The sequence below is a fragment of the Podarcis raffonei genome, chromosome Z, assembly GCF_027172205.1.
Source record: "Podarcis raffonei isolate rPodRaf1 chromosome Z, rPodRaf1.pri, whole genome shotgun sequence".
Classification (NCBI taxonomy): Eukaryota; Metazoa; Chordata; class Lepidosauria; order Squamata; family Lacertidae; genus Podarcis; species Podarcis raffonei.
Window position 1 is genome coordinate 33,025,256 of NC_070621.1, and position 50,974 is coordinate 33,076,229.

At 46.0% G+C, this 50,974-nt stretch overlaps 2 protein-coding genes across 4 annotated transcripts; both read left to right on the top strand.

The window, feature by feature from the left end:
• Nucleotides 1-436: 436 nt before the first annotated feature.
• Nucleotides 437-27,481, top strand: OCRL (OCRL inositol polyphosphate-5-phosphatase). 3 transcript variants are annotated; one of them, XM_053374782.1, is made up of 24 exons: nucleotides 437-718; nucleotides 1,956-2,026; nucleotides 3,424-3,500; nucleotides 3,967-4,005; nucleotides 7,692-7,802; nucleotides 7,892-7,984; nucleotides 8,254-8,374; nucleotides 8,457-8,624; nucleotides 9,894-9,995; nucleotides 10,310-10,424; nucleotides 11,466-11,582; nucleotides 11,717-11,904; nucleotides 13,166-13,277; nucleotides 15,664-15,773; nucleotides 17,272-17,407; nucleotides 17,898-18,008; nucleotides 18,548-18,713; nucleotides 19,588-19,823; nucleotides 20,202-20,225; nucleotides 23,062-23,181; nucleotides 23,948-24,032; nucleotides 24,871-24,998; nucleotides 26,293-26,404; nucleotides 26,488-27,481. In XM_053374782.1, exons 1-24 carry the CDS (start codon nucleotides 659-661, stop codon nucleotides 26,610-26,612), a joined length of 2,727 nt encoding a protein of 908 aa, XP_053230757.1. In that variant the 5' UTR covers nucleotides 437-658; the 3' UTR covers nucleotides 26,613-27,481. The 3 variants fall into 3 exon arrangements, with proteins under 3 accessions (XP_053230757.1, XP_053230755.1, XP_053230756.1); XM_053374780.1 differs by lacking the exon at nucleotides 20,202-20,225 and having other exon boundaries at nucleotides 454-718; XM_053374781.1 differs by lacking the exon at nucleotides 7,892-7,984 and having other exon boundaries at nucleotides 454-718.
• Nucleotides 27,482-39,050: 11,569 nt separating this feature from the next.
• On the top strand, nucleotides 39,051-46,178 carry LOC128406912 (uncharacterized). The gene is made up of 10 exons (XM_053374784.1): nucleotides 39,051-39,382; nucleotides 43,030-43,103; nucleotides 43,235-43,272; nucleotides 43,423-43,539; nucleotides 43,772-43,851; nucleotides 44,304-44,400; nucleotides 44,563-44,646; nucleotides 44,988-45,092; nucleotides 45,492-45,537; nucleotides 45,841-46,178. Exons 1-10 carry the CDS (start codon nucleotides 39,363-39,365, stop codon nucleotides 45,891-45,893), a joined length of 714 nt encoding a protein of 237 aa, XP_053230759.1. The 5' UTR covers nucleotides 39,051-39,362; the 3' UTR covers nucleotides 45,894-46,178.
• Nucleotides 46,179-50,974: the final 4,796 nt, after the last annotated feature.

The window sequence follows — 50,974 nt, forward strand, 5'->3', positions numbered from 1 at the left end:
AGTACAGCGAAGGCGCCTGCTTGATCTCAATAGGCAGGGCGTTCTAAAGTGCCACATTGAGAGCACGTGCTTCCCCCGAAGTTTCCTGGGAGCAGCAATGCGGTTCTCAACCAGTGGGTCCCCAGATGTTGTTGGACTACAACTCCCATCATCCCTGAGCTCTGGCCTTGCTAGCTAGTGATGATGGGAGTTGTAGTGCAACTTCTGGGGACCCACAGGTTGAGAACCGCTGCGTTAAGGGCAGCTGTGCCCTGCACCTCTGCAAGAGGTAAACTACAGTCCCCAGAATTCCTCGGGAAGAGCCAACGAGCTCCTGGCGCGTGGGGAGTGGGCGGGAATAAAGGGTGGCGCAGCGAACACCCTCCGGCCACCAGGGGGCAGCGGCGGCAGGATCGGTAGCAGAACCGAAACGGAAGCGCCGCCGCCGCCACTCTTGCCCGCCCTCTGGCGCTGCGCTTGTCTCCTTCTTCTCCGCGGTGCGCGCGGCCGAAGGTCGCCGGGAGTCGGGAGCGCGCGGGCGGGAGCGCGCGGTCGGTCGGTCGGACCGGGTTCGTACGGCCTTGACGGGACCGAGCGGCCGAGCAAAGGGCCCCTCCCTTTCCTTCTCCCCTGTCCATCTTCCCCTTTAAATCCCCGCCACGGGGGCCTAGACGGGAGCATGGAGCCTCCTCCGCTGCCCACGCCTGGGAGGAAGGAGCAGCAGCTGAAGAGCCTTCGCGTATCCTTCTCCAGCTGGGTTGGAGGCGTCGGGCAAGGCTGAATGTCATAAGGGGTGGGGTCGGTTTGAAGGGGGTTAGACTAGATGACCCCCTGGGGTCCCCTTCCAACTCTACTGTGATTCTGTGTGGGGACTTGCAGGTTAAGATTTGGGGGCTGGTTCTGGGGGTTGCAAGGGATGGGGGCCTGGGAGGGGCTTTGAAACGGGGGTAGGTGGGTGGGAGGGATTTGGCGGGTGGGGGGGCACAATGTTAGAGCCCAGAGCTTCCCGAGACGGCCCCCTCCTCCTTGTTGCCCGGCAGCCTTTTCGCTCCGCTGCGTTTCTGCTTGGAGATAGGAGACCTGCGGGGGGGGGGCGTGTTGTTCCCTCGGACGTTTGTTTTTGGCATGTTAGCCCGGGATGACTTTAAAGGGCAGCTTCGTGGAGAAGCGAGCCTTAAATTGACCGCCCTCGGCTGAATTAGAGCCTGCACGTTGCAAGGCAGTGTATCTCTCTAGAGGGTAGGATGCTTCCAAAGTGTTTTGTTTTCCTTCTCACCATCATAGTTGGAAACAGGATGCCAGGCCAGGCTGGGTTGCTCTGACCCAGAAATACACTTTTTTGCACTTGCTGCTTTCTCCATGTCAAACCTTGATTAATCATGGAATTGTAAAGTTGGAAGGGACCACCTAGGGTCATCTAGTCCAACCCCCTGCAATGCAGGAAACTCAACTAGATCATACATGACAGGCACAGAGAAGCAGGCCAGACTGGTTTGTTGTTTGTTTTCTGGCTCAGCCCTGGGAGTTGTTTTCAGAATTGGATGATATTATTAAAGTCGTAAATGAGATAAGGGACATGTGTGGAGTGTTTTATCTCAGCCATTGAATGACCATCACCTGCTATCTGCAGTAGGACACAAATTATGGGCATGGCATCCTATCCAGCCAGCACAGGTTTGGTCTCTGAGACAAGCTTTAGGCTACACTCCTTTCTTGTGCCTCTTTTTCATAGCAATTAAACTGGGTGGGAGGAGGGTTCATTGATGAAGGATGAAACTGGCACAGAGCACTACGGAGGGCTACCAACATCACAACCTCAGGAAGAGGGATTCATTTGGTTGTGTAATGGGTAATGGGGTTGAATATGATTATGGGAAAATGTGTGGCTGGCAGCACACTGAATTATTTGGGATGGTAGGATTTTACACGGGCTTTTTTCTGTACCACCTTCCCTCTTTTCCTTAGCTTGTTCTCAGGGTGTGGAGGTAAAGGGAAGCCAGAAAGTGCCATGTGAACTGAGCCTGTCACAGTGCGGTGAAGAATATGTGTAAGTTGCCACTGGAGTTTGAAGTTTGAAGACCCCCATTCATTTGTACTCTGTAGACTGGGGCAGGAGGCAACTCCTTCCATGGCTCCCCTGGTAATCTCCTGGGACTGGCCTTGGATATTTTAAGAACAAGGTTCTGAGCAGGACTTGGACATCTCCCTGTGTGTCCAGATGTACATTGCCCCCTGGCCTTTTCATGGCTAAAATGCCAGTCAAGTCATATCAACACTATATTTCACTTTGGGAGATGGCAGTTTATGATTATCGGTGCACAAATGTTTCCTTACGTTGGGCTGTTGGGCTTACCTTGTTTCTTTCCTGCCCTAGTCCTATAATCATAATATACAGTGGTACCCCGGGTTACATACGCTTCAGGTTACAGGTGCTTCAGGTTACAGACTCCGCTAACCCAGAAATAGTACCTCAGGCTAAGAACTTTGCTTCAGGATGGGAACAGAAGCAGCAGGAGGCCCCATTAGCTAAAGTGGTGCTTCAGGTTAAGAACAGTTTCAGGTTAAGAACAGACCTCCAGAACAAATTAAGTACTTAATCCGAGGTACCACTGTATCCTTATTCTGACAGTGTAGTGGGCAGAGGGAAAGTTGCAGACATGGCAGACTTTGGCTCACATCCTATTCTGCTATGAGGCTTGCTCAGTGGCTTATCCTTGCCAAATTACGGGTAAGAGACACAAATTCTCCAATCTTAAAATTAGTGGACTCTCAGAACTCTGTTGAGAAGAGAGATTTACAGCCCAATCACACAAATTTAGTCTTAAATGTTCATTGGCATTTACTCCCAGGAAGGAGCGTAGGTTTGCTGTCCTACTCGCTTGCTCAGGGCTACCCTATGGGGTTTCTGGCTGAGCAAAAACAAAACAAAACAAAACAAAAACTGCCCCCAAACCCCTGACTGTGTACTTGAAGGGATACCCTTTTGGATGCATGTGCTGCTATTTCATGCCTAAATTCAACCCCAACTAAGTCCTTTGTTCTGATAGCTAATAACTAGGTGGATCTTTCAGCACAGGAGTGTGGAACCTCAGGCGCAGGGGCCAAATGTGGCCCTCCAGGCTCCTCTGCCTGGCCCTTGGAACCTTCCCTAAGCTACTCCCCTCACTGGCCCTGCTGTGCACTCCAAGTGTTTTGAGTTCTTGCTTGCCTGGATGGAGGATAACAAAGGTTATTTGTGGGAACTATCATGTACAAAGGTGAAATTTACCTTCATTGCTGTGCTTTCTTTTGCCTCTGGTCCTGCCCAGCACTGGCATGTTGCTCTTGGAAGGTTGCCTAGGAAGGAGTATGGTTCTCAGAATGATAAAGAAATAGAGATTTCTCACAGCACCTCCCCGTATCCCTCAATTAACACACTGTTACACACCTTTCATCTTGTTCCAGTTTCACTATCCGTTCCCAGGAAGACCCCAGTGTTCAAGAGAGGATTCCCATCAACAGCCGTTTTAAGTGTGTGCAAGGTATCCAGCCTCTCTTGTCTCTTCTGTTGTGGGAATTTGTTGCTTCCTTGTAGCAAGGTGGTGGGAAAACAATGCCCCACCCCAAAAGCCACAAATGGAAACCATGCCTCTGTAACTATGCTTTCCAGACTGGAGTGCAGGCATGGATGCAGATCCCTGTTGGTGCATAAGAGTAACTGTGCAGCCCCTGGTGGTGTGTTGTTCAGGTGTCTCCAATAATGGAATTGACTTCAGACCATGCTTTGGATGTTGTTCCTCGGTGCTAAACCTTTGCAGATCTCAGCGCCGGTTTCCATGAAACAGGAGATTTGCTGTGGTATCTCCATTACAGAGGCCCAGATCATGGTGCTCTGCTCCTCTGACAGCACTTGACTTTTCTTTATGGCTAGGCGAGGAGAGATGTTCCTATTGAGGGCCTTCTTGGATGGTCCTTTCTAATTCTTGATCCGTTCTAATTCTCTTCCAGAGGCTGAAGAAACTCTACTGATTGACATAACAGCAAACAGTGAGTCTCCCTTGACCAGAGTGCTGTCAGGAATAGATATTGCCTGTCACTGACATGTCATCTTTCCCTCTTGACTCATCATTCTTGTTCCTGCTTGTCTCTTCTTCCTGACCCTGATGTCTGGATTTTGTGCCCCCCCCCCAAAAAAAACTCAGACTGCTGCTGGGATGAAAGGCTTTTTTTATTCTATCCTCTGCCTTCATGCTGCTTTACAGAGTCAGGACTAGATCAGTGCCCTGAGAAATTCACAGTGGAGGAAGAGGAAAGCTGGGGGAAAGCATTCAGTCTAGTTACATGTACAGTTTTAGTAAAGGATGGGAATTAAAGATTGTACTAGACATTTCCTGGAACATACAGAGTTTGATGAGGGTTTTCAATGAAGTGAGATAAGTTATTTGGGAGACAGTTGCAGGCATGAGAAGGAACATACAGAGCTGCCTTATGCCAAGTCATAACATTGGAGCATCTAGCTTGGTAATGTCCACACTGACTGGCAGCAGCTCTCCAAAATTTTGAGACAAAAGTCTCTCCCAGCACTTCCTGGAGATTGAACCTGGGATCTTCTGCATGCAAAGCACATGCAACCACAGGATTTAATATTGCTGGAAACCTTCTGAAGTTTAAGTGTGGTAGAGCTGGAGGAGGGAATGTCACAGGCAGCGATGTATCAAGATATGAGATCAGAGACAAGAGTTTTGAAGATGGTTGAGAAAGCCACCAGAGAACTGCAACCAGTGTCTTCAGCACTTCCCTTGGGGTCCAGAACTTCTTCTGAGGTCCATTCTTAAAAACACAGGTGTTCATTCACAAAATGCACCTGTTTCTAAGGATTCCAGCACATGGAAACTGAGAATTAGAATAGACACTATTCTGTGATGTTAAAAGATGTTAAAAGCATTCCTTGATCTCTCTCCAGGTAGATATAGATATAATTCTTGCACGGGGGTTGCTTGTACATGACTCACAAGCGTGTGCCCACTTCTCTTAAAAGTAACTAGGAAAATTGGCCCATCACCACATCTCAATGGTGAATTTTCAGGAGCCTGCTAACTATGCAGGCAATAGCTATTTGCCTCCCTGTTGCTAGTGGCATCTCCTATTGACCATAGGGTTGGGGCGGGGGTTGTGTTGCTTGCTGCCCACTCCATTTTCAGGAAAAGTGTGCCTTTCTTGCAGATAACTGTTTGCTTAGGATGCTGGGAGACAGTGGAAGATTGAGGGTTTGGTCCTGTCCATCTAAAGCAAGGGAGGGGAACTTCTGGCCTTTCAGTTCTTGCTGGACTACAACTCCCATAATTCCTGGCCATTGCCCATGCTGGCTGGGGCTGGTGGGAGTTGGGGTCCCACAACATCAGAGGGGTGCAAGCGTTCCCCATTTTGTTTCAGTGTGTCCCAACTTTTCTCCTTTTTGTTGTCCACTGTATATTGATTTAACTGCCATAAATAGTGGCTTCCAGAGTGTGTAATGCGGTCCCTTCAAACCAACAGACATTCGTGTAACCTCTAGCCTGTGGGCCACTTGTAGCCTTGGCCTGATTTTATAAGGGTCACAAGCAGGGTTGGTAAAAATCAATGGGGTTTTTTAAAAAAATAAAAAAAGGATTTCTTAAAATTTAAATCGGATTTTTAAAATAAAATGCTTTTGGAGGAAAAATATTTCTAAAGATAGTTTTCTGTTTAAGTTACATTATAGTCCAAAGGATTTGTTTTAAGTTTTTCATGTGTGCTAAAACTCAGTCTAAGTTTTTTTTAAAAAAAATTGTTTAACCACATCAGTTAATAAACATGGATACATATGCTATAAAGTTACTGTTTTAGTTAAATAAATTGTTTAAATTGTTATTAAGGAAATGATTATTTTTCTCCTTCCAATAAAGTACAGCAGAAAAGTTGCCCAAATATAAACAGTTAACTTATTAAACCTCACAATAATTTCATAGTTATCTGTCTATGTATTTCTAATAGTATAACCAAATCAGTAATTTTTGATATAACTGTAAAAACTACTCTGAAAATTTATTGTTCCAAAAATGAAACCTTCATCAGGTTGTAAATATGCAAGAATGAGTCTTTCTGTAAAAAAAAAATGATTTAAATCAGGTCTTACTGACTAGTGATTTGAATCAGGTCTTACAGACTAGTGACTTAAATCGTGATTTAAATTGATATGATTTAAATCCAATCTACCATGGTCACAAGGAAAGGGCAATGAGGTGAAGAATGGCAGAAAGCAGCAGTGACTAGCACCCACTGGGATTGGTGGAGCCAGAGCCAGTAATAGGCTGAGCCAACTAATTCTAACTTTGCCCCCATCCTCCTCTGTGCTGTGTCTCAGGGAGCACTGAGACTAAGGAGGAAGAATCTAACAGGCAGGGCCACCCACAGGACTGTAAGTTAGAAGGCAGGCAGGTAGAGGCTGGCTGAGCACAGACTGAGGTTGGTGGGGCACAGCCTCACTTGCCCTCGTGGAGCAGCTTCCACTGGCAGGGAGGAAAGGTGGTGTCCTTTCCAGTTTGGGCACTTGGCTTTCCCACTGTCCACATCAAGATTCCCACTCCCCACTCCCTCGCTGCCCTGGAAATGCAACAGGGAGTAGGCAACTATTTTTAAATGTACCATATTTTTCCGTCTATAAGACGCCACCATGTAAAAGGTAAAGGGACCCCTGACCATTAGGTCCAGTCGTGGTGGACTCTGGGGTTGCAGTGCTCATCTCGCTGTATTGGCCGAGGGAGCCGGTGTTTGTCCGCAGACAGCTTCCAGGTCATGTGTCCAGCATGACTAAGCTGCTTCTGGCGAACCGGAGCAGCGCACGGAAACACTGTTTACCTTCCCGCCGGAGCGGTACCTATTTATCTACTTGCACTTTGACATGCTTTCGAACTGGTGGTTGGCAGGAGCTGGGACCGAGCAACGGGAGCTCATCCCCTCGCGGGGATTCGAACCACCAACCTTCTGATCGGCAAGTCCTAGGCTCTGTGGTTTAACCCACAGCGCCACCTGCGTCCCCCCCATATATAGGACACCCCCTATTTTGGGGGACTCAGATTTAAGAAAATGGGGCAAAATGGCCCTGTGTATAAGACTCCGCCTAATTTTTGACATTTTTTAAGGGGAAAAACCTAGTCTTATATACGGAAAAATACGGTACCTTATTTCAGAACTTTTATTCTACAAAATGCAATCTTCCTCAGTTCCTTTATAACTTCTTAGTAGAGTGTTTAATGCTCTCCATTGTGTTTCATTTCAAGGTTTTGCTGCTGTTTTTATTTTCATTTACTGTAGTATAAAAGCAGTAACTTTTGAAGTGTGTCAGGTTCCTGTGAACCTGATCAGTGTCTAGAAGTTCATGTATCTTCAGATGTGGCTGCTTCTCAGCTTCAAGTCCACTCAGTTACAGTGCAGTCTCACTATATCTCTTGTCTTTTGTAATGCACTTCCTGTATGAGCCAAAGCAAGAATATTCTGCTCATTCACTGTGTGTGCCTGAAAGTTCAACCTTGGATTAAGTAATGAATATGACAAGTCAAACTTTACAGCACAATTGTTCCTCAAGGTGTTTCTTCATTTTTGTTGTCTGTTTATTGTCATCCCTCTTTTTAAACATTGGGGGCATTTTCCATGTTCTGCCTTATCAGTGTTGTGCCCCGTTTCCTGACGTGTGCTTTTCCTGTGTGTGCTTCAAGCTGGCTGCAAGATCCGAGTGCAGGGTGATTGGACAGCAGAGCATCTCTTTGAGATCCCAGATGAGGAGCAGTGTTTGGGATTCCTCGCTGAGGTTCTGAGAATCCAAGAAGGTGAGCAACTCCCATGCCCTGTCTCTGATGTTTGATGTTGGAGATGGCCTAGTCTCTCACATGAGTGTTGTTGTTGATTTTTGTTGTAGTCCCGCGAAACACTTCTTTCCCTGATCTTGTGGATCATACCTCCTGGCACCAAGTGAAAGGTCTCACAGGGCCAGTAGATCCCCCTTCTGCAGGTACAACCACACCGACATGTAACTTGTGTGATTTCTGCTTGGAATTTTTAAGTACTTGTTGCCTCCTTTAGAGGAAAGGCCTTGAGGGGACTTTCCTCCACAATCCTTCCTAAACATGCATTAGCTGAGAGGCAATTGTCCGACAAATGTGGTGCTGTGGGGAGGCAGTAACATTTTCCTGCAGTTAAGTATTTTCTAAGTTCCTTTCCCGAAACTTCCCCAAATGATTCTGAAGCCTCTCTAACTTCAGAAGCCTTTTCTTCTCTCAGGGATTCTGGGATTCGAGGATAACTTCAGTGTTATGAGTATGGAGAAGAAAAGAAACCTGCAGAATCAGCAAATGAGTGCCCGCCGGGAACCTCCACCACCACCGCTGCCACCAAGCAGGCCGTAAGTTGACTTAGAGGTGTACTGTGCCCTCCCGCCTCCTTGGTTTTAAGGGCTACTTGAGTTCCGTTCTCATCTCCCTTAGGCGTATCCGTGACAAGGAGAGCATGAGCAAGGAGCAACCCAAAGTGACCAACACTATGCGCAAGCTCTTTGTGCCTTCCACACATACGCAGTCCGGACAGAGAGAGGGACTCATCAAGCACGTCCTCGCCAAGAGAGAGAAGGAATATGTCAACATCCAGAATTTCAGGTCAGATCATGCAAAAGTGCAAACACCATGCAAACACCAGTGGAACCTGTATCATATTTGGGGTTGGAGAAAGCGACATCTACATGACAGCTTTATTGTTGGGTGCCAGGCAAAGTCTGCCCTGTTCATTCAGGCCACAAGGGTGGGTAATTTAAAGTATTAGTTGTGGTGGGCAATTTTCCTTGGTGCCAAATGTTTGCGTTCACACATACTGAACCGTGGTTTCATATTATGAGCACGACAGCAGCCTCTCCTCCAGGTTTGCACACTTCTCCCTCACCCTGAGCCTATTTGGAAGCTTCTACTTGTATTTTAAATTAACCACAGTTTGGTGTGTCCAGATCCTATGGTGGTTAATTTTAGCAGCTTTGTAAACACATGATTTGAAGTTGGCTTGTTTCAATGAGCCACAGTTAAAATTAAGTGGTTGTATAGCCTCAGACTTTGTAACAAGATGCAGTTAATCCAAAACTGAAGCAAAACCTTTGGAACTCTTCCTAAAAGCTGTGCTGGAGGCCAAGGAGGTGTTTGACCCCGACCCCTCAACGCTTGGTGTGGATCATCCTGATAATGCTAAGCTTACTACTTCAAAGAAAGTTTTGGCTTTGGTTATTTCCTTGTACTGTTAATAGTACCCAGCTGCAATTTGTTTTTAATGTCTGCTTTTATCATAGGTTTATCAGTATCTGGTTAGCAGCTTTAGATCCTACTGTTTTACAGAGGCTGTTTTGCTCTTTTTTTCCCCTTTACTAGACAGGCTGTATTTCTGTGCTGTCTACAGAGTCGGGAATGCCCTTTCCTTCATGGCCAGCATGGAAACACAGGAAACCTCCATTTAGGAGGTTTGCATAGAGGAAAAGGGTGTTAAAGGGTAATCTTATACCAAACAAGTTTGGCACAGCAGATCTGAGAGGTGGTTTTCTGCTCCCTGAAAGCCAGCCTGGAAACCAGGTTGCCAGGTGAAGGAAGAATGGAGAGATCAATCAACTCACTTGCCTTCAAAGAATTTCTGGTTGCCTGTGGCAACTAGGATAGGGCTTAAATATCAGGCTGGCTGACACATCTTTAAAAATATAAGGAAAAAGCTTTTTTCTTTCATTAACAAAGCTCATTTGGGGCCCAGAATAGCTAAGTTGAGGAAGAAGTGGCTAGTATTACTTGTTTGTTCTTGGTCCTGATCTTGCCTGCCCTTGTAATCCTTGTAATCCAGCAAGTCTGTTCAGATTGGAGTCCTATTCCTGAAGCTCCACATCCTTCTCTTCCTTGCAGGTTTTTCGTGGGGACATGGAATGTGAATGGGCAGTCTCCAGACAGTGGATTGGAACCTTGGCTGAACTGTGACTCTGAACCCCCAGATATCTACTGCATTGGGTGAGCAGACATAATAGCTTTTCAGAGACCCCTCTCTCAGTCTTTGTTTCCCCACAGTTGCTTTCTAAACTGAGGTCCTGTTGTGTGAAGACTTTCGCTTTAAACTTGGAACAAAATAGGAGAATCCTGAGGCTTTGTATCTTTTAGCCAGGAAGCAATGTTCTGCCATAATGAACGTGGCAGTGCCATCCTTTCACCCTGTGGGCAGTGGATTACAGCAGCATCAAAGATGACCAGAGGCCTAGGTGGCTCTGGGGGAAGCATGGCCTCAGTGCTAGGGATGTGTATTGTGTCTGATGGCACTTTGGCATTAGGTTTCAGGAGCTGGACCTGAGCACAGAGGCTTTCTTCTACTTTGACTCGACAAAGGAGCAAGAGTGGCTGACAGCTGTGGAAAAGGCTCTGCATTCCAAATCCAAGTACAAGAAAGTAAGTCCAACCCCACCCATTTCTTCAGCAGCCAGACAGCTGTCAGGAGCTGGAGTGAGGAGGACTAAGGGACCACTGACCATTAGGTCCAGTCGTGGCCGATTCTGGGGTTGCGGCGCTCATCTCGCTTTATTGGCCGAGGGAGCCGATGTACAGCTTCCAGGTCATGTGGCCAGCATGACTAAGCCGCTTCTGGCAAACCAGAGCAGCACACGGAAACGCTGTTTAGCTTCCCGCCGGAGCAGTACTATTTATCTACTTGCACTTTGAGGTGCTTTCGAACTGCTAGGTTGGCAGGAGCTGGGACCAAGCAACGGGAGCTCAAACCGCCAACCTTCTGATCGGCAAGTCCTAGGCTCAGTGGTTTAACCCACAGCGCCACCCACGTCCCGGAGGAGGAGTAGGTCAGGAATAAAAACACCTGGTGTCAGTGGTGTTTTATTCAAAAGAAGCCAAAATTCTTTATTCAAAGAAACCAAAACCATCGAGGCCTAGTGATCACAGAAACCTTTCTCACTAGGTCTTGCCCCAGTGAGGTAGTTGTGAAGGCTGAAGGTTGCTACCCTCCCACCACTCTCTTAAGTCTCCTCCTCCCCCTGGTCCTTCCCAAGCAACCTGAGACTCTGACACCTTGCCTGTCTTTGCTCCATCCTCTTAATTTCTCTGTGTTCTGGGAGACCAGCAGGGAAGGGAGCTGATTGCAGCAGAATGGGGAGACCCCCTGACTTATTCAGCAGCCAGCTGATCTCTGCCTCTTGACCCCCGCCTCCAGCCTCCACTTCTGCCTCTGATTCTGAACTGCTGTCTGCCACAGAATCTTCCTGCCCTCTTGCCTCTTCAGTTTCCAACACCTCCTCTTGCTCACAGTCTTCTCCCTCTGACAACTCATCATCGTCCCCCACCAGTTCCCTGGCTTTGAGCCTTCTTCCCTTGGGGGATCCCCAGTTGGTGCCACCCACCACTCCTATCTGCAGCCAGCCGGCCCAGGACAGCAAGCAATGCACAAATCTGGTAGACATCCCAGTACCTTGCATCTTCTAGGTGCAGCTGGTGCGTCTAGTTGGAATGATGCTGCTCATCTTTGTCAGGAAGGACCAGCTTAGCCACATCAAGGAAGTGATGACGGAGACAGTGGGCACAGGCATCATGGGGAAGATGGTGAGTAGACCCTGACAGCGGAATTCCCTACGTCTATCTTTCTATCTGTCTATATGTTTTTATAATCTCTGCCAACCAGTTTCCCCCTCTTTGCTGCTTGCTCGCTAACAGCCATCTTTGCTCCGCCCCTGCAGGGTAATAAGGGGGGTGTGGCCGTGAGGTTTGTCTTCCACAATACCAGCTTCTGCATTGTCAATTCCCACCTTGCTGCCCACGTGGAAGACTTCGAGCGCCGAAACCAGGATTACAAGGATATCTGTGCCCGGATGAGCTTCCTGCCCCCTGACCAGGGTCTGCCGCAGCTGACAATCATGAAACACGAGTGCGTTTCGAGGGCTTGGAGGGAGAGAGCCTTGGCTGACGTAACTTGTTGGTCTCCGCTATCTGGAGAAGCAAATTGAGTCATGTTTCTGTAACTTTCCTGCATGTGTGTAGCTCAAGGGTAGGCAGCATAGTGCTCTCCAAATGTTGATGGACTACAACTCCCATAATCGCTAAGAATTGGCCTTGCTGACTAGGGCTCATGAGAGTTCCACTTCAGCAACACCAGGAGGGTGCAGTGTCAGCTATCCCTGCTGCCGATGCACTACTAAGGTTTCTACTAGAGCAGACAGAAGTGCCCAGAATTGTAGGCTTCTGCTTCATTCAGGGCAGGCAGATATTAAACATCTGTGAAAGCGAGTGCTGGGCTTCATTCATTAATTTCTGTTTATTGTGGGGATTTCTTCCGCAGAGTGGCTTATATAAAATAATAATCAGAAATGCACCTCAAGATAATTTAAAGCATATAAACAGTACCTTAATAGCAGCAGATCTAAATAGAGCAACATAAACCTAGTGGCAGAGATGTATTAGATTAGATTATAGCAAATGTGGGCAACATCTCCAGTGATCGGGGTGGGAGTTGCAGTTTGTTAAAGGCAGTAGCGCAAAAGCAGGGTTGCCATTTTGCATGGAGAAGGTTCCAGGCTCAATCACCAGTGTGTGCAGATAGGGCTGGGAATGATCTCTGCCTGAAAGCTGCTGCCAGTCCATATAGTCAGTCCTGAGCTTGATGGGTCAATGGTCTGCCTCAATATAAGGTAGCTTCCTATGTTCCTGTGTACTACAGCAGTGTTTGGAGGGCCACAAGCGCCCTACCCATGAATTAAAGAACCAGGGGAAATTTTAAAAGTCTTTGCTGAAAGGACATCAAAGCAGGGGCCAAGTGAGCTTCTTTGGGAAGATTATTCTAAAAGGCAGGGTGCCATTACTGAAAGGGCCCTGTCATACTTGAAAGAGCAGGAGTTCCCTGGGAAAGATTCTAGTCAGTGGAGAGGCAGTGCAAAAATAAGTGGGCTTTCTTCTGGTACCCCTTTCCCAAACCTTGAAACGCTTTAAAGGACAAAAGGGATACTTTGAATTGGGCCTGGAACCAGTTCAAAAGCCAGTGTAGTTCACAGAGCACTAGCCTAATATGATCATTCTGCCCAATCCTAGTTATCAGTCTTACTTCATGTTGCAGGAATTGGCAGCAGGCTGCCCCCTCTCCCCCCCCCCTTCGTGAGCTTGCCTGTAGCTGTGCTTTCTTCGCTTTTTTCCAGCATTGTCATCTGGTTGGGTGATCTGAACTACAGGCTTTGCCTTCCTGATGCCAACGAAGTGAAAACTCTGATCACTAAAAATGAGCTTCAGAGACTTCTGACCTACGACCAGGTGAGAGACATATTTGTGTTATATGTGGTGGTTTAGGATATTGCCCTGTTTATTTCCTATGTCTGGGATACCCCAGCCTAGACTAGAGAAACCACTTTCAGACAGTTAGGAGCAAAGTGTAGCTATAACATAGAATGACTGCAACTTCTACAAATGCTTTGTAAGCTTGCAGTTTTGTGCAACCTTAATTAGAAGCAAGTCCCAATTAAGTTGGATGGTTGCCTTGGAATTTGCGTAAGTAGGACTTATTACCCAGTTATAGGGCTTTCCTAGGTCAGCGCACTCTCCAGATGTTGTTGGACTCCCATCAGCTCCAGCATGTCCGTGGCCAATGGTCAGGGACAGCGATAGCTGCTGTCCAGCAATAGCTAAAGGTCTAAGGTTTCCTGCTCTAGGTTTTGCATCTATCTGGAAAATCTGCATTACTCACATCTTATCAGCAGTTACTTCCATTAAATCAAATTAAATTGCTGATGCTTTTCGTTTTTAATTTTTTCTCTCCAAGGTTTGTGTGTTTGTAACGCTTACGACCTTTCTCCCACTTGGCATAAGGACCATTGCTATTTTGTGTTGAAACAGAGGCCTGATTGCTGCATCTTATGGTGGATTTAAGTCCTGTGAGCGTAGTAATGCCTTAGCCATTTTAGAAGGATGCTGGACTGCTACAAGGCAAGGGTGGGCAGCCTAAGACTTCCAACATACGCAAAACCATAAAAAAACATTAATAACTTCCCTAAAGGTTGTATAGTTACTTATCTCCTTGACATCTGACGGGAGGGCGTCCCACAGGGCAGGTGCCACTACTCAGAAGGCTCTCTGCCTGGTTCCCTGTAACCTCACTTTTTGCAGTGAGGGAACCGCCAGAAGGACCTCGGTGCTGGACCTTAGTGTCTGAGCTGAACAATGGGGGTGGAGATGCTCTTTCAGGTACATACTGGGCTGAGGCTGTTTAGGACTTTTTTTCAAAAAAAAATTATTAGTTTTCACAACATTATAAACAAACAAACAAATACCGGTACATAAGACAAACAGACATAAATCATAGCCTTATTGAAAATTACACTTATTAACATTGTTAAGTGACTTCCTCACTTCCCCTTGGTTGAATTTCATTGCATATCCTTTTAACGGTTTTCCAAATCACAGTTCTTATAAAATTTGACTTAAACATTAACAACCTTAGATCTTCCCATTATGAAATTAAACATATTAATTCATCACTTAACATAAATAAAATCCTAAGCCAATTAAGTATCTGCAAGCTGTTTTCAGTTAATTTAACTTAACATATTTAACTAAGTAATCATTAAATTTAATCCACTCTTCCTGATACTCCTCCTCCTTCTGTTCGTGGACTCTTCTGGTTAGGTTGGCTAGCTCCAAAAAATCCATCATCTTCATCTGCCATTCTTCTATTGTTGGTAATTCTTGGGTTTTCCACTTTTTAGCTAACAAAATACGAGCAGCAGTTGTGGCATACAAAAATAATTTAACATCTTTCTTGGGCAATTCCAAACCTGTTATTCCAAGAAGAAAGGCCTCTGGTTTCTTTATAAATGTATATTTCAACATTTTTTTCAATTCATTAGAAATCTTTTCCCAGAAGTCTTTCACCTTGGGACAGGTCCACCACATATGATAAAAGGTTCCTTCCTTTTCTTTACATTTCCAACATAGATTGTCACAGTTATGATATATCTTTGCTAATTTTGAAGGAGTCAAATACCATCTGTACATCATTTTCATTATATTTTCCTTTAACACAGTACATGCGATGAACTTGACCCCTTTCTTCCACAATCTTTCCCAGTCCTCAAAGTTTAGGACTTTAAAGGTTGGCACCAACACTCTGAATTGTGCTCGGAAATGTACTGGGAGCCAACGTAGGATGCAAAAGGATGGTTTTGCAGTTGCTCATAGTGTCGGGTGTAGTCTGGTGGTTGTTAACAGTTTGTATGGATTATTGGTACATATAACATTGTCTGTTGTAGGTATGGCTAACTTGTGGTCTGCCAGATGTTATTGAGCTGCAGTTCCTGTTGGCCCCAACCATCATGGCCAGTAATCAGGGATGATGGGAATTGTAGTTCTGCAGCATTGTGAGGGCCATGCATCTGCTACTCCTGAGTTAGAGGATTTTCCTGTCGTGTGATGCAGCAAAGTAACTTAAGATGACCAGGGGCAAAATTGCACAAGCATCCTGTACCTTTAATAATTGTGTATAAGATAGGATTTCAACAGGTATACCCCTTTTTTTGCACCTGGCTACCCTACTAGTACTTTACCTTGGTCTTCCAGCACAATAGTGGCTGTTAATAGACTCCATTGTCAGGCAACAGGGGGTCTTCTGCTTCTCTGCTGATAAGCGATTTCTTTTTGGCTTTAGCTGAACATTCAGCGTACCCAAAAGACAGCTTTTGCTGATTTCACAGAGGGAGAGATCAAGTTCATCCCGACGTACAAATTCGACTCTAAAACAGATCGCTGGGATTCTAGGTAAGCTCCTGCTTGATAGTTGAGCCTTTGTAAATAAGTCCTCAAAATCATTAGTCTGCAAGGCTTGTTTGTTTTTCCTAGTCTACTGAGATGCTAGTAGTGTCCTGCATTTCCATCCTCTTGAGCAGGCTAGTAAAAAAATATAATTTAAAAATTGCTTTCTGCTAAGCAAGCAGGTGGAGGAAGGCTAGAGTTGAGGGCTGGATGGACTTCCTTTCCTCTGCAGCCAGAATGGACACCAAGCAAAGGAGGAAGAGAGAGATCCATCTCTCCTTCACCTGCTCACTTTGCTTGCATGGAATTCCTGGTCGCCAAAGGCTGCTAGGCGAGTTGTTAAAAGCAAGGCTGTGATACGTTGTTTTGCTCAACCCATCCCTGCTCAAAGTCTCTGGAAATGTTTTGGCTCCTTTTCCACAAGCAGCCTTTTTCCCACATTTGTCCTGATAACCAGCGTCCTCTGTTTCATGGTGTGTATAACCGGTGTTGCGGTTCATTGAAAGGTGCAGCAGGAAGTGTGAACTGGGGCTGAATGAGAATCCTGTTTGTGTCAAGGAAGTCTGGGAATTAGACTTGGTGCTCTCTCAAGATGAGTCTGCCAGGGCATAAGAACATGAGAGCAGCCCTGCTGGATCAGGCCATTGGTCCAGCATCCTCTTCTCACATTGGTCAATGAGATGCCTCTTGGGGAGCCCACAAACAGGACCTGAGTGCAGCAGCACTCTCCCCTCCTCCAAGCCATGCTGCTGCTGGTGGAGTATGTTCTGTGGCCATTATGGCTAGTAGCCACTGAGCCTCATCATCCATGAATTTGCATATTATTGTGGTTATTGACAACTGTAAGAAGCCACCTAGGCCTGCTAGTTTAATTTCTCTTGCTTGGTTATGGGGGAATCAAAGGGACAGACAGAACATGTAGTGATGAAGCCAGAAAATGGCAGGCTCCTTTTGGCAGCATTTCAGGTGCCAGAAAGGGGTATTTTTACATTTCCTGAAGCTTGGATCACTGAAAAGATAGCGTCTGAACAAAAATAACGGGGACCATTGCTTTTGGGAGGGATCATAATTCAGTGGTGTGCCATATGCTTTGTATGCAGAGTCGCAAGTTGAAACTCTATGGCACCTGCACCTGAAAAAGGATTGGGCCACAGAGAGCTGCTGCCAGCCAGAGTAGATTGATTGTGGAGTTGGAAAGGATCATGAGGATCATCTAGTCCAACCCCCTGCAATGTAGGAATCCAAACTGGGGGAGGTCAGAAATTCATTCTGACCTGGTAGAAGGCAGCTTTTGATTTCCTAACAGCTCTCTCCATGAGGCAAAATACCTGCACACCTGCAAGGTCTGCCCCTTCTGAAGCTGGAATCCCAAGTCCCATCATCTCCAGCTGTTGACCATGGTCAAGATCACAGACCGTGTATGGAGCCAAAGTTTGACTGAGTGAGCCTTGTGTGTTGCCTCAGCCAGTCCAGTAGTCCCGATGTCTCTCCTGTCTCCTTGCAGTGGGAAGTGCCGTGTGCCAGCATGGTGTGACCGAATTCTCTGGAGAGGAGGCAGCGTGAATCAACTCAGCTACCGAAGCCACATGGAATTGAAAACGAGTGACCACAAGCCCGTCAGCTCCCTCTTCCTCATAGGGGTAACACCTGCCCTGGCCAGGGCTATCGTCTATTAAGGTTTTTTAGTTGCCTGCTTGGTGGCACCTCCTTAGATATGGGCAGGCCCTGACCACAGAGCTCCTCCTTGACAAATGCCTTCTGGTGCAAGGAGTGGGCAGGTCTTGGCTCTGTTAAATCCCTAGGCTTCCATTCTCTACTCTTCTGAGTACACGCTGCTCCTGCAGGCATGGCAGACCACATGGGCTGAACTGTGCACCTTAACAGTTGGCTCCATTCATGCAATGGAGCTTCTGTGGTCCTTGGCTTGGAGCATTTGGCTTCTGCCCATTGGGTCTGGAAGTCACAGCTGCTGCCATCCCTGGGGAAGTTCTCAAAGTTACTTGCCTCTTTCAGGGCTGGGAACAGGGTGGTGCATCAGGCATTTCTGCTCTTAACACATGCCCCCCTTTTTTTGAGTCCACAGCCCCAACAAGTGTGCTCTGTTTCCCCACCCCACCCCCACCCTTATAGGTGAAGGTTGTGGATGACCGACGGTACCGGAAAGTGTTTGAGGATATTGTTCGGTTGATGGACAGGATGGAGAACGAATTCCTGCCCTCACTGGAGCTCAGCAGGAGGGAGGTAAAGACGAATAAGATCCTCTCCAACCCCTTAAAGAGGGTTTGCTGCAAAAAGACCAGGGGGAAAAGAAGTCTGCTTTATATCATGCCAGGCCCTTGGCCCATCTAGCTCAGTCTTGTTTACACTGTCAGGGAGCGGTTCCCCAGGATTTCCGGGGGATCTCTCCCAGCCCTAGCTGGGGATAGAACCTGGGACCTTTGTATGCAAGGCAGATGCCCTTCCACTGAGCTGCAGCCTCTTCCTCGCAGGGGTATCCAGTGTGCTGCCCTCCAGATGTTGGACTACAATTCCTATCATCCCCAGCCAACATGGCCTGTGGCGATGGGAAGTTGCAAGTGCAGCAATATCTGGAGAGCCCCAGGTGGACACTCTAGAGCAAACGTAGCCACTGTGAGGTGGCATTTGGACCTGTTGCATGTGCAGTCCCTTAAATGAGAACCCAGGGCCAAGGACAAACTTCTCCCTGGAGCACGTTTCCTTGCCGTCTGCTGAAGGCAAGCACTCTCTTTCCTCCCCCCCCCCCCCATTTTGCTATGCAGTTTTCGTTTGAGAATGTGAAGTTCCGGCAGCTGCAGAAGGAGAAGTTCCAGATCACAAACAACGGGCAGGTCACCCTCCATTTCTCCTTCATCCCCAAACTCAATGACAGCCAGTATTGTAAGCCATGGCTTCGCGCTGAGCCCTACGAGGGATACTTGGAGCCCAGTGAGTCTCTCTCTGGAATCATAGAATTGTAGAGTTGGAAAGGGACCCCAAGGACATCTAGGGAAGGCCTTCGTTTCCTTTTCATCCCCCCTTTTCTCCTCCTCTTCCCAGCCCTCCTCCATCAAACCTTGGGAGTTTTGTAGAGCAGGGGAGGCTTAACATTTGTGGGCTACATTGCCCCATGCTCAAGCCTCCAAGGGCCACACGTCAAAGCAGGTGAACCCAAAGCGTGAAAGTGAGTGTGACCAGCTTTAAACACACACACACGCATGCACAAATGAATTGGAGCAAAGAAATGCTGGAGGATCCCAAAAAACCTTTTGACACCACAGGGAACTAGTGAGAGCAGTCCATCAGAAAATTACTTTTTAAAAAAATTGCGTATTTTTACATTGTGGAGGCACTAAAATATCTTGGGGAACATATAGAACTACCCAAACTTTTAAAAACTTGATGAAATGTAAACTAAAAAAGAAAGTTACATTGGGGGCTCAAAAATCCTTTAGGAGACAAATAAATGCTTTCCCTTTTTATATTCTTTTGTTAGGATCACTTTCTCTTACTCCCCCCCAGTACCCTGTCCCCATATTCTGTTCAGCTGCTGCTTTGGAGGAATAGAGAGGAAAGTGGGGTGGGGTGGGAATTGAGTAGCTTCTGTTCCTAATTCTTGAAGTTAAGGTTTCCCACATAAACCTGTGAGAACAGGATGCTGTACTAGATGGGCCATCGGCCTGATCCAGCAGGCTCATCTTGTGTCCTTCTGTTAAATTATTCACTATCTTAACATCTAATTTACAAACAAACAAACAAACAAACAAACAAACAACCCTGGCTGTTCCAAAGATTGTATCTACCTGACCTCTTCCCATTTTAGATGAGACTCTGGACATTTCCCTGGATGTGTACGTCAGCAAGGACTCTGTGACGCTTCTCAATTCAGGGGAGGATAAGATTGAGGATATCCTTGTCCTTCACCTTGACCGTGGCAAGGACTATTTCCTCACCATCAGTGGGAGCTACCTACCAAGCTGCTTTGGGACCTCCTTGGAAGCCTTGTGCCGGATGAGGCAGCCGATTCGCGAAGTCCCCGTCACTAAACTTATTGATCTGGTAGGGAAAGGGGTTGATTTACCTGGCAGGTTCATTTGCTAAATATCTAACCTTCCCACTCTGCTTGCCTGCTTGAAAAACAGCTTCCACTTCCACTCAGAAATGTGTGTGGTGGGGGTCCTTCGCTTCATTCATGTAGCTGGTCACTCGCTTCCTGTGTGCTGTTCATGTTTGCTGTTGACTGAGTCATCCCAAGTTCTTGTCCTCCCACCTGCCCTTTCGCACGGCCACTAAACCATGTGCATTTCCCTGCCATCTGCCCAGATACTGTTCAGCGAATGGGCTGTTTCTTTCTCTTCTCAGGGCCTGTGCCATTAACATACTTTGTTGTCTTTTTTCCACTTTTCTTTTGCTCATGCCTTCCTCCTCTGATCTCAGGGAGAAGACAGCTTCCTAGAAAAGGTAACAGTTGGTTTGATATCTCTCTCGATGTTCTTGTAGCGGGCTCAAATCAGGTACAGGCAACTCCCCATTTACACGGGAGTTGCGTTCCGAGGTACCGTGCATTTAAATGAAATCGCGTATATTGGGGACGGCATTGGAAAAGCCTGCAAACACCCTCTAAACCTCCTGAAACCCCTTTTAAAAGCCTTTTAAAAACCAGCAGCGCTTGCCAGACTCCCTGCAAAACTCCTTGCTCAAACTCCAACTCTCCACAGGCCTCAAAGGTCAGTGCAAAGGCTCCTGGGAGGGAGTCTAGATGCTGTTTCCATGCCATGCTGTTGCCGCTTTTGTGCTCTTGGGGGGGGCATTTTTGCCCCTTCAAGTGCCACTTCCAGGTTTGCAGCAGAGTGCATGTGCCTCGAAGGCACGTAAATGGAGTTGCCTGTACTGGAAGGCGCTTGTCAACGATCAGCAGGTGCTCCATGCAGTGGCAAACCAGGCGCTACCCCACCAACCTCACTTTCCTCTCGGGCAACCCTCACCTGCCTGCCTTCTTACTCAAATCCAGTCCAGGTGGTGGCTCTAGCTATCTGCTTCCTTCTCTTCCCTAGTCTCAGTGTGGCCCTTGTAGAACTCAGCAGAGGAGAACGGAGACAAAACCAGAATTTGCCATCACTGCTTGTAACTGATTTTGCTCTGCTTGACTCTGGGTCCACTTGTGATGGGCAGCATGGGAGGCAGAAAGCCCAGTCTCATGATGCAGGCGCCAGCCCCCTCTGGCCCAAGAGCCAGTTTTCTCCTTGTCTCTGTGCTGAGCAACTGCTGCACAGGCTATGCCACTCTTGCTTACTCTTACCACCTGAGCACTGGCATTTGGGAAGCAGTAGTGGCTGCTTTGGGGTGGCTCAGGGAAATGTCACTCCTCTCGAAATCAGATATACTATTATCATAGCCACTTTGGAGACAGTGGTGACTGCCAATTTGGACAGCTGTAGACATTTAGAATCATGGAGGATATGTTTATCAGTGGCTACTGGTCAGGGCTATTTATTGCCACTATTATCATAAACCACATGCTTTTGATTACCAGTTTCTGGGGAACATGATGGACAGAGTGTTATTGTCCCCGTGTCCCTATGGACTTCCCAAGGGCATGTGGTTGGCCACTGTGGGAACAAAATGCTGATCTAACCCAGCAAGGCTCCTGTGTTCTTCAGCATGTATCTGCTACTCTTACACTAAGACTCTGATACAGTATGTGTCATTCCCCACACTAATACACACTCTCTCTCTCTAGAGACGGGGGCGGAGAGTATTGGTGGGGAGGATGAATTGGGTCCTAATCAACAGCTTCCCTGGGGATGAGAGGAAGTGGAGTTGGGATCAAATTCTTCATCCTTGCCGACTCCTTTTAGGGACGGGCTGCTTGCCATTGCTGTGCTCCTAAAGCTCTCTTGCTCCCCTCTCTTTCTCTTTCTCTTGAACATGGTAGCTTGAATTTTATTATTATGGTCACAGACCAGTTCCGGCTCACTTACAATATCAGGAAAATCATAAAACACAACAGGAATACATTGAATTGCAATTGGGTATAACAGAGACATTTCAGATATAGCAGCAATTAAAAATATACATTAAATCTTGATCACTAAAATATTAACTAAAATTGCCATTTAAAACCTTAATCATTTTGGTAGTACAGCTTGTTCCCTAAGTTTTATGGCAGCCGTACAGAATTTGGCCACCCCTAGCGTGATCTCTAGATCCTTGCGGTAGCTTGAGATAAAACTAACCACCCTGAACATCTCTGGAAAGGAAGGAGGCAGGAGGTATTTTTCAGCAGCTGCTGTGTGCTGCATTGCCCATACAAAGTAATGAGTTCAGGCTCCAGCTGTTGTTCAGTCTCCACCACTGCCTCTGCAACGTGCTCTAGATAAGGGGTGGGGAACATGTGACCCCATCGTCTCATTATGCTGGCTGGGGCTGCAGCCCATCAACCTATGAAGGCCCATCCATGTTCTGCTGCTGTTTTTGTTGCTTATTTCCTGCCCTTCACCCTAAGGTCCCAGGAACAGGTTACAAAAATTAAAATAAAATGTTAGCCAAACCGCATGTCCACAGCTGCATATTTACTAAGCTTCTGGGTGAACTGCACATCCGGAGTGGGAAGATTACTAGCTGCATATTAATAGGGGAAGGGGGAGCTTGGATTTGGGGTGCGAGAAATTTGTTTTTTGTTTTCCCACTTGAGATGCTTATTGTGGCTAGGGTCAGGTGATATGTCAATATATATATATTTTCAAATCGGCTTGAAGTCTATATAGTGATACTGGTTTCATAATTTCTGACATGGCAATATATTGCGAATCATGATGTGTGTGTGTGCTATCCAAAAAACACAATGTGGGTGGAAACTGTGAAGCCAGACAATGCTTCTCTAGATTCCTGCAGCCCCTGTTAACTCTGCTGGCTCTGCTTTCCCCTGCCCTCCTGCAGGGGGCAGCAAATCACCAAGAGAGCAGGCGCCAGCAAAAATCACAATTCGGGGGAAACCGTGAAGCCTGCAGGGGGCAGCAAATCACCAAGAGAGCAGGCGCCAGCAAAAATCACAAAACCGTGAAGCCAGCCAATGCCTCTATATAGCCCCATCCTTATTTCAGACATCCTGATACATTGGTATATTGCAATGTTTAGCTAGTGATATATTACAACGTTGAAAGCCAGCTATCGCCCAGCCCTAGTTGTGGCCTCAGAGGGCAAGACTTGTCCACTCAGCTGGAGCAAGGAAAGAATGCATACAGGCACACATTCTGTCAGGCTCTCATGCCAGTCTCGCTTGTCATTGGACCTCCAGGAGAAGCAGTTTCTGGATATAGTACCCCAGGATGGTGATGACTCCACTGAGCGGCCTTTGCACATACCCAAGGAGATATGGCTCTTGGTGGACCACCTCTTCAAGAATGCCTGCCACCAGGTGAGCTGAGGGGGACTGTACCAGGGTGTTGGCTGGAACCAGTACCAGTTTTGGGGTGTGCAGGTCCCAAACATAACAATTTATATCTTAGCTACCAACTCACTCTTACAAACTACTGCCATGAGTATAGTGGCACCTTGGTGGAGCGGCAGCGGGTGGGACATCCGGCATACAGTATTCCTTAGAGCAACTCAGAAAAACCCAAGTGTTCACAACCATTGTCTGTCTATCCCTAGTAAAGTGGTCCTCTGAGACTCGCCACTAGAAGAAGCAGGGAATGATTTCACTCTCCCATTGCCCAAAATCATGAGAAGGGTAGTAGGAATGCTACTGTGGAAATCAGGCGGGATAAAATTCTCAGGCCTTGTGCAAGTTCTCTTGGTGATGGGCTTCTTGGTGATGGGAGAGCCAGTGTGGCGTAGTGGTTAAGAGCGGTAGTCTCGTAACCCCGGGAACCGGGTTCGTGTCTCCGCTCCTCCACATGCAGCTGCTGCGTGACCTTGGGCTAGTCTTTGAAGTCTCTCAGCCCCAATTACCTCACAGAGTATTTGTTGTGGGAGACGAAGGGAAAGGAGAATGTTTGTCGCTTTGAGACTCCTTCAGGTAGTGATAAAGCTGGATATCAAATCCAAACTCTTCTTCTTCTCTCCATTGTTGCATTTCTTGACTTCACATTATGCACCTCGGGCCTGGATTGTTCTGCATGCTATCCAGGATGTACCCCATCCTTTCCTAACTCGTATGATACTCTACTTCTGTCTGGCAGGAGGACCTCTTCCAGACCCCTGGCATGCAGGATGAGCTGCAGGAGATAATTGAGTGCCTGGACACCAGCATTCCCGAGACGATCCGTATCCTTGTTTAGCTCTTGGCTGGAGTGGACCTCACTTTTATATACAGTGGTACCTCGGGTTAAGTACTTAATTCGTTCCTGGAGGTCCGTTCTTAACCTGAAATTGTTCTTAACCTGAAGCACCACTTTAGCTAATGGGGTCTCCTGCTGCTGCCGCGCTGCTGGAGTATGATTTCTGTTCTCATCCTGAAACAAAGTTCTTAACGTGAAGCACTCTTTCTTGGTTAGCAAAGTCTGTTACCTGAAGCGTCTGTAACCCAAGGTACCACTGTAAAAACAATCAAAATGGAATGCCCACTGTGAAGTCCAGTCATGCATCCAAACAGCTTCACAGCTTTAACCCCCATTTGAAAACATCAGCCTGGCTAGATAGAGCAGAGGTGGGGAATCTTGACAGGCCCGCAGGCCCCACGTCTACCATCATACATGGTATCAGGTGTGGAGACAGGTAAAGACATGGCTGCAAAGGAGCTTCAAGGGGGCATTCAATTGTTCTTTGGCAAGCAGGGTTTGTTGACCACACTTTTGAAGTTGACCACTATTATTTGCTGTTGAAACCATGCCTGCAGATGGACATTTCCTCTGCAGATCAGCTTTGCAGGCAGCTTCGTCAAGAGGGGAGGTGTGGGAAAATTACAGTGGGATGGCTTAGTTGGTAGAGCGTGGCACTCTTAATCTCAGGGCTGTGGGTTCAAGATCCACCTTGCGCAAAAAGGGGGGGCTCTCAAGGTGGGCCCAGATGTATAAGGACAAAACTACTTGCTTTGGACCAGCCTAGGAAGGAGGCAGGGTGCAGGTAACAGGATAGAACCCTTTCCTTGACAGGCTGTCAATAGCTGGCAGTAACCACTCTGTGGCCGAAGCTCTGCTCATCTTCCTGGAGGCACTGCCAGAACCAGTCATTTGCTATGAACTGTATCAGCGCTGCCTTGAGTGCTCACATGACAGCCGCCTCTGTCGCCAGGTAGGCCCCAGAGCCCCATCTCTTCCTGGCTGGTCTGCATTGTGTACAGAAGCATAGAATCAGAAGGGATTTCAAAGGTCATCTAGTCCAAATGCTGCAGCAAGTAACAGGGAATCCACTAAAGCATCCCCAAAAGCCAGTAAACCGGCACACTGGCAGGAGGGTTAGTCTGGTCTGGGAAGCCTTGTTAACTGCAGAGGCTGCTGAGTGTTGACAGTGGATGCTCTTGGATTAACATGGTACCACAGGGGTTGATGTCTCCTTTGATAACCATCCCTCTCGGTTGTGGGGGGGGGGGGCGGTGCGTGCACATGTTGCCTTTTTGCTTTCTGACAAGGAGTTGTAACAATAACCCACCTGTTTCAGTGAACCTCGCTTGAATTTCCAACACAGGAAGCAGCCATATACCACTGGGCCATCTAGCTCAGTATTGTCTAAATTGATAATAATAATAATAATAATAATAATAATAATAATAATAATAATAATAATTTTTATTTATACCCCGCCCTCCCCAGCCAAGACTGGGCTCAGGGCAGCCAACAATCAATAATAAAAACGAGTTGAATGAATACAACTTAAAAACAAGATTAAAATACAACATTAAAACAATTAAAATGCAGCCTCTTCACAGGAGGAGAAAAGAAAAAGAAAGAGGGGGAGGAAATCAAATTGGCTCCAAGCCAAAGGCCAGGCAGAACAACTCTGTCTTACAGGCCCTGTGGAAAGAAATCAGATCCTGCAGGGCCCTGGTCTCATGAGGCAGAGCGTTCCACCAGGCCGGAGCCAGTGTTGAGAAGGCCCTGGCTCTGGCTGAGGCTAATCTAACTTCCTTAGGGCCCGGGACCTCTAGGCAGTGGCTCTAAGTAGTGGCTCTCAAGGATTTCAGACAAGGGATGTTCCCTACCCTACCTGGAGATGCTGGGAGTGGAACCTGAGACTTTCTGCATGAAAAACAGGTGGTTTACTGCAGAGCTATGGCCCTTCCTCCAAGATATCTCAGTTGGTAGAGCATGAGACTCTTAATCTCAGCATCATGCATTTGAGCCCCACGTTAGGCATTGCAGTGGGGGGTCGATGAGTTAACCCTCATGGTCCCTTCCGACTCTACAATTGTATTATTCCCCAAAGTTCCCAGCAGAGTTCTAATCCGGTTACTATTTTAAAAATTCACTTTTTTTAATGCCAGGTCTAAACCTGCAAACATAAAAAGTACACTGTGCTAGTGATCCATGCCCCTCCTCCACCCAAAGCTCTGCATGGAAGCTCCGAGCTGACTTTCCCGGTCTTGCAGGTGATCTGCCAGTTGCCACGGTCGCACCGGAACGTCTTCCGCTACGTGATGGCCTTCCTGCGGGAGCTGCTGAAATACTCCGAGAGCAACAACGTCAGTGCCAATATGCTAGGTAAGGCCTGCCTGTCCTGGCTGGGAGCTGGTCTTCCTCCTGCTTCCGCCTCCTCTCACACTAATGTTTTCGCTTCCCTGCAGCCACCCTCTTCGCCAGCCTCCTGCTACGGCCTCCGCCCAATGTTCTGTCGAAGCAGAGCCCACAGGAGCGCCAGCGTGCCATCGGCTTCCTCCTGGGCTTCCTGCTGGGGGCGGATGACTACTAAAGGTGCCAAGCGTTGGCTCCACGCCAGCAGCGAGGCAGCCTGGAGATGAAATGGGGAGGGAAGAGGCAAGGCTTAGCCTCTGTTCTCTGGTGCCACGGAGGTGAATCGATTTCCTGCCCTTCCCATTGTGCCATCTTACCATGTGCCAGCTCCCTTCCCTGTGCTTCGCCCTTTCCACTTTTTCCTCTTGACTCCTGACACAGTTGAACACTTGGTTTTCCACATGGTTCCAGGGCATTGGCAGGTTAAGGGTGCTTTGGGAGGGACCTTGTTGGAGGACAGTCATTCCCCTGCCCATCCTACCACCACTGCTGCTCTCAGTCCCTGTGCAGTATTCCACTCCCTCCCCTTCTGCTGCAGCTGAGCATGTGATACTCTTGGTGGGTACAAGGCATAAGGATTCCTAGCCTGTCCTGGAGTTGCAGGACATCTTTCTCTGTCCTCGTCCCCCAGCGTTGATGCTGGTCGAGAAGGGGCAGGGCACCCACTGTGGCCCACATACTACTTAGCCTGCTCTGTGTAGTTCAGATATCTGTCCCCATTCTGCCAAGTAGAGTGTGTGACGCATATTCATAGTCCTACCAGTCGTCCCCGTCCCCCAGTTCTAGGGTGTTAATTCTTCGTGAAACACTAAGCACTGCCTAAAGGGATCAGGGAGGAGGAGAGGGCGCAGGCTGGGCAGCAGGAGGGGAGCTGAGGCAGTGGGTACAGCTGGGTTGGGTTGGGCTCCCCACCCGACCCAAGTTCTGCAACTTTGTCTTTTTGGTTTTCTGTCCTGGATACCTGTACTTCGTGCACACTCTCTCTTTTTTAAATTGTATAATTTATTGGAAAACTGTTGTTTCAAAATAAAATATCCATTGTGCAAAGATTGTTCTGATGTTTGGAGGGGAGCTACACTTGCCTTTGCTGGTTTCCACTGCTCTGAAGCTCAGCCAGACCTTCCAAATGTAGCCTTTCTGGGCTCTTGCAGCACACATGAGAGAGAGGCTGTGGGAAGGGGGCGCTGGATGGGGCACCAGGACGTGCAGATACCATGGAATCTGATTTAGCTTGAGAACAACTTTTTAACAAACAAACAAAACATATATATATATAATATAATATATTATAAAGACAACTCTGCTTGCAGCTTGCAAGTTTCAGCCCACCAGCAGCAGCAGCTGGCTTCGACTTATTGCATAGACTCTTGAGGGGAGGTCTGCCCTCCCCTCTCCCCATTAACCTTTGTCTCCAGGTCTCAGTGGTAGAAGGGAGAGCAGAGAAAGGAAAAGAACTGGGCTTGGCTTAATTGGGGGGGGGGTTATGAGAGCATATGTGCACCTGGTGCTAAAGGATAAGGCTGCAGAACTGAGCAGAGCACATTTAAGAGCAGGAGGAGCTGAGCCCTGCTCCCGCCACCACCAACAGCAACTCCTAGATGTCCAGCTGTTCTTCTCAAGGGAGTCCAAAAATGGCCAAAGGAGACTGGAGCTGTCAGTGCAGGTATGGAGACTGCAGAGTCTGGATAGGAGATCTTTTATTATTTATTTTCGTTTGAAGCAGAGTCGGGTGGAGACTAGATGGATCACTTTGAAGCAGGTGGAGAGCAGTGGAACAGGATTGGGAACTTCCCCCTTCCCCACTGATATAATCCAACTGGGCACCCTAGGAATTGGCATGGCTAACCTGCGCATAACCTAGGACGTGGGTGGCGCTGTGGGTTAAACCACAGAGCCTAGGACTTGCCGATCAGAAGGTCGGCAGTTTGAATCCCCACAATGGGGTGAGCTCCCGTTGCTCGGTCCCTGCTCCTGCCAACCTAGCAGTTCGAAAGCACGTCAAAGTGCAAGTAGATAAATAGGTACCACTCTGGCGGGAAGGTAAACGGCATTTCCGTGTGCTGCTCTGGTTCGCCAGAAGCGGCTTAGTCATGCTGGCCACATGACCTGGAAGCTGTACGCCGGCTCCCTCGGCCAATAAAACGAGATGAGCGCCGCAACCCCAGAGTTGGTCACGACTGGACCTAATGGTCAGGGGTCCCTATACCTATATAACCTGCGCATGAGGCGTTGCAAGGCCATTGTCTCAAGCGGCAGAACCAGGTACATAGAGCACCAGGCTTGCAGCCATGTCACTATTGTGACCACCATGACCATGGTCATGCCCTTGTGAGTGTTTCACCATCACAACCTCCTCCTCTCCAGCCTCCTTTCCTGAAGGAGAAGCCAAGGACTGGAGGAGGAAGCAGAGGCAGCACTCAGGGTGTTTCAGCCTCAAGCAAAAACATCCGGGGCTGGTCCTGGGAGTGGACATTAGAAATTGCTTTTGATATGGAAAAGAGTGGAATGAAGGAAAGTAGGGAGAGGGGAGTGTGTTAAAGCAAAATGGATGAGTTTTCCAAACTAAAATTGGGATTGAAGCAGAGTTCTATTGATTCACAAAAAGGGCTTCTTCCAGCCCAGTGGAATTTTTGGCTCCCCTCATCCCAGCGTCTTAAAACACAGGAAGAGCTTGGGGAATAAATTTTGTCTGTAAGGTAGATGTTTGGAATGGTCTGTCCTTGGTGTGAAAAGAGGATTCTTTCAATATTTACTTTAGTGAACTACATCTCCCACAACAACAGCTCTGAAGATGGCACAGATGTTCAGAGCGGGTTGCTGATAATGCCAAGGTCATAAGTTTGATCCCTGTATAGGCCAACTGCCTTATTCCTGCATTGTAGCGGATTGAACTAGATCAGTGGTTCCCAGTTAGCTAATTATTGAGGACCTCTTATTTTTCAAAAGCCAAGCCACAGACCCCCTACTTTTGAAAATTTTGATAACTCTATGGTAGTTACCCCTGCAAAGCAATTTTTTGAACAAAATGTGGGGTAATAAGCAAAGGATTTTAGGTATACTAAAAAAAAACAAAAAATGCCCATAAAATTTATGATATTGCCATGCAAAAATGACAAAAAATTAGTTGGAGGGAGGCAAGGGATGGGGCTCTGTGTGCCTTCCAGCTCTACAATCATATGATCCTGTGTCTTAAAACACAAATCTTGAGGAATAAAGCTTTTGCTGTATTCTGATTTGCACTTGTGTCCCTACTCCCCACGTGTAGAATTGCTATACGTTTGGATTTTCCTGGACATTAAAGCGTTTCCCTCAAGGACACTTGTTTCCAACGGCCAAATCCTGGCAATTCCAGGCGGATGGCAACCCTACCCACTTGTGCCAGATTGCCTGGCATACATTACAAGCATCTAGACACATAGATTATCTAGAATCCCAAGCAGCGACATTGTGAAACTTCAATAGGAATAAAAGGTAGGGGAAAAGGAGGCACAATGTCAAGCAGGTTATAGAATAAACCAGAACACTGTGGGTCTAATGAATCTCTTGCTCCCCACTCTGCCCTTCTAACAATAACATTTTTTTGCTTGCTGGATGGCTGTGTGCAATGAGACCTTGGTCACTGAGGAAGGGTGCTGGCCCAGTGGTAGAAGTATGTGCTTGGCATGCAGGCGATCCAAAAATCAATTCAAGAGCAAAATTCCAGTTCTCGCGTTTTCTGTATAAATGGGTCATTAAAAGGGGAATAGCATGGTGCCTTCCACAGAGTCAGACCATTGATCCGCCTAACTCCTTAAGGGAGGACCAGAGCTCGCTGGTGATGCAGGTCCCAGAACAGTCTCCAGCATCTCCAGGTGAAACTAAAAACATCACCTGCCTGGAACCTTGTAGAGCCACTGCTAATCAGTACAGACAGTGCTGAGTTAGGTAGCTATGATCCATCCACCATCACCCTTTGCCCAAGCAAAGGCACATCGCTGGTCCAAATCTTTTCAAGAAGTTCCCTGCTCACCAAGCCACCTGCCCTCCTTTATGCATTGCCGATGGCTTATCAAAGGGATCTATGAAATCTTGGTGCCCTTTCTTACAAAATGCTAACAGGGACAATGGCACCAGTTGCCATCTGGACTTACAGGGTGCAGCTTATTTTAGAGCCATCAATTGTACACATTTGGAATGGCCCTTGAGAAATTATAGTTTGCCTATATTCAGCAGCTTACCACCTTGTTTGTTAAAAATTAATAAAAAGCATGCTTAAAATAAAACAGGAAAAATGATTTTTTTTCCCCTGGCTTCTTGAGAAAAGAATAATGTCTAATTATTTGTATCTGCTTTTAAATGTTGTGTTTCTTTGTAATGAGTTTTACTGGGTCTGTGGTCTTTTTAAGTTGCTTACCTTCACTAAAATATATAAATATACTCAACTGGAAACTTTTATTATACAAATTCAAACCCGCTTTTCTTTCTTAGAATGTCCTCCAAGGAAATTAGATGATGAAATGGATAGCAAAATTCTTTGGGTGGGGAGGAGGGTTCAATGTTATAATAGATTAGATATGGACAGTCCTTCAGTACAGCAAAACTTGACACTTTGAGACCTTTTAGTTCTTCCCAAAAGGACTTCACCCACTATTTAGGGGGAAGTATGTGGTAACTGGCCTTCTGCAGTACTTATTTCGCATTCTTGGACTCCTAATCTTACACATAAATTAGAGCTGGAACCATCTCAGGCCCTATGGCTCTTGAGATGACCATGACCTATTGAGCAAAACCACAGAATAGACCTCCATGGTGACTAAACCCCACTTGCTTTTACAAAATAAATTAACAACAGAGGAAAATCATGGAAGAAATAAAATGGCTTTTGAAATTAATGAAGGAGATTCCTATTATCCACATGTATTACGGGACATGTTAAAAGGGCCCCCTAAGGGGAAATTCTGTAAGCAAAGGTAGCAGGCTTTGAAATGCTTACACAGATACACAAGGACACATTGCTAAAAGAAACAAAGGGATTTAGAGTGACCATGAATGAACAGGTAGTACAATTCTGTACGGAACGTACAGAATTGTACCTAGAAGAAGGTTACAACTGGATTACCTTTTTGTAAACAAAACAAAAAAACAACAACCCCAAAAATAAAACCGGAAGCAGCAGGACTCCTTATGAACTCTTAAAAAAACAAAACACAAAACTACATATCCCTACCTAGTCACCAAATGTGAGGGGAAATGTAAACAAGCATCTTACACTGCTTTAAATGATAACCAGATTCTTCAATTTTTAACCACACCAGAAGTAAAAGCAAGGGGCGTTAATAAGTTTTTGAAAAATCATGCAATTCATTTGTAGGCAAGGGAAAGCTTTCTGAAATGTACAAAATCTTACTAAGACGCACAACGGGTTGAAATGACTAAGCAGCGGACGATATTCAGGGGGGACAGTGGTTTGCCGCATGGGGAAATGTTCCTTTCTATTCATCTTAAGCAAAGATGCGGTGACCTTGTACATCCATAAATAACTTTCAGAAATGTATCTCATTACTTCCCAAACCTTACCAATGGGCTACCAAATGGCATTTCTTTCTATTTTTGATGAAACTGGGGAAGCAGCTTTAGAAGAAGGGGTTCTTGACATTCACTGGCCTGGAGAACACCTGATGCCCATAGTGATGTCCGCAAATTGTGGGTGTTGCATTGATGGAGAAACTAAGGCAACCAATGGGAACATGACGCAACCTGTGTTCTAAAGATACATTTCGTGCAATGTGGGTTTTCTTTAATAAACATCTAAAGATTATACCGGGCTCCTTCAAACGCACATAGCCTCTTACAAGCAGAGGTTTTAGATTAATTTTTTTGTAAACGTCTGTAATAAATCGTGGTTACTGAAAATACGACCAAACAATGCAATGCTGGACTCATCCCTCCTGACAACGTGCCTGGGAAGCACGGGTCCAAGTAGTTTCCGCCTTACTCTGCTCTTTTCTTTGTGAAAGCCTGCTCTTTAGCTTTTAGATCAGAGCATACGTCAATCCACCCCCTCCCAAATGAACATATATTTTTTTATAAGCCCCCCTACTCTGCGTGTGCTTTAAGCCAACTGCTTTCTTCGGCTCCTGTCTCAATGTGCAGAAATTGAGCACATGAATTTTTCAGCATCGTGAGTTTCCCCCAAGATAGTGTCGAGATAAGCCGTGTTTGTGTGGCTTCACATTGCGCCAATCAAGCTGCACCTTGGTTTTCAAACATTTTCAAACATTTTGGAAGTCAAATGGATTTCGAAAGCAGATTAAGTTTGGCGCTTTTGTTTTTGCTCTGTATTTTGCATTTTTGGTTTTTGATGCTTTTTCGGTTAATTTGCTTTTGTGACTGTGTGGAGCCCAGTGCTTGATTGGCTGCAGAAATGGATAAAAGCCCCCATCCTAACAATGACTATCATCGGTGCAGGTAAGGAAATAAAAGTAATTTTATTATCATCTACAATACTGTCTTATTTATTTTATAGGCATAGTACATTGATGATTGCTTTCATTTTATGGATCAATGGTCTTGTTAGATAGTAAAATTCATGTTAAATTGCTGTTTTAGGGGATGGAATGGATTAATCCTTTTTGCATTACTTTCTATGGGAAAGTGCAATTTGGTTTTGGAACATTTTGGTTTTAGAACAGACTTCCGGAATGGATTAAGTTTGAGAACCAAGGTACCACTGTATTCCTATTTGGAGATGTTGGAAGATTAGACAGCTCAGTCAGTAGAATATGAGACTCTTAAATCTTAGGGTTGTGGTTTCAATGGGCAAAGGATTCCTGCATTTCAGGGGTGCTGGACTAGATGACCCCCGTCCCTTCCAGTCCTAAAATTCTATGATTCTACAAACATGGGACCCTGAGTTATGTCCCTTATAGCACTAATTAGAGGGGAGTTTTGTGGTTACCATAGTTCCACTTTGGGGCAAGGAGGAAGTACTCAGAAGTCTGATTCACTTTGACAAATATTTTTCAGATCATGGAATCGCAGAATTGTAGAGTTGGAAGGGACCCCCCCATGGTCATCCATTCCACCCCACTGCAATGCAGGAATCGCAACTCAAAATAGTCCCTGACAAATGACCTGACAGATGTTTTTAACTGTTTTTAGAATGCTTTGGTTGTTTTGGAACTACTTAAGAAAAAGTGTGTGCGTTTGCCACTTTGGGCTCCTTCAGGAGGATGGTTGGGATATATAAATTCTTTCTCTTTTTTTAAGAAAATCTTTATTAATTTTTACCTAGACAAATATACATGGGTTACATAACATAAAACAGAAAATGATACAAATGAATAGAAACAATGAAATAAGAAAAGATAAAGGAACAAATGTAAACAAATACAATATATTACACTTACATGACAGATTAAAAAATATAACTTCCAATAGTTCTCATTATACTACTTTTATTATCTGTATTCCTTGCACAGATTCCTATTATTTTGTCTTGTGTATGTATATATAAACCACTATTACATTTTATGTAATTCTTGGTCACCAGTGTCACTCTATTTCTGCAAGTATCTTATTGCTCGTACAATACATTTTTAAATATTCCTTAAATATTTTCCATTCCCAATATATCTTCTGGTTTGACACTCCTTTAATTTTTCCAGTCAGTTTTGCAGGTTGCAGGTATTCTATCATAAGAGTTTGCCACTCTGTAATCGTTGGTAAGATTTCATCCTTCCAATTTCTTGCCACTGTTATTCTGGCTGCTGTGATTGCATACATAAACAATGGTCTTATATATATTTTTTAATTTCCATTGGTAATATACCTAACAGAAAAAATTCTGGTCTTTTTTGAAATGTAAGTTTGAATAGTTTTTTTAATTCACTATAAATTGTTATTCCAAAATTCACGGATAGCTTCGCAGTTGCACCACATATAGAAATATGATCCTGTATCTTTTTTACATCTCCAACATATTGGCGATCTGCCTTTATACATTTTTGCAAGTTTTAGAGGAGTGTGATGCCATCTGTATAACATCTTCATGGTATTTTCTCTGAGGTTATAGCATGCCGTGAATTTTATATCTGTCCTCCATAATCTTTCCCATTGTTCCATGTAAATATTGCATCCCAAATCTTACCATTACAACTTTTAACTTGTTCTTCTTTTACTTCCCATTCTAATAAATAGTCATAAATTTGTGATATGTGTTTTCCTTTATTATGGGTTAACACTTTTTCAAATTTAGATGTTTCTTTTGCGATACCTTCTTTCTTATCTATGCACAGTCTTTGGTTTAACTGGGGATATATAAATTCTATCATCATCATCATCATCACCATCATCTTAACATTTGAGCGCACATCCCTTGCTGCCTCTTGGAATAAAACAAAGTGGCTTGAAAACAAGACAGTCTCACAGGTTTACTTAAAAAGCACACAGAGAGATGGGGGGATACTAATGCTTTTTGTCTGATATCAGGATGCAAGGCTTTCGAGAGACAAAGGTGTCTGTAAGACACGACTTTGATAGCAGATAATATACTAAAGACCCAAGAGCAGAAATCCAGACTCTACAGCCAAAGTCCTGTCCGATGCCATGCCATGCCAGGAGAACATTAAGCATAGCCTCCTGAATCCTGGCTGGTACTGTTTTCAACAGAGCTCTTTGGTCTGAGTTTGATCCCACTTCCGCAAATTGATTTGCAGTTGCAGGTCCGTTTCCCAAATCTGCTACAAACCATGATAATCTCCAGTACCCTTGCTAATGAGCTGCTTTTATTTCGCCAAGGCTGCATTGTTGAGTTCTGTTTTAGGATGAACCAGCACCGTCAGAACCTCACTATTAAAGTGCGTACCCCAAGAAGGAGTCTCTTGCTGCCTCTTGAAATAAGATCGATTGGTATTTATATATTTTATTTTCTTATTTGGAGCATTTGTACCCTGCTTGTCAGCCAAAGAAGGCTCCTAGACTGGCTTGCATACTGTCAAGTAAAACAAGACAGTGCCTGCTGGAATCTTACAGTGTTAACAACACAACACACAAAAATGAAAAAGGACAGGGAAGGGGAAGGGGGGGAAGCAGATTTTGAAACAATATGCCTCTTCACACACAAACTGAGCACTAAAAACATTTGTTCACTTCAGAAGCCAATATGAAAGCAACTATTTACAAAAACCTAGAGTTCCAGGAGAGATTTGATTCTGTCGGTCTTTAAAAGAAAACTTGCCTAATCTGTGCTACCCCAAACAAGAAGCAATGGAATTCTGCCGTGCAGCAAAAATTGTATGAGAAGGGAGTGTGAATGAAAAGCACATATTAGTCAAAATAAATGTCCAATCTAGAGGGTCACATTCTTCCCTGTCTTTCAGGGTTATTCAGTTAAGCACACTGTCTGGGGAAAGGTTTGACATCTGAGACTAGATCTGCAGTACTCATAAACATTTCACTCTTTGGAGATGAGTAGTCAGCACCGTCCAAGTATGGGGGGGGGGGTGGAAGACAGGGTTGAAGAAATAGAAGAATACATTCAATCTCCTACACGAAGCCAGAACCAATTATGAAGCTTTACCAGTTGGTTATATATCAAATGCATGGATCATGCAGCTGCAAAGAGTTCTACCCAGCCACTCCCACAGGCAACATGGAATTCTTCTGTGCAATTTATAGTGGTACCTCGGGTCAAGAACTTAATTCGTTCTGGAGGTCCGTTCTTAACCTGAAACTGTTCTTAACCTGAAGTACCACTTTAGCTAATGGGGCCTCCCACTGCCGCTGCTCCGCTGCCGCACATTTTCTGTTCTCATCCTGAAGCAAAATTCTTAACCCAAGGTACTACAGTGGACGCTCAGGTTGCGAACATGATCCGTGTGGGATGCACATTTGCAACCTGTGGCAGCCAAAACTCGCAGCGGCGTGTCCCGTACGCGCAGGTTGCGACCCGGCGCTTCTGCGCATGCGCAACCGCTGAAACCCAGAAGTAACCCGTTCCTGTACTTCCGGGTTTCAGCGGTCCGCAACCCAAAAAAACGCAACCTGAAGCATCTGTAACCGGAGGTATGACTGTATTTCTGGGTTAGCGGAGTCTGTAACCTGAAGCGTCTGTAACCTGAGGTACCACTGTATTATTATTATTGTTGTTGTTATTGTTAATAATAATAATACAGTGGTACCTCGGGTTATCGGGACGCGGGTGGCGCTGTGGGTAAACCCTCAGCGCCTAGGACTTGCCGATCGCATGGTCGGCGGTTCGAATCCCCGCGGCGGGGTGCGCTCCCGTCATTCGGTCCCAGCGCCTGCCAACCTAGCAGTTCAAAAGCACCTCCGGGTGCAAGTAGATAAATAGGGACCGCTTACCAGCGGGAAGGTAAACGGCGTTCCGTGTGCTGTGCTGGCTCGCCAGATGCAGCTTGTCACGCTGGCCACGTGACCCGGAAGTGTCTCCGGACAGCGCTGGTCCCCAGCCTATAGAGTGAGATGAGCGCACAACCCTAGAGTCTGTCAAGACTGGCCCGTACGGGCAGGGGTACCTTTACCTTACCTTACCTCGGGTTACATACGCTTCAGGTTACATATGCTTCAGGTTACACACTCCGCTAACCCAGAAATAGTGCTTCAAGTTAAGAACTTTGCTTCAGGATAAGAATAGAAATCGGGGTCCGGCGGCACGGCAGCAGCAGGAGGCCCCATTAGCTAAAGTGGTGCTTCAGGTTAAGAACAGTTTCAGGTTAAGAATGGACCTCCGGAACGAATTAAGTACTTAACCTGAGGTACCACTGTAAAGATGTAAGGCGAACCTATATTGCACCTCATTAAAAATGCCAGGTCACTTCACAACAATATACTGATGGACTCAATAGAATCAGCAATAAATATTGGGGCACGGGCCTTGGCTGGTACCCTGAAATGCACAGCCCCCGCGCCAGTCCTGAAGACTGAGGAGGCTCAACTCCAGAGGTCAGCAACCTTTTTCAGCCGTGGGGGGGGCGGACTACAGTGGTACCTCAGGTGGTGCTTCAGGTTAAGAACAGTTTCAGGTTAAGAACAGACCTCTGGAATGAATTAAGTTCTTAACCCGAGGTACGACTGTATATTTTTTGGGGGGGAAATGAACTAATTCCTATGCCCCACAAATGCCCCCCAAGGGTGCAGGGCATGTGTCCTGGGGGCGGGGCACATTACCCGCGGGGGCGGGGCGCCCAGCGCAGGCGGGGGGCGGGGGGACAGCCATCATGAAACCCGACCAGGATCGCACTGCCGGGGGCTGTGCGCTCCCCCCACACTCCTCTTCCTCCGCCAGTGAGTCAATGTAGTCAGTGCTAAGTTGGATTTTCACAATGTTCTGATGCAGCGTGAGGCATATTCCTATGTCTAAACCTTGTGCATAAGTTGCACTCATGAAGCTTAGAATGTAAGTCAGGGGTTAGCAAACTTTTTCAGCAGGGGGCTGGTCCACTGTCCCTCGGACTTTGTGGGGGGCCAGACTATATTTTTTGGGGGGAATGAACGAATTCCTATGCCCCACAAATAACCCAGAGATGCATTTTAAATAAAAGGACACATTCTACTCATGTAAAAACACACTGATTCCCGGACCGTCTGCGGGCCGAATTTAGAAGGTGATTGGGCCGGATCTGGCCCCCAGACCTTAGGTTGCCTACCCCTGCTCAAGGCAATAACTTTCTGCACTTCACGTTAACTCAGAAGACAGCCCAGTTGTGCTCAGATGCTCAAAATTCCCTTTTCACCTTTGAAACGGGAAGTCCGATGCCTGGTCCTGCAACTTTCTGCACTTCACGTTAACTCAGAAGACAGCCCAGTTGTGCGCAGATGCTCAAAATTCCCTTTTCACCTTTGAAACGGGAAGTCCGATGCCTGGTCCTGCAACTTTCTGCACTTCACGTTAACTCAGAAGACAGACCAGTTGTGCGCAGATGCTCAAAATTCCCTTTTCACCTTTGAAACTTTGGAGGGTCTGTTTCAATTGACATCGGGACAGCTCAACTGGCAGTGCAGCTGCCTTTATTGCAGAGGCAGAAAGTTTCCTTCCTTTCATATTCAGGATTTCTGTACTTACATAAAAATTATAAAATTGTTTATGCTGTTTGTTAAAAGTCATGAATGAACTCTCACAACTTGTTGATAAGGTAGCTTGCTTGTGTTTCAATAAATAGTATAAGAGGAGCATTCATAGGAAGTTGCACTTTACAATCTAGCTTAGCACTGCCTACACTGACTGGCAGCAACTCTGCAGGGTTTTCAAACCTGGGGCATTTCCAGCCCCATCTGGTGGAGAGCCTGGACTGAACCTGGGATCTCCTGCATGCAAAGCAAGTCCTCCCTAGGCTCAGGAGGCATGAGTTCTCTACTGTATTTCAAAAAATGTTTGGATGGGCTCTCTTTAGAAAAGTTGCAAGAAAATGTATGAGCTGGTTTGTGATAAAAAGGGATCTGTAAAGCTGCAAACAGCAAGTGTCCCAAAGAGAGGGAGAAAACATCGGAACTAGAGAGGGAGGGGAGATTTGTTCAGGGTCAAGGTGGGTGGGTTGCCATGGAAACAGTGTCCTGCCCATCTCCGTGACATCTATTGCTGCCTGCATAAAAGACAGCAGTTCCACATCTCCTTCGCGAGTTAGTTGGGAGGAGTTGGCTGAGATAGAAGTGGGACGGAGGAGCAAGCAATCTGCTAGCTACCGAGCGAGCGAGCGAGCGGCCAACAGGGGAGATAGGTGTAGACTTTTCTTTTATTTGCTTCAACTTTTATTTTATTTGCTTCAACTTTATCATTTCATTTTTCATTTGGATATTTTGTGCACATATTTTCCTGGACATTTTAGACAGAGAGGAGTAGCGGTAGGGTTAGAGGCAAGGTTCGGAGTTACTGTTGTGTGAGGATTTTAAAGGAGTTTATTTTAAACCGGAGGGGATTTCACCTGAAGAGATGGCCAGCATCATCAATATGTAAGTAGGATTTCTTCTGCCTCTTCTTTTTAATCTTCTGGAGCGAGGGCTTGGGGTCCCCCACACGGCCAGCACCCCCACGGAATTTAACATTTTCCCGAAGAGCTTAACTTCTCTTCGCGCGCGCCCCCTTTCCCTGCGGTCCCATTCTCCCGCAAATCTCATTGTAGCTCCTCTGCTTAGAGTGAGCTGCCGTTAGCGCCAAGGATGCAGGTTCGATACCCATAAGGTACAGCTGCATATTCCTGCACTGAAGGGGGTTGAACTAGATGATCCCCGGGTACCTTCCATAATTATTATTTTTTGGATGCTTTTTATTACATTGATAGCCCACTTTGCATCCAAGCAGTTTAAGGTGGTCTTTATGGCTTGCCTTTCCCCCTTACCTGTTCGGCAGGCTAGGGTGGGAGTGACTGGACCCAATATCAAACAGTGCACTTCGCGACTGAGTGGGGATTTGCACTCGGATCTCCTAGTCCAGAATTCTAACCGCTATACACCCCCCGCCCTCGCTCCTACTCCTTCTCCGTTTCTCAACTCTTCGGACGCTCTGTCAGTCTTCCTGTCAGTCACTCTGGCACTAAGAGAGTTTTAATCGCATTCTTCGGCTCGTCTATGCCTTGATGCTGTGACGACCCTCCTAGAAGCCCCCTTAGTTCTCCAGGCTGGGCAGGGTTGCCTTAAAAGCATTATGCTGAGGGCTCTTTTAAACGCGGGAAATGCTTCCCTTCTCTTTGCTTTGCCGGGGGTGGTGGAGTCGGGGTGGGGGGTGTTGGGATCCCCCCTCACACATGAGGTGCACTACTGTGTTCCTGTGGAGAGCCGTTTGGGGTCTGTGGGTGCATAAAAAACACGGAGAGAGCCCTGGATCAGAGGGAAAGCCCGTCTAGTCCAAACAGATGTGCCCTGTAAAACTCACAAACAGTAGCCCGCTCCTGCGGCTTGTCCTCTAGCAGTTGGCTCCGGAGGTAGAGTGCCTCTGTTCATGGAAGCTCTATATAGCGATGTTCGGTAATGGTAAAAGATGTTTTTCTCCTCCAACAATTGGTGTAATCTGCTTCCCAGCCCGGCAGGCTACTTGTCCTTTGAGCATCAGGTGCCTGCAAATTTCAGAAACGGATTAAGTTCCCACCAGCGTTCTGAAATCAGATGATTCAAAGCTCTCCTTTCTCTCCAAGTCCACGATCATCTTGGATAACTCCTTCTTGCTCCTTTCCTTGTTGGTTTTTTAAATAATAATAAATAAATTGTTAAAGATTTCTTGGTTTACAAAAAAAAATATGCATTGTCTCTTTTTTCAAGTTGTGTTTTCTACGGATCAGTTTCATTTGTTGCGAGACGTTAGCGTTGCGCGCAGTGTTAGGTTTGGAAGAAAAGGGGGGGTCGGGGGGAGAGGGAGGTCGGGTGGCGATGCTTCTCTTCTACTTAGTGTATTTGTGGGTTCACCTGTCGCATTTCCTTGGTTGTGAGTAGTTTACCAAAAAAATGGATTGTCTCTTTTTTCAAGTTGCGTTTTCTACGGATCCGTTTCATTTGTTGTGAGACATTAGTGTTGCGTGCAGTGTTAGGTTAGGAAGAAAAGAGGGGGGGGTCGAGGGGAAGAGGGGGGTCGGGTGGCGATGCTTCTATTCTGCTTAGCGTATTTGTGGGTTCACTTACTATTCACTTGTTGCATTTCCTTGGTTGTGAGTATTTTACAAAAAAAGGGCATTGTCTCTTTTTTCAAGTTGTGTTTTCTACGGATCAGTTTCATTTTTTGTGAGACATTAGTGTTGCCTGCAGTGTTAGGTTAGGAAGAAAAGAGGGGGAGAGGGGGGTCGGGTGGCGATGCTTCTCTTCTACTTTGTGTATGTGTGGGTTCACTTATTATTCACTTGTTGCATTTCCTTGGCGGTGCGAGTTTGAGGGGGGGTGACCTAGGGTGTTGGTGGTCTTTGGTTGGCTGCAGTGAGATTTGTTTTTGTGCGTGATTGGGCATCTAGGGTACAAATAACCAGAAACCTCGTCAAACTATACCTCCACAACAACAACTCCTCGTGGTAACAAATCAACAACTACCCGAGGAGATGCAACAACACCAAATTTCCTTGTTGATACGATGTCCTGCAGCCGAAGTAGCGTGTTTGTGTTATTGCTACGCTGCAAAGACTCCGTCTTCTCTTACACACACACACACACACACACCATTTTGGTTGTAGGCTTCTGTCTCAGCTTTTGAGATGTGTTGGGGAGGGGGGTTTACTGGGTTGTTTTTAACCTTTATTATGCATTTTGTGTTTTTATATTGTGATTTTTATATTGCAACCAGTACTTTTTTTCTAAAAAAAAATGTTTAGGGGTAATCTCATTTTGACTCAAGAAAATCACCATTTTATAGTTCAAATCGGGGAAAATAAATGCAGTACAGTAAATGCAAAGATTCAAAAAATGTTTAGGGGTATGCGTACCCCTGCATCCCCAAGAAAAAAAAGCATTGGTTTTAACTGAGACCTGCTGGTATAGGGTGGTATAACAAAGCGGGTTCTCCTTCATGGAGAGCATATGTTGCAGTGGGAGCAACCATGACATCCCCTGTTGCTGGGCGGGTTAGTTTGGATGGCCACAAATTTGATTGGGCACCCCCAATGTTGCTTGGGAAAATTGATGGTTGCAATTTTATTTGATTGATGGGGGTGCTATATAGGTCCCTGTGCGCAGCGTTGAACTTCCTCTTTTCGCTGTGCACATCGGATTACCCGCCCACCGTCGCTTTAATTAGGGTTTGTTTGTGTTGACCTTTCTATGCCTGTCATGGGGTCGTCTGCTTTGGAGCAGGGGCCTGGTAGGATTTTTACTATTTGGCTGATTGGCTGGGGCCATTTGGGTTTGCCTACTGCGCAGCAAATCGTCACAACTTGTAAGGTTGCAGTTAGGCATTGGTTTTTTTGTTTTGGTTTTTTATTAAAGATTTTCTTGTTTTACAGAAGTATGTGTAATGTCTCTTGTATTTTTTCCATGTAACATTTTTGCAAATCAGTTTCATTTGTTGAGACATTGGGGGGGGAAGGGGGGGAGATGTGGGGGGTGGGGGGGTCAGGTGGCGATGTTTCTATTTTGCTTAATGTATGTAGGGTTTGGTGTCAGCGTTGCTCGTGCTGTTCATTTGTGTTTCTTGGTGGTGAGAGAGGTTGGGGTTGGCCTAGGGTGTGGCTGTTCATTTGTTAATTTTTTGGTTGGTGGAGGGGATGAGGTTGGCTGTGCCTGCCCCTCCAATGCTGCTGCTGCAAGGGTATTCCGTTAAAGGAATCCAGGGGTTCACCATGCTTTTGTCTGTATCCCTGACAAAGGGCTAGGGCCCCAGGGAGAATTTGGGGGAGAGGTGTGAGCCTGGCTCCCAGCTTTATTCTTTCCCCAAAATTGTTTACCATTACTGACTTCCGTACAGGTGTGGTTGTCAGTTCTGTTCCTACCTCCAAGTGGGAACAGATAGTCGCTAACCAATGCCTAAGCAACCACTCACTTACTGTAATTCAATAACGTTGTGGCCAAAATTATGCCAAAAACCAAAACAAAAATGATGTGTGAACCGTGTTTTCATTCGGGGGTGTCTTGGGGGCCCTTGACACGCAACAACAACAACAACGTCTGCTCCTCTGCTTCTCTTCTAGGTTCAGGAGACTGAGGGACATGATATTCGGGGAGAGGACTGAGCCCAAGAAGTCCAGGGCTGCTGTGCGCCCAGGTGAACAAATGCTTCATTTTCATTTTGGAGCATAAGGAGGAGTGGCCTTAATGCTTTAATACTCAACTGTGGAAAATAAGTAGAAATGAACTAACGTGCCCCCATGTCCTTTCCTTCTTCTCTTGTTGCAGATGCTTCAGTGACTGTCAGGCCTGTGGTATCACGTGCGGTTAGTATTTGAGAAAACAGCACAGTACATACTAAATCCCTCACCCACCCACCCCCATCCACAAATGCTGTTTATACCCCCATTTAGGCTGTCTCAGATGCAGAGAAGCCCTCCCGCCATGAATTGACAGCCTTACTCTTGCCTTTTCAGCAACAGGAGAAGGATGAGTCCTTCCTCTCTTGCGTGCTGGCCACTTGCTCGGAGGCCCGCATGAGAGAAAAGGACACGTTGAGGTACTCCAAAAATCTGGCCGTCAAGTCAATTGCGGTGAGTGACAGGTTGCATGATGTATCCAGGGGTGAGGTGGGCAGGAGAGCTGGGGCGGGATTTGGGGGATGTTGGGCAGAAGGAAGGCTTGGCGGGGTCTGGCCAAGAGAAGGGTTGTGCAGGCATTTGGCATTAAATTGCCAATTCCTGCCCTGAGTTTGGGGTTAGAAGAATCCAGCTGATGTCCATAGGGAACTGACTTTCCCCCGCTCTGCCCTCTGTTCTCTATCAGGAAATCATGGGACGGATTCCGTGCTTTACGCACCCTGAATTGGTTCTTGCTATGGCACTGGAGGCTCTTTACCAACTGAGGTACGCTGGGTTCTTTGAGCTTGACAACGAGCTGGGGGGGGGGCAGAATGTGGAAAGGTGTTACCAGACCTTGCCACTTAGATTGGAATTAGATTGGAATAATTGCTTACAATTTCTTGAGTTTTTTGCGTTCAAAAAGCTTTATTTATGCAGCAACTATTTACAGTATGAGTGGAGATGTGAGAGAGAAAATTAACTAAGACCTAGAGGCTTGCATACAAAGTGCCAGGTAGACTGCCACATAAACAGTGCCCTCGTATGTTTATTTTAATTTTACCTTTATTCATTTTATCCTGTAAAATTTATACACTGCTTGATTGTAAAAAGTGGTTTAAGCTAACACATGCATTCACTAGAAGTTCAAGAGAATGTAATGTATTTGATGCCCCCCCTCAATATGAGGAAGACTCCAAGGAGACAGAGTCTAAAAACTTTTCCCTCCATCTCGCCAGCCTCATGAAGCCCAAATTGCCACTGAAGCTCCACAGCCTGATTGTGCATGCAGCCTTTGCGGCTGTCGTTGAGGTGAAAAGTGAGCCCGACAGACATGTAAGTTGTTAGTTTTGAAATTTGACTTCTGTGGTTATTTCTTCTTCACACACTTTAAGTATTGCACCCATTGCTCAACATCTGATCTCTCTTTCTTCTGCTTGGCACATCCTCTCCCTCCCTCAACGGACCCATGTGGATGAAAATTGCCATTGTCTACAGGAGCTGGACGAACGTTATACTCTGATGCTGGGAGGCCTCCTCTGGGAAGCCCCAAGCGCTAAGCTCCTGAACTTGCTGATGAATGTAAGTATATTGATGGCATCAGTGGCTGTTTTACCTAGAAAGCTTTCATGGAAAAGCCGCCACCTAACATACACTTTCTCAGCAGTGCACCTCTTTGGCCCTTCCCCTCTTGGAAGGCAAGCTGGCCACATGGAATAGCCAGCAAAGGCCCACTTGCCCAAACAGCTAAAGGAGGGCCTTTGACGCAGAGCTACAATTTGGGTCTGGAGGACATTGCCATTTTAGAACAGTTGAGGACAGTGAGAAACGGATCTCTCTCTGAGCGTGTAAGGGGCTTCACAGTGGTCTGTCTCTTTCACCCAGACCAGCCCCTGATTCTGAGGTCTTCTTTCCTCCCACAGGAACTGAGAGGTTACGCCAGAAGTCCAGTTGCAGCAGAGAGGCAGCTGGCAGCCAGTGGCATTGGCTCGCTGATGTCCTATGCCAAGGCGCTCCGTCGCCTGAAGGTAAGTATCTCACCTTTATTTATTAATTCCTTTGGCACACTTACATCTCACCTTAACAGCCCCAAGAGGCTCCCAGAGTGGCTTACGAAAGGATTCCCACAGTCTGGTATCAGGCACACAGCACAATGTGTGTCCCTGGGATGCCAGACAATTCTGGAGACATTTCCTGGCCTCTTCCTTGGTGTTACACTTCCACCTCTGCCTAGTAGGCTGCAGGACCCATTGAAGTCGCCTGAGGCAAGGGATTGGGGCCAGGCAATAGAACTCACTCATCCCATGATGGAAGCAAGTCTTCCCTGGCTTGGGTCTGCTTCCATGTTCTCTTGTACCCATTATTTGTGGAGCGCTTAGTATCAGATCGGTCATCTGATCCAGTACTGTATTTTCTTTTCTCTACAGAATGTTCTCATCCCTCTGGAGCTGGCTCACTTCTGCCCCAAAGAAGGTAAGACCCACAGCCTGGGGATGTGGGACTCACTTTCCAGACTAGGTAGGGCCCACTCAGTAGCTGCAGTATCCTTGCTTGATGCAGACCTTCTGGGTCATGGGGCTATGAAATCCTGCCACAGGACAAACGTGACTATTTCCCTCCAGGGCCAAACTGCAGGCTTGGAAGGAGTCCTTGCCACCAAAGACAGCCTCCATAAATAGAACCCCAGCCCTGTATGGTTGAATGGGTACCAGGTAAATTTGGTGAATCAGTAAATGTGACATAAATTAATCTCTCTTCTCCTTCATTCTCTTCCAGATGACATAATGCTTAGTGTCGATTTCAATTACGCGGAGAAGACCGAAGTCTAAGTTTCGAGGCTCAGCAACTATGGAGTGGCAATTTTTGCTTACTGTTTCATTGTGTGTGTTGTTGCTAATTGTGATCATTGCTGTTGTTTTAGAATTATTTCCTATGCAATAGTACAGTGGTACCTCAGGTTAAGAATTTAATTCTCAGTCTCAGTCAGTTTTATCGCACATAGCCAAAGGCTGCCCAATGTACACAAAATTATTTGACAATTAAAAGAAAATATACTGAATTGATAAAAAAGACTTAAAACATTTATATTATTAAAACATTATGTACTCTAAACAAAGCTATACAAGTACCCCAATGTACAAATAAAAACATTAAACAATACAGTGGTGCCTCGCAAGACGAATGCCTCGCAAGACGAAAAATGCACAAGACGAAAGGGTTTTTCGGTTTTTGCGTTGCTTCGCAAGACGATTTTCCCTATGGGCTTGCTTTGCAAGACGAAAACGTCTTGCGAGTTTGTTCGCTTTTTTCTTAAAGCCGCTTGAAGAGGCGCAGTTGCGACGGACCGTGCTTCGCAAGACGAAAAACATCGCAAGACGAAAAGACTCGCGGAACGAGTTAATTTCATCTTGCGAGGCACCACTGTAAAATTCATAAGCTAAAATCATCACATGGTCACTAATGTTAAAAACAATATCAATTAATACAGTGTGCAATTTATACTCAGTTTGGTGACAAAGATAGAGCATAGCTTGAGGTAGATAGATAGGATCAAATAAATTCATCTCCTTTACAGTTAATGGCTACCTCGGCTATATAATTTGCTCTAATTTTCCTAGCAGCAGTTGCAAAAAGTGCTACCCGCCAGGTCACATACTTATCTGTGTCTGCAAGGAGATATAAAATCATGTCAAGGGGGTTCTGGCCAGGGGACCCTGTCATTATAGGTACCAAAAATCTTTTTCTTGCATCATTATATAACGGACAGTGCAAGATATAATGCATAAGGTAAGAATTTAATTTGATCTGGAGGTCCGTTCTTAACCTGAATCTGTTCTTAACCAGAAGCATCACTTTAGCTAATGGGGCCTCCTGCTGCTGCCGCAGCACGATTACAGTTCTCATCCTGAGATAAAGTTCTTAACCCAAGGTACTATTTCTGGGTTAGCGGAGTCTGTAACCTGAAGCGTTTGTAACCTGAAGCTTCTGTAACATGAGGTACCACTGTACTTTTAAATTGCTTTTAAATTGTTGCTTTTTAAATTGTCCTTGTAAAGGAAAGTGTTCTGCTAATGTTGATTGTATTCTGAATTGCTTCAAGAAGCCTCATAGCAATGAATAATATTAAGAGTAATAAGTATTTTACCTGCCTTAATTATAATAAAGCATTGACATGCATATTTTAAATTAGTGGTTAAGGTCTTAAACTACATATTTTAATTGTTTTACATTTGTATTATTTACTGTGTTATAGCTTATAGGTCGGGACGCGGGTAGCGATGTGGGTTAAATCACAGAGCCTAGGACTTGCTGATCAGAAGGTTGGCAGTTCGCATCCCCGTGACGGGGTGAGCTCCCGTTGCTCGGTCCCTGCTCCTGCCAACCTAGCAGTTCGAAAGCACGTCAAGTGCAAGTAGATAAATAGGTACCGCTCCAGCGGGAAGGTAAACAGCGTTTCTGTGTGCCGCTCTGGTTCGCCAGAAGCGGCTTAGTCATGCTGGCAACATCACCCGGAAGCTGTACGCTGGCTCCCTCGGCCATAAAGCAAGATGAGCGCTGCAACCCCAGAGTCGGCCACGACTGGACCCAATGGTCAGGGGTCCCTTTACCTTTACCTTTACCTTATAGATTTCAATATTAACCTACATATATATCTACATGTTCTCTATCTCTGTGTAAGTCCATATTCTGGTTTGTGACTTTAATAAATCAATTCATTCAATAAAGCTTTGGTGATTTTGCAATTCAGTAAATTGTCTCTGCCTCCATTTTTTGGTATCGAGGGAAACGCTTTATAAAATACCACATTTTTCGCCCTATAGGACGCACTTTTCCCCCTCCAAAAATGAAGGGGAAATGTGTGTGCGTCCTATGGGGCGAATGCAGGCTTTCGCTGAAGCCTGGAGAGCGAGAGGGGTCGGTGCGCACCGACCCCTCTCGCTCTCCAGGCTTCAGGAAGCTATCCGCAAGCCTTGCGAGCCCGGGGGAGTTCCCGCCGGGCTCGCAAGGCTTGCGGGCAGCAGCCTGTAGCCCGAAGCATGGGGCACGCTCCAGAGCGCGCACTGGGCTTCAGACAGATGTCCGCAAGCCTGTTCTGGGGGCTGGAGTCGGAAATAATTTTTAAAAAATTTATTTCCCCCCCCAAAAAACTAGGTGCGTCCTATGGGCCAGTGCGCCCTATAGGGTGAAAAATATGGTAATCAGAAAACATCAGGGTTGTATTAGTCAACATTAGTCCTTTCCACAGCAGACCTATTTAAATTGGTGGGCACAAATTACATGGATGTGTTGATTTTGATGCATCTGTTCTGTGTAAAACTCAGTTCACTACTAATCACAGGATATCATGGAATTGTAGAGTTGGAAGGGACCACAAGGGTCATCTAGTCCAACCCCCTGCAATGCAGGAATATTTTGCCCAATGTGGGGCTCGAACCCACGACCCTGAGATTAAGAGTTTCATGCTCTACTGACTGAGCTATGGGCAGATATATTTTTTGATAAATTGTCCCTTTAAAACATTTTGGTGTCTGCAGGAGTTGCTATGCCTAATCATTCCATCTAGTTCTGTCAAAAGGGAGGTGGGGGTTGTTTTCTGATTTCTTAATTGTGAATTTTTTTGGGAAGGGGAGGCATAGGTGGAAAGGAGACACTCAGATGGACCAGAGTGAAATGGGGCCGAGCCTTTGGGGCTTCTGGATGGCTTGGGGAATTTTAAAAGTATCACATCCAAACCAAAACTCTTGGTTGCTGGATGCCCCTGCCTTCTGTCATCATTTGAGTTTTCCTGTTTCCCTTTCAAGCTGTTGTCTGGAAGGAGGCCAAAGCCCACTTAAACTTAATAATGATTATAACAAAACATTCATTCAACAGCCAGAGTTGAATGAAGACGATGTGCTAGGATGAGAATGAGATGATTAAACCATTCTGCAAAAACACACACACACACACTGCAATCCGAACCCCAGTACTGTTATGAAGACAGTGGTCACAACCACATATTTAAAGAACCGTTGCACTAAGAGTCACAGATTCACCCAACACATCCTGGGAACCTCTGTTTGTTAAAGATGTAACATCTCTCAGCACCCTTAGCAAACTACAGTTCCCAGGATTCTTCAGGGAAAGCCTGGACTCTTTAAAGTGGTGTAAGAGCTTTAAATGTGTGGTGTGGAATTCCTCCAAAATAATTGGGGAACTGTGCAACCCTCTCTCCCTCAGGCTACAGTCCTGGCCCCAGGCTCAGGAAGAAGAGGGTCCTTTATTAGATGTATCCTGCCTTTCTATTTTCATGGGAGCTAAACCATCAGAACTACATAAATCAATTATAATAATCAATACAATAAGAACAGCAATAAGAATTATTTACCAAATCTAAATAATCTGAAAGAAAGTTGAGGGACGGGGTGATCTCTCCATCAGCTGCAGTCTTTGGACACAACATTTCAATGAACATTATTGTTGTTGTTATTATTTATTTTATTTCTATACCACTTTATATTTTCAAGGAAAATCTCGAAGCAGTTTACAGCATATTAAAACAGAAATAAAACAATCTGAAGAAAGTCAAATATCAAGTATACAGTTAAAGCAACATAGTTAACAAAAAACGAAAATATTAAAGATTTCAAAATAAAACATTACAAAGGAAGTCAGCTACAGAATACATATTTAACACAAGTTAACAAAAACAAAACAAAAAAACTTAAGCATTCCCCCCCCGCAAAAAACCAACATTGGTAAGTAAAGTCAAATATAAAATGCACATTTAAAACAAGAGAATAAAATATCATAAGCATGACACGGCTGTTTAGCAGGCACAAAAGAATCCAATAGTTAGGGTTTGTTGTCAGGCCTAGCCATGTCCCTCTGGTTTCACCAGTAGCCTCTTTAGTAGAGCTGCTGAGTCTTGGCCCTGCCCCCTAGGCCAGGTGGAAAGGGCCTTGCAGGAAGCGGCCTTCACAACTCACAACCAGTCGATGCCACCAATATGACACACAGTTCAATAGGAATTCAATTACGATTCCAATCATAAACAGGCAACGATGTTGCTAGGTGAAGTCAAATGCCCTGTTCTTCTTCTTTGCAGACTTCAGAAAGGCTTTCAGCTTTTCAGTCTTGAGTTCGAGTGATACAGAGAGTCAGTTCCAGCATTGCAGTCTGCAGGCCACATACTTGGTTTAGGTCTCCTATTTTTGCAAGAGGACTTAGCTTCCTTTTGCTTGTAAGAGTTTTTCCTTAGTCAGCCACTTGGCTCTTAAAACGTTCAGAAATTTGGTCCTTTCAGTGACAGGGGTGCACACTGAGTAGAGTCCCGAGGAGATGACACCACAGGTGCATAGCTGTCAACTTACAGATTTGAAAATAAGGGACCAGCAGCCTCGAAAATAAGGGATCACCAGCCAAAATAAGGGATCAACAATTACTTTGATAAAATACATATTTTGTTGCGTGCAAATGGCTTCAGATACCTATTAGGTCCATAAATTACCATATAGCATATATTCAACACAAAAAAACAGCAACAATTTGTTGTTGACAAAGGACAGCTGGACATAGAAAGGGCCCCATTACCTTCAGTAGCTTATTTAAGGGACATCATCAATAAGGGATAGCAGCGGGACATGGCGCTGGAATAAGGGACTATCCCGTCAAATAAGGGACGCTTGACAGCTTGACAGGTGTGGGGTGGGGAGATGCAGGAGGTACATTCCTTCGTTGTGTGCACACATGCACATGCAAACGCAAACACACAGAGGAAGAGAATAACCACTCCCCACATCAAACGGGGGGCGCCTTGTGCATGGTCACGTGCAGCCCCATCCCATGCAGCTTCTGGCACTACAGCCTGGATCCCCCCCCCCCAGGCTAGACACCTGAAGGCAGCCGCCTACCTCTGTCAGTTACCCAA

Bases quoted from the DNA above. Each gene is read 5' to 3' on its own strand.
- LOC128406912 (XM_053374784.1), top strand. From the start codon at position 39,363: ATGGCCAGCATCATCAATAT. The intron at 39,383-43,029 runs GTAAGTAGGATT...CTTCTCTTCTAG, and splicing joins ATGGCCAGCATCATCAATAT to GTTCAGGAGACTGAGGGACA. The intron at 43,540-43,771 runs GTGAGTGACAGG...GTTCTCTATCAG, and splicing joins TGGCCGTCAAGTCAATTGCG to GAAATCATGGGACGGATTCC.
- OCRL (XM_053374782.1), top strand. From the start codon at position 659: ATGGAGCCTCCTCCGCTGCCCACGCCTGGGAGGAAGGAGCAGCAGCTG. The intron at 24,999-26,292 runs GTAGGCCCCAGA...CCGGTCTTGCAG, and splicing joins ACAGCCGCCTCTGTCGCCAG to GTGATCTGCCAGTTGCCACG. The intron at 26,405-26,487 runs GTAAGGCCTGCC...GCTTCCCTGCAG, and splicing joins CGTCAGTGCCAATATGCTAG to CCACCCTCTTCGCCAGCCTC.